Here is a 60,948-nt window from a genome sequence, read left to right on the forward strand (position 1 = left end):
TTTGCTTTTTCCAGTCTCCCGGCGCTGCTGCTTAAGATCAGTCAGCAACTTGTAGACCTGCAGAAAGAAGCTTTCCTTAATTAGGAAGCTCCCAGCACGGCAAGATCTCTAAAACAGTATTTTCGTACGCTTGACAAACCAATACTATAAAGCCCACTGCAACCAGTTTCACACCTCCTCATGGTGGCTCCCAACCAAAGAACATTTGGAACTGTAATGCCAGGAAGGGAGCTCTCCCAGACCAAATTTCTCAGCCTCCCCTCAATGAAACAGCAGCTTTGGCGGAAGCCATGACAGTTAAACTGGTTTCAAACTGGTTTAGGCCTTTAGTGTAGATATACTCCAGTCAACTCTCAAGTCAGTCAGCTCTGGGTTAAAAATCTTATAGTGCTAATGAAAATGCCAGCGTGCAGAACAGAACTGACAGGTGAGTTCTCTCTCATCTGTCCCGGCTAAGATCCCAATCGTTGCTACCTTTCAATATGGGTGGGCGGGGGGAGTTATGGATTTTCCTCCTCAGGCACCAGGCAGGCCCTATATTGTGTCATCTAAACTATTTGTGGCACATAGCACTTTCATGGGTCAAAAGGACACCTTATCCAGCAACCTTGATAAAACCCGGCAGTTCTGGTGGTCAGTGCTGGGGCTGGGGAGACTTCATACAACACCCCTCCCTCCATACACTGCCCTGCATTCCACAATTGATTAACGCAAATCAATTTACCTCGTAATTGCTGAGAAGGGCTGCATTTCCATCTTTCCTAGCAAAACAAAAACAAAAAAAAGACAAGAGGATGCTTTACAGGAGAATGGGGGAGAAAGTGCTTTCACTTCCTGTCACAGTCCAGCTTTTCTACTTCACAAGGTTATGCTGTGTAATAGAAGCAGGCATTGAAAATCCACACTGAGCCGCTTATGCTTTATACTTCCTTTCAAAGGAATGACCATATAAATGGGATCCAAGTCATCCTCATCAAAGAAACTACTCCAAGTCCGTCAAGTGCCTTTGCTTCAAATGCAGCTCAGATGAGTCTGCTCAACTGAAAAAAAAAAAACCCTCCCTTTAACACACTTGCTGGTCCAACCAAGTTATTGACTGTCTTGCTCTTCTTCTGTGCAGCTGATACAACTGCGCCAAGGGAATGCTTTTAAAGCACACGAAAAGCAGATTCACACCTCTTTCATAGCCTCCAGTTACACAACTACAGCTTTGGTAGAAGCCATGAGTTAAATCGGTTTCAAACTGGTTTAGACCCTTAGACTCACACAGATCAGGTGAGTCGGGTAGCTCTGAGTTCATACCACACTGCTTTCTTTTCCTCCAATATAATTTAATTTTATTTGATGAAGCTTGTGGCCATAACCATTTGAAAGAAGCACTGAGAACTTGGCAATAATCCATTTTATGCAAAATGGATAACAAAACAACACATTCTCTCTGCCTTACCAACGTACCTCTCTCTTAGAGATATCCCATTCCTGCCATTTTATTTAACAATAAGGTATCTCACACACGTGCACACGCACACACTCTCACCTCAGCATCAGACTATGATGCTGTCTGTGTGTAAAGTGCCCTCGAGCTGCAGCCAACTTATGGAGACCCCGGTGAGGTTTTGAAGGCAAGCGACTAACAGAGCTGGTTTGCCATGGCCTGCTTCTGCCGCCACAGCCCTGCACTTCCTTGGTAGTTTCCCATCCAAGTACTAACTAGGGCTGACGCTGCTTAGCTTCTGAGATCTGACGAGACCAGGCTAGCATGGACCATCCATATCAGGGCAGGATCTGGAATACCCAGGCTCAAATCCCCCTTCTGCCATGGAAGCTTGCTGAATGACCTTGGGCCAGTCTCTCTCTTCTAACCTAACCTACCTCACAGGACTGTTGTGGGGATAAAATGAGGAACTATGTGTGCTGCCCTGTGCTCCTTGGAGGGAGGGCAGGATAAAAAAAAATACAAGATGGATATATACAAGGATCAAGCCTGGATTCTTCTTCTGATGTTCCCCAATGCTTGTGCGTAAAGGTTAAAGGAAAGTTAACACAATGCAAGGGCACTGGGAGCTGCAATCCCCTCTAGGATCCCTGCCAAAAAGGACTGGGTGCCATTGTTGGAGGCAGAGGTGTAGCTTTGCCCACCTTTTTGAATTCCAAGTGCAGGATTTCCCCACTCATTCCTATGGAGAATGGCAATCGATAGTTCACTTATAATGGAGAAAGGGAAGGGGGGCACTTGGAGGATGCGACTGCTTCTTGCTGGTGCCCACCCCAGCCTTTAAGGATTAAGCTGTCTGCCTAGCCCCGTCCTCTTCTCTGTTTCTTGGTCACACAAGAGCATGATAGGTCCAGAAAAGCAGGGTGGAATGTCAGGAACCAGCTGCTACAGAGAGGCTATGGCTTGTGTCCTACCACTCTGCTCAGCCCCTTCCTCCAGCAGAAGGAACCACCTTCTGGCACAAAACCCACCTGAAGAGCCTTTCTTCAGTTTAGGCTTCAACCTATGCTGAGCAGAGTGGCAGGATACAAACCAGTCCATGTTACAAAAGCTAATAAAACCATAATATGACAGAAGGAAAAAAATAACAAGATGTTATACATCTGACCAAAAGAATCACTGCATTTCAGTTTTGTTTGAAACCACTTTCAAAGAAGAACAAAAGCAGGTGTTTTAACTTCACCAAAGACTAGGAAGGATTTTGGAGTAAGCTGATTCCCAGCACAAACATTTACTTTGCATACTGGATTTATTATAAGCTGCTCTGAGTATGTAAAAACATATTATATAAAGACAGAAAGATTTACTTAAGATAGAACTTAATAAATTTATCATTCCCCCAGTGAAGCTGAATCCACTGAAATGCACCCTCGCCCTGATCCAACTAACAGGACCCGCAAGCAGCAGCTGGCTTCGACACGTTTGCCAGATAGGAACCGGGGAACGAATTGGATGTACATCCGAATGAGTACGCAAAGATGGAAGCCATCGAGCCATACTGTACTGCTCTGAGTGCAATGAGCATGAACTTGCATCTCTGCTCAATTCGTCTGCAAACGTGCCGTTTTCCAAGTGCAACTTTAGCTGGATGGGAAAGACTGCGCTCCAAAGCCAGCGAGGCTAGCTGCAACTTGTGTCTATTTATTATCACTTAAACTTGGCTGCCTGGGGAGATGTATGCTCAGATTTCCTATTTATGCATTCCTCGATTCAGCACTGGGCACAATTATTTTATTTTGTTAAATAATAAACAGAACATTACATTAAAAGAAAAAAACAACCACACGCACAGGACAAAGCCGTAAGCGCTATACATACTAGGGACAAAAGGTTCTGCTGAACAGACAGACAGCAGAAACAACAAGAGAGCTACACAAAAGGGGGGGAGGCCCCTTGCACGAACATATTTAAAAGTACAATGTATTAGGTCAAGCCCAGTCGACAGTTTGAAAAGAACCGTCATACTCATCACTTTCATACAAGTTCAACGCCTCTTCCACAAACTTCCACAGGTTCCATCCTGCTTTGTTTTTAAACTGAATGGAGAGGGGGGCCAAGAGAAGCCCCTACAGAAAAATATGCTGAGGTTGTCTTCTCATTACGTTTTGCTGACTGAAGAAAAACTGCGGCAAGCAAGTTCACACACGCACATGCATCGGTCATAGCTTTTTGTTGATAGGTAAATTTAATTCTCTTTGGAATCTTTGCACTTTATGCCCATCGAGAGAAATCTCTGCATGTGTAGGGCACTTGTGACCAAATGCATTAATGGAAAATGAGAAGGAAGATTTTTAAACTTCCACATAAAAGAAACCGTATGGTACAGGATTTTGCTTGAACGTACAAAGTGACAGAATTCATTTTTGAAATAAATTTGAAATAAAAGGAGTGTTGTCTTTAAGCAAAGCAAAAAACCGTTTTGCACTGCTTCAGAATACACCAGAAGATTCAATGAGATGAGGGCACATGTCAGTGTATTTCAAAAACATCCAATTTTGCATTTTCCCCTGTGCATCAAAGTGATACACATATGTAATGTTTGTTCAGTGTAGATTGCAATCCTCCTGCACACATGTACTTTGGGAGTAACTCCCAGTAAAAGTCAACGAGACTTTCCTATTCTTAAAATACACACACACATACCACCACCACCACCACCACCCAAAAAACTGTTCAACTGAAGACCTAGCTGCTTCCCTGGAAGGAGAGACCATTTATTTCCTGCAAACACATAGTGATCCACCACAGATACTAAGGCATCTTTAAAACTGTATTCATTCAAATAAACAGGGTGACACACGACCTCTACAGTGCTCAATAACATGCTCTCATGGGCACTATGGTGCCCACCAACACCTTTCATGAGGCCTACCAAGTGTTTTTAGAAAGTGGGCATGGCCAGGTGAGGCTTTTGCCCAGCAAGGCTTCTGATAGCTATTAAATATCTGATTGGCTGTGCAGATGTTTAAAAAACTTGCTTCAGTAGCACAAGGATTTTCACTGTGTAGCTAAATGTAAGCTGTAGTAGCCATTTTGTGGCTTGCTCTGCCTTTTCAGCAGCCATTTTGCATCTGCACCCACCACATCATACCAGAATTCCAAAGGCGCTCTCAGACTCAAAAGGGCTGGGGACTCTCTGAAATAGTACTGTTTCTAGGGACTGCCATTCAAATCTTCTCTTACTTAAAACCCATCTTTTCAACAAGTCCTCTATGCTGGTTGTCACACAGGAGTGAGAAAAGAAGCATCTGTTAAAATTTCTCGACATCTATGGATAAATATGGGTGCCGAGACTTCCTCCTTTGTAGCCATTCATCCAGAGGGGCCACAAAAAAATCTACCATTAGAGACAAAACGACAGTCTGAATACATGGGTCAGAAACCAGCCACCATGTACACCCTTCCCTTCCTTCTCCCCCTCTCCCCGTGGACTATCAGCAGGGGTGGATGTTAAGGATAAGAACCACCATCTGGATCACAAACTGTAAATTTTATGTGTATTATGACTGTATGATTTTACTGTGATTTTAAATGTATTTATGTCTGATGTAACCCATTCTGAGCCTGTTTGCAGGGAGGGTGGGCTAAAAATTGATGATGATGATGATGATGATGATGAGAAAGAGGCAATGGATGTAGTGCTTTCCATTCTTTTATAAACCAGGACTGTTAATCGAGTGTAAGAATATGCAGTCTTATACAACACATCTCCCAACGTTACCAGCTATCCCTTGTATAAATCATAAACTAACCTTAGCAATAGATTCAGAGGAGTTAGCCGTGTTAGTCTGTAGTAGCAAAATCAAAAAGAGTCCAATAGCACCTTTAAGACTAACCAATTTTATTATAGCATAAGCTTTCGAGAATCACAGTTCTCTTCATCAGATGCCTGATCAAAACATCAAAAAATCAGGCATCTGATGAAGAGAACTTGATTCTCGAAAGCTTATGCTATAATAAAATTGGTTAGTCTTAAAGGTGCTACTGGACTCTTTTTGATTTAACCTTAGCAATGAATCCATAAAAACCCACTGTCAAGGGATCACCTGGGGTGAGTGAAACAGAATCACCTCTGCAGGTAACCCATCAGGGAAACTTCAACACACTCGCATCCTGATCTTATGCCATCTTTAATAAGTATTAAATTTTACTGAGATTAATGAAGCACAGTCCCAAACCAGAGCGCAGAGGATTGCAGACCTGGTTGCATTTTTCTTTTAAAGGTTTCCATTCGTACTGTTGTATATTTTTTTCTTTAAAGATACAAACAGAAGAACAAACAAACACATAACAGTAAGGAAAAGGAATACTACTATGTTGTGGAGAAAGCGGTGCATACACTTTTGAAAAATTAAAACTGAAATAAACACAAACATTTTAAAACTCACACCTATATTTTAAAGGAGTTAATACTACTTCTGGCAGTGGAAAAGAGCAAGAGTCCAGTAGCACCTATAAGACTAACCAAATTAGCGGTAGGGTATGAGCTTTCATGAGCCACAGCTCACTTCTTCAGATTTTGTAGTATTTCCAGGTAAATATCATATATACTATTTCATCAGATGAAATTAAAAATACTAAAAGGAACAACTAGACTAAAACGACAAAGGGTCTTGTAGCAAGGAAGCCATGTTAGTCTCTTCCAACACAAACAAACAGGAATCTAGCAGCACCTTCACACTAATATGATTTTATTTTATTCCAGCATAAGCTTTTATGAACTAAAGCCCACTTCATCAGATGCAATGTACTGGATCCTCGCTACATCACAATCATAAAGGGATGAGAAAAATAATCCAAAACGGGGACAAGGGGCCATGAAATTCAAGAAGTGCCAGATTAAATGAAAGTACATAAAATTCAAAACATCCTCCCTGGACCTTGTTTATTTTTCCTGATTTTCACACCTTGTGCACATGTTTTCATAGTGAAGATCAACTCATAGCCTACTCTATTCTGCAAAAGCTTATGCTGGAGTAAAGGTGTCTTGTGGTACCTTAAAAGATTAACAGCTTCTCTGTGGGCCTAAGTTTTCCTAACGCAGAGCTCACTTAGTCAGAGGGATGAAATATCACCTTCAGTTGGCAGAGGCAGTATATCACTTCATGCAGCTCAGGAAGTAGATGGTGACTCAAGGAAGCCTATGTATGCCACAATAAAATCTGTAATCTTAATAATATTTGATTTATAGGTGCCACCAAAACTCTCTTCTCATTTTAGCCTCAACTTATTAACTGCAGCTGTCCTTAGAGAATTTTACATTCCTTCTCTCCCCCACTGGTTCTTTATGGGGATAGTTTCAGGTGGGTAGCCGTGTTGGTCTGCAGTACAAGAGTAAGATTAGCTCCTTAAAGACCAACTAGATTTCCAGGGTATGAGCTTTCGAGACTCAAAGCTTCCTTCTTCAGATACATTTAGAAATGGAAGTATTTACAGTTTTATCCAGCCAGAAGATGGAAGGAGTATTTAAAGTAAGGGCTCCTACTGGTAGTTCCATGTTGCTAAAGATGTTGTATTAATTAACTATGCATTCTTTCAAAAAGGTTTCACCTATGTATTTGGCTTTATGCTAATTTTCAAATTTTCTGCTGCCATACCCTATTGTATCTATTTTCAGTTATTATCCTAGCTGTTGATCATATTATATTTTGCTCAGTGAATGTCCTAGGTATTAATTATATTGTATTCACTGCAGTGTGTAATCCACCTTGGATCTTGAGAGAAAGGCGGGATGATGATGATGATGATATCCAGGCCCAATATCATCTTAAAGACCGACTAGATTTCCAAGGTATGAGCTTTCAAGAGTCAAAGCTCCTAGAAAGTCAAAGTTCATACCTTGGAAATCTTGTTGGTGCTAAGGTGCAACGGGACCCAGATTTTGCTCTTCAACTGCAGACGAAACACTGCTTCCTTGAAACTGTTTTCACTGAATGTCCTAACTGTTGATCATATTGTATTTGGCTCAGTGAATGTCCTAGCTATTGATTGGCACTTAACAAAATTTGGGGTTAGTCTTATAGGTGCTACTGGACTCTTGCTCTTTTCTACTACTACAAACAGACTAACACAGCTACCCATCTTGATCTAGCTATTAATTATATTCTATTCACTCGCAGTGTGTAATCTTCCTTGGCTCTCAGTGAGAAAGATAGACTATAAATTAATAAATAATGATGATGAAGTAATTAGCTTGATAAAGTTGGGGTGTGAAAAGGAGAAGATCAACATCTATAGTGAGAAAAGAATCCAATGTCCCTATTAAGCTGGGTCATGAAAAACTAGACTGGATTGAGCTGGGGAGGAAAGGGGCAAAAATACTTACAGAGCAATTCTAAAAATAGTAAAGAGTCCAGTAGCACCTTTAAGACTAGCCAACTTTACTGTAGCGTAAGCTTTTGAGAACCACATGTGCATCTGATGAAGAGAACTGTGATTCTCAAAAGCTTATGCTACAGTAAAGTTAATTAGTCTTAAAGGTGCTACTGGACTCTTTACTATTTTGCTACTGCAGACTAAGATGGCTAACTTCTCCGATTCTAAGAAGAGTTACTCCCGTCTAAGCCCATTGAAATCAATGAGCTTTGACTACTAGAGTAACTCTTCTTGCTCTTAGATGCAGAGGAGTTAGCCGTGTTAGTCTGTAGTAGCAAAATCAAAAAGAGTCCAGTAGCACCTTTAAGACTAACCAACTTTATTGTAGCATAAGCTACAATAAATAAATAAATAAATACAATAAATTCTTGCTCTGTTAGTTTTGGGCACACTCTCACACATCCCACACAAACAAGAACTCCCCCCCCCCCCTCCCACAACACACAACATGCCTTACTATCCTCTTCCTTCAATAACGGGGTGCGTGTGCAATAGGGTTGCCAGCTCCAAGTTGGGAAATTCCTGGAGATCTGGGGAGTGAAACCTGGAGAAAGTGCGGTTTGGGGAGGCAAAGGACCTTGGCATGGCATAATTCCATAGAGTCCACACACACACCCCAAAGCAGCCATTTTCTCCAGGTGAACTGATCTCTGCGGCCTGGAGACCCGTTGTAATTCCAGGAGATCTCCAGCCACTACCTGGAGGCTGGCAATCCTAGTGTGCAATAGGATGGGCCAGCCATGGTCACTCAGATTTCTAAGCTGAAAGGGAGACAGGAGTATAAAACTACCTCCTGCAACGCCAGTTTCCTCCTCCTCGCCCGCCCTCACACTGAAGGGGGGAGAGGGATCCCCTTTCCCGCTCCAATACTGAGGGGGGAGGCGTTTTTCTCCCCCCCCCCCCTATCCTCACTGTCTCTCCCACAACTCGGCGACTGTTACCCAACCCACAGGAGCCGGTGACCGAGGGGGAAACAGGGACCTGCTCGCCCGCCATCTTACACTTCCATCGTGTCCTCTTCAGCCCCCTCCGCCTCGTCCTGCCGGCACAGCTATGCGACGAGGCCTCCTCAGTTCTCCTGCACGAGGAGGCCTCTGCTTGCTGACGCTTCCTCCTCGCCCGACTTCACCACCAGGACCCCGGCGTCCTCCTCCCAACAGAGCACGGTGCTGAGGCCTCTCCTCTCACTCTATATCTCTCTGTATATGTTGTGATACTGGAGGAGGAGAGAGAAGGCAAAGGGGGCACAAGCAGCTTCTTATTTCATAAAAACAACGTTCCTTTTTTTTAAGCAGGAAAAATTAATGTTGCATTGGCCGGGAATCGAACCCGGGCCTCCCGCGTGGCAGGCGAGAATTCTACCACTGAACCACCAATGCAATTGTGAAAGTAGCTTCTCTTTTACTGTAGTTCTAGTCAATGTAGAGCTTGTTTTCCCTTCCGAAGGGGAGAGCGACTGTGACATTTACTGTTTTGTGATGCATCCAATTTTGCTTCAAGGATTTTTAAATTTTATTATTATTAATTAATTATTTATTAAACGAAAGCAATGAACTGCATTCGGCGTTTAACAGTTGGGAAGGAAAAAGTCACAGGAAAAATGAAAAGTAAGCACGCAATAATTACTTGGGAAGGAAAAGGACTGCGCATTATGCCTCTGTCCCAGCGTTTCCTCTCACCAGAGTTTAGCTTGCAGGCTCCTCGGGGCAGGGACCTGCCATTTTTACTAGGGAAAGCACCATACACATTGACAGCACGTTTATTGTTGCTGTTAATAATATGTCAACAATAGTATTGCCTAATAACAACAACAACAACATAGTAGTAGTAGTAGTAGTAGTAGTAAAAATAACCCAGCAAGCACAGTGCAATCCTATGCAGAGCTTAGACTGGTGAAGCTCTGCATAGGGTTGCACTGGCAGAAATCTATATGCCACGCAAAAATGCACATATTTCCAGGAAGAGCTGCGTTTGAGATTTGTCCTTCGATGCCTATTTTGAAGACATCATTTTCAGCAGGGGGAATTTTGCTGCAATGATTTCCTGCTGCTGCTTTGGGGCTTTTGCTCCTGGGGCAACATTATAGGGTGCAGGTGGGAAATCAAAATTAGCAAAGGAAAATGAATAAATAAAATAAATACGCTGGTTTGGTGCTTCAGACAGAAACTCTAATTGGTTTCTTTCTTCCCTATCCCACCTTCTGGTAGAAAAAATATAGGGAGCAACAGAATTAATTGTGCTGTCTTTCTGTGAAACCCCCAGATCTGGTCCCTTGAGCCTTTGCCTAGCAGGATGACCAGCCCTGTCTTTTATGCTCATAATTAAAAGTAAATAAACCATCTATTTACATACAAGTTTTGGTCTTCTCATGATGGGAAGCGATCAAGCAAGGCAAATGGTTAGGCAAAGGATAGATGATATTGAACGACAATCCGACTTACAAGGCACTCCTGCTTTTATAGCTCCTCCTAGTAACAGATATATTTCTGCACCTGCTTCTTATTTATCCATTCTGGAGGTAAATAATCTCAGGAGAGCGCTTACTTTGGCCAGATGTTCTGCCTTACCCTCTGCTGTTCTGGATGGCAGATTTAACAAGATTCCTTGGAATGAGAGACTATGTCCTTGCATACTTGGGGAGGTCGAAACCCAGGAACATGTTTTCCTGAGATGCCCTTTCTATAAGGAAGCACGTATGAGATTTATTATTCCCTTTCTGGATGGTATCTCTGAACATTCGGATAAGAAAAAATTAGAGAAACTGCTGTCAAACTCCGATTTTACTGTATTACACCAGATAGTGAAATTTTGTGCTCTGGTCGTTAAAGCCCATTAGAGCCTAGGCCTCCATTTCAGTTGCTTGCTTAGAACTATGCTGACTTCCTGGTTTTTACAAATTTTGATAGATATTAGGAAATTATGTTTTTAAATTGTATATACTTATATGCTTCATGTTTCAAATGGTTGTAAAATGTGCACTTAAATTTTATGGTTAACGTACTGGCCAAGTGCTGTAATAATAAATTACTTACTACAAGTTTTGGTGAGGTTTCCTGATATAAGGGATCTCTATATATCTATTGATTCATTTGAAATGTGGTGCTGGAGGAGAGCTTTGTGGATACCAAGGACAGCCAAAAAGACAAATAAGTTGGTACTAGATCAAATCAAGCCTAAATTCTCCCTAGAAGCTAACATGACAAGACTAAGGCTATCGTACTTCAGTTACATCATGAGAAGACAAGATTCTCTGGAAAAGACAATAATGCTAGGGAAAGCGGGAGGCAGTAAGGAGAGAGGAAGACCTAAAACGAGATGGCTGGACTCAATAAAAGAAGCCACATCCTCCAGTTTGCAGGATCTGAGCAAGTCTGTTAATGATAGGACGTTTTAGAGGTCTTTCATCCATAGGGTCGCCATAGGTCGGAGGCGACTTGACTGCACATACACACACATATTTACATCATTTAAAGAGGCAGTGTTGTATAGTCGCTAGAGTGACAGGCTAGGATGCTCACTGGGTGACTTTGGGTCAGTTACATATTCTGAGCTTCTCCTACCTTATGGGGTTGTTGTGAAGACAAAATGGAGGAGAGGAGAATGACATAAGCAGCTTTATTTCTCACTGGAGAGAAAGGCACAGTATAAATGAAGTAAGATAAAAATTATACTCCACCTTTCTCCTCAAAGTGGGCCCAAAGTAGCTCACATTGTTCTCTTCCATTTTATCCTCACAACAACCCTGTTAGGTAGGTTATGCTGAGAGTGTACAAGCAATCCAAGATCACCCTGCAAGCTTTTATGGCAGGGTGAGGATTCAAACGTGAGTCTCACAGATCCTAATCCAACACACTAACCACTACACCACACCGGCTATCACTGTGACAAAGGCAGACAGTATATTTTTCCACATCTCAAAATGAAACTCATTTGCAGAACATTCAAGACAGACAAAAGGAAGGACTATTTCATGCAACCAGTTGATGACTTGTGGAACTCACAGCCTCAAGATGTAGTCATGGACATTGAACTTACATGGATTAAAAACAGAGTTGGATGAATTTATGCCATATAGATCTTTCAATGGTTATTAACTACGATAGTCGAATAGGACCTCCAGCTTCAGAGACAAAATTGCCTCTGATTTTCAGCTGTTACGGACCAATCAGCACCAGAGTGCCATTGCCAGCAGACTGTGTTTGTGAGTTTTCCTCTAGCCTCTCAGTGCGGTACCGGGATTTCTGAAAACAGCCAGCAACTCAGTCTGGATTTGACGTGTAGAAAGGCGGGGGAATTGCAGTTTCCAAGTACAGAGGGCAGACTCGTCCCATGCTAACTGTACCCAGCGACTGTGCCAAACTCAGAGTCACAATTCCTGCATTCTTGCTCCAGGACCCATTTGTGGCATGTGCCTATGTGCATGCACATATGATCTGGCTTTCTGAATACTCCATCTGTGATACTAGGATGTTGGAATGCCAGCTTCTTTGCTCTGGTACCCAATCCAACCACGTTGCTCAACAACACAGGGAACAAAGACAGCAGTGTCCTTCCTCCCCCCCACGCCCTGAAAAGAGTGTGCTCAGCATACCAACGTTGCAACACAATATTCTGACTCAGGTCACGAAGGCCCCAGGCCCGGGGTCTCCATGCATGTTGGTATTAACAAATGAAAGCAGAGGGGCCCAGACACAACTATTGTGAGGAGATCTGCTCTGTGTTTGTATCCTTTGTCATGAAGGATGTTTACTAAGCTCAGCATTTTGCTGATCACACGAAAGGATCTTTAAAAAAAAACACATTCAGTAGTCATTTAAACAACTGGTTTTAAAAACACACACAAAAATTATATCTTTTCATTCAAGTCCAGCTGACCGTGCATTTAGCTAGCAGTTTCAAGCCATATACAGAATGTACTTCTTTTCTTTCTCAGCCCTGAACAAACTTTTTAAAAGTCACTTTTAGCATTCAACAATGTGCTTTCATATTTCTAACAAAAACTACAATCTTGGTACAAATTTAGCTAACAATGTACTCTATTAACAATTTCAGGACAAGTGTAGAATGGACTTTTTTCTTTTTGTTCTTTTTGTTCTTTTTAAAAAAAAACTCTTCCAAAATCAAAACTTCTATCACATTTCTCCAAGGAAATATAAAAACCATAAATATTAACCAGAAAACATTAATATATCACTATCTAACAATCGGTAACTAAATCATGCGCATCTAATTAAATATATTCCTTCTTTCCTTCCTCTCCCTGAACTTATGGAAGAAACTATACAACAGCAACCAGAATTGCTTATTTTCTTCATTGTTAGGGTTGCCAGCCTCCAGGTGGTGGCTGGATATCTCCTGGAATTACAGCTGATTTCCAGGCCACAGAGATCAGTTCCCCTGGAGAAAATGGCTGCTTTCGAGAGTGGACTCTATGGAGTTATACCATGCTGAAGTCCTTTCCCTCCCCAAACCCTGCCTTCTCCAGGCTTCACCCCCCCCCCAAATCTCCGGTAATTTTCCAACTTGACGCTGGCAACCCTAATTGTTACACTGGCACAGCCCCCCCATCCGACACACACACAAATGGTCAACTGGTTTCATTGGGTACAGTCTTCAGGGTATATCAGCCCGCAGACACAATTCCTCAGTTCTCGAGAGAGTGATCCGGGCCTGGCTTCCTTGAAAATGCTAGCAACTGATTTTTTTAATGCTCATGTTTGCAACAGCCATGAATTTTTAGACTTTGAAATTTGGCATCCGTATTCGAAGCCTCTCTGACCATCTATTCCAGTATTAACCTGCCCACTATGATCAGCAACAATTCTGTGTATCCCAATAATGGTCAGAGACAGAGCCTTTTCTGAGGGGGCACCTTGTCTGTGGAATGCCCTCCGCAATTGTGGAATGCCACAACAGCAGTTCAACTATTGCCTCTTTAGTTAAGTTTTAGGAGCTAGGTGAAAACCACTTTTATTTGTTCAGGCTTTGAGTCAATACATTGTCTTATGAGTCCTCTTGTCTATTGTACTTAAAATTTGGCATCGGCTTCTTTTTGTTGAATCACATTCCATTTAATTCATCTGATTTTTACTGGTTTGACTGAGGTTGAGATGTATTTATTTTTAAGATTGCAATAATGTTGTTGCCTACTGCTTCAAACATCTTATGGACATCAGAGGGAATACATATCTGAAATACAATTTAAAGTAGAAAAATAGCTGCCTTAAAGAATTACCTTCTGTAATCAGTCTTTTTTTGTGATCTCAGCAGGAGAGAGTTAAATGTGTATTTTGCTGAAACCGATGGGACCAAAAGTGTGTAATTTTAGCCAAATTATCATACTCCATATTTTAAAAACATAAAACCCAAGTAATATCTGATCATCATCATATTGCTGTTAATTTCCTAAATAATTGTGTAGAGGGCTATCATTGACTTGAGAAATTTGAAGGTCACCAAGAACATCAGAAGAGCCCTGAGGGAAGGGACCTCAACAGGGTATAATGCCATAAAGTCCGCATTCGAAAGTAGCCAACTGATCCCTGGTGCCTGGGGATTAGATGTAAAGCTCCAGCCATCACCTGAAGGTTGACAACCATACTCCAGGAAACTTGCCATCAAGCCAAGAGAGCAATAGCTCTTTCCTGCTTTTGCCCCCCCAGAATTACACTACTTGTGACGGCATGGAGGTTTCATTTACCCATCTTGTCTAATAGCCACTGGTGGACCTAACATTGATATTTGATAGAGTGGGTGGAAAGATGCAGTGCTGGAAAAGAATTTGGTTCCCCATTTGGCCATGGAATGGCCGAATGGGGAACCATTGGGTCCCCATTGTGGGTCCCCATTGGGAGGGGAAGTAGGGTATTAATAAATATTTCCCTTTTAAAACCATCTAAGAGGCCATTCTGCATCAGAAAGTTCCAAAACTGGACACCGTGTGAATAAATAATTCCTTCGGTTTGTGCTGAATCTACTGTTCATTAACCTTTTAAGATGCCCCTACCAATATTTAGTATTATTATAGTAGAGTAGGGGGGAAAGTACACAGCTTCCACCCCAAGCTTAATTTTATACACCTCTCTTATGCCTCCCTTTGGGTCATCATTGATAAATCTGCTAATTTATTTTCATTAACATACCTACAAAAACACATTTCTTGCTTCTCAGATCCTGCCTTGGGTTCAGTATAAAGTGGCACATTAAAAAAAATGAATGGGTGTATCACTATTAAATAAAAATGATATGCAGAAATATTGTATTCTCAAATACATTCCACCCTAACGTTACATTTGCCCTCTGCTGGTTCCTATACAGTCGAAAGAAACAAAGAAAGAAAGAAAGAAAGAAAGAAAGAAAGAAAGAAAGAAAGAAAGAAAGAAAGAAAGAAAGAAAGAAAGAAAGATAGATAGATAGATAGATAGATAGATAGATAGATAGATAGATAGATAGATAGATAGATAGATAGATAGATAGATGGCTAGGATATCTCTTATTGTAAACACACACAAGTTTTTTGCTTCCAAACACACAATTTGCAACATTCTTGTCATAAAAATGGTAAGAAGACAAAAAATCTCAAATCATTCAACAGTAGCTTTGAGCCTTCTCTGGGTAAATTTAATTCTTCAAAATATTGAAAATGCAGATTTGGAGGTCCCAGCTTTTGGGGGGAGGGCAGAAAGAAGAGGGGGTGGGTTGGGTTGTAGAGCAAGCCCCGCCCATTAGGGGCGGGGCTTGCTGGAGCTCGGGGCTTGAAAAGGGACCCCTGGGCGACCGGAGCAGCACAGATCGGCTGGTGGTGCTTTGGACGCACAGCAGGTAAGCCGTGGCCGCTTTTCCGCACTGGGTCTCCTGGCAGGTTTCCCTCCAGCGGGTGGCAGGACAAGCTGGTAGAGGGAAAGGGCAGAACAGCATCTGGGGTTATTTGTGGGGGCAACTAGAGAAAGTGGGGGGGCGATTTGCAAAAAGAGAAAAAAGTTTCCTTTGGCTACTTTGCAGGTTTTACACGCATTTTGCAAACCTTTCTTTCTAGAGGAAAGAGAAGGAAAAGACTCCAGACATGGCATCTGAGGTGAGAAAAGCTCCCCCTTCCATCCCCCTTTGGCTCTGTATATAGTTCTGCTTGAATTCTCCAGAGCTAAGCTCCCCCCCCCATTGTTATTTTGTGTTGAACAAAGTTGCATTGTGCTGTTAAGATTGGCTAAACACTTAGATGGCACCCACAGTGAGTTTGGTACTGAACGCAGCAATTTTTGCATTGGTTCCCTGCCCCAAGAGGCTTGCATTAGACGGATGACTAGGGATGAAGAGATCAGTATTGTCGGGGTTGGAGGAGTTAGATCCCAGTGGAGGTGTTGGCTGGGAAGGCTCTTACACAGGTTAATCTGTGGCATGGGCTGTAGTCCTTGGAATGCTAGTCAGTGGGGACTGTACAAGTATCTAGATGGGGTTATAACTGTGGGACTAACATGGGCCAGTCTCCATCACCGGAGGCAATGAAGGAGGCTAGAATCAAACAGAGCAAAACACTGTTTGTGGAAACTGTGCATCTTGAGTTCCAACGGACAACTGGCTGTCCACTGTTGGAGGCAGCATATTGGACCAGATACGTTTTTAGTCTGATCTAGCCAGTAGGTTTTTTTAGAGAGAAAAACAGTTGGCAGGAAAATCTCAGATGGCTGGAGTTACTTGACGTTTGGTGCAGATTGCATAGTTACTTGAAATGTATCTTTTTAAACATTCTTTGAAGAATGGAATCCTAGTCACCTTTATGGTCCAAACAATGCCATCAGTGTACATGATGTTTTAGAGCAGAAAGTAAAGCCCCAATGACCAGTCTCTGCCCCCAAAGAACTTGCAATCTGAAAGGGGAGAGAACAGAAGGGTTGAACTAACAAGGGAGAGATCAAGTGTATGAAATATACTTAGTTGCAGCTGAAAAGGAAGATTAGCAGGGGTTTCCTGGAAATTCTGAGAAGGGGATCTGAAGGAAGGGGTGGGCAAGCGAGGGCTTCCAGGCATAAGGGGCAGTGATGGCAACAGGCAGAGTTGTTTTAAAAAGCAGATGTTTGAGTAGCTGTGCGTGATGAGCTGGGAGAAGAAAAAAACACAGATTGGAGAAATGAGTGAGTAAAGATAGCTTGGGCAAGAAGGTAAGGCGCTTTCAAGGTAAGGAGAGTTTGTATTAGATGCAGAAGAAGATGGGAAGCCAGCATAGGGCTTTGGAGAAGAGAGTCATCTGGTCAGATCAACAGGGGAGAGGAATGGTTTTTATTTTGTCAGCACAGTTTGGCAGAGGTCTAAGGGGTAATAAGGGACTGCCGGAGAGAATGTTAGAGTAGACAAGGTCTAAAAGCAGGGAACAGAGCGAGCAGGTTAAAATGGGCAGGGTGACAATAAAAGAAGTGTAAATGTAGGAACAGCACAAAGACAGCTGAAAGCATTGGAAATGAAAGTGGCAGGCTAGGATCTAGGAGACCCTGGTCCGAATCCTGACACTGCCATGGAAGCTTGCTTCCTAACCTCAGGCCAGTCATTCAGTTTCAGCCTAGCCTGCCTCACAAGGTTGGTTGTTGTGAGGATAAAATGGAGGCGAGAAGGATAGGCTAAACTGCTTTGTGTTCCCAATGGGGAGAAAGGTGCAGTATACATGAAATAAAATGGGAAGGGCAGGATTTTAGTCCAGTAGCTCATTAAAGGTGAACCAAATTTCCAGGGTGTAAGTTTTCAGTGGCTAGGTCAGGCTAGTCTGATATTGTCAGATGTCAGAAGCTAAGCATGGTTAGATTTGGTTAGTAATTGGATGGGAGACTTCCAAGGAAGACCAGGGTCAAGCTGTAAGTCTCTTGCCTTGAAAACTATAAGGAGCTTGACTTTCAAAAGCATGTATCCTGGAAATCTTGAATCTTGCTCTTCTACCCCAGACCAACACGACTACCCACCTGAAACTAAAAGTGGAAGTCAGCAGAAAGCTGGGTATAAAAATGTTTTTAAAAGTGGGACTAGGTATTTAGGTTACCAGTCACATTCTCTTGAAGCATTTCCTAACCTGAATGAGAAAAGAGCTAGAATTCTGAAACGGGTCCCTCGTCCACGTCCATTCGCAAGTGCCGCCTCTCGGTTGAAAATGCATTCTCAGCATTACTTGCTTGGGAGGTGGGGGAGAACCTTACAGCTGCTGCTGCTGCTTACTTAGCCTTGCAGGGCTGAGCCGCAACTATCTCATGGCCAGCGACCTTTGACTTGCTCTGGAAGAGGGTCACATGCGCTCTTCATATTTGCTTTGAAAAAATCAGGGGATTGCCGCATCACGACCAGGAGACAGCAAAAACTTAATACGGAGCCCCTTGTGATCTCCCAGTCCATTGGTCAAAAGATTGATCATTTATAGGATTAAAGCAATTAGCTGTCAAATCCCCTGCAGAATTGCTCCTGTCTAACCCCTTTGAATTCAATGGGCTTAGACTGGAGTAACTCTTCACAGGACTGCATTGTGCATAGCCTATACAAAGGACATGAGGTGCAGGTCTGGGGCTGTATGTGTAGTGCAACGGCTAGAGTTCAGATTTGGTTCCATAAGACCATGGAAGCTCACTGGGTGACATTGGGCCAGTCAGTCTCTCAGAGTAGCCCGCTTCACAGGGTTGTGAAGATAGAAGGAAGGAGAACTACATGGTAAGCAGTCCAGATCATCACTGGTAGGGTTGAAATATCAAAACACTTCAGAATAAATACCAGTTCATTGAGTTCGGGTGCTGCCGCAGAAGTTGGGATGCCATGGAAGCTGTAAGGGCAAACATGGACCCTCCCCTGTGCAGACTTTAAGATGGAAATCCCAAACGGATGATAATTTTTTAGCTGTCTGAACTGTGCTTCTTTTCCCACCCACCCCTAGCACTCTGTGGACAAAACTACTCCTCAGACAATAACCCAGTTCTCTGTTTCCGTTGGTGGGCTGCCATCTTGAAATGTTCTTTGAGACCAAGATGGCAGCCACAGAAATAGGAGGCGGTGGGATTTGGGCCACCTCGCTCACCTGTATGGACTGTTTCCTCTTGCACAGGGTGATAAACTGTATGGTGGGAGGCTTGTCGGAAGCATGGACCCTATCATGGAAAAGCTCAACGCTTCGATCATGATTGACCAGCGCCTGGCGGAGGTTGATATCCGTGGAAGTATAGCTTATGCCAAGGCATTGGAGAAGGCCGGAATTCTATCTAAGGCTGAAATGGACAAGATTATCAGTGGCCTAGAGAAGGTACTTTCGATGGTGTGACCCTGTCCGTAAATGAATGTAATGATTTAGCTTTCAAAGCAAAACTCCATGAAGCCCCTTACGGGTAGAAATTAACAATTTGGGGGAGGGGAGCCTGCAACTTCTACCTCTCTGTAACTTTTCTACAGTTCATGAATATAGTTGTGTTAATCGGCTCAAAATTCAGTTATTATATTGTTAAACAAAAAACCAGGAAAGCTATGAAGTTAAGCTGTGATCTGTGGCTGCTGGCTCCAGTCTCTCCATCACAAACTCACTTAGCTAGCCTGCCTCAGTTTCTGACCTGCAATATTATAATCCTACCTTGCAGGGTTGTTTTAAAGATCACAGTGATAAGGTTATGTGAAGCGCTTTGAACACTGAAAGCACCAGCCAAAGGCTGAGTATTGGGAATTCTCCCAGTTAGCAGTATGACTGCCTCACTGAGCAGATCTGGGCATCTGGCAGCAAGATCAGAAACGGGACTCAGAAGTGCAAGTAATCAGATCTTGCTGTTAAACACATGAATGACTCTCGAACTTGGCCGGACATCAGAGCGGCCCTGTAAATTGCTAACTGGCTGATGTCGGGTTTTTCCCCCCCTTTTGCTTCTCTTGTAGATTTCGGAGGAGGTTTCCAAGGGCTCCCTAATGATTACCAAATCGGATGAGGATATCCACACTACCATTGAACGCCGGCTCAAGGTTTGCTTTGTCTTTTCCATTGGAGCCCCCAATCCATGACTTTGATTCCTTCCTGAGATTGTAGACGAGAAAGGGTTTTACTTCTTTATGAAGAGAGCACAAAGTGTTAATGGGCTTTTTTAACCTTGGAAAATAATGTCTAAAGGGATGGGGGTGGAATAGAAAGAAGTGTAGAGAAAGAAGACGGAAAGAACTTTTTTGTTCATTCTCACGACACTAGAACTCAGGGAAGGTCACCCAGGGAAGCTGATTCTGGACCAGTCAAAGGAAGTACTTTTTCACAAATGGCATAATTATAAACTTGGATCATGATTTATTAGGATAAAGGTAGACCTATAAGTATTTTAAATAAATTAACTTGAGGGACTCGTTTTCATGAGATGTAATGGCTGATGACTAGATAAATGAATGGAGGAGAGGTGAATCAATGGCCAGAGATGCTTATTAAGGATCTTGACCTTCTGACCAGTTAGTATTGTTTCAGTGGACTATCTCTAGAAATTAAAGCAGCCAGCCATGTGACTGTCCACAAAGTCAGCTGCCTTGAAATATTAAGCTAACTTGGATCGATGTTCTGTTTCAGGAGCTGATTGGCGATGTGGCTGGGAAACTCCACACCGGACGCAGCAGAAATGACCAAGTATGGAAATCGTGGCTGGCTTTTCAGTCGCTTAGCCTTCCTTCTGTTTTGCTTGCTTTCTCTCTCTTTCATACTTGGCATTTCCTGTACAAACGTAGTCAGTTGGAATCAGGTGTGGCATCCTGTGAATTTTGCTTTTAAAATAAAGCAAAGGTTCATCCTTAAGGCCATGAAGAGGGTAGCGCCTGGTGGAATCTGAGGAGGAGGACAACTTCTAAAGGTTGAGGCATGAAGGCCTGTATGGGTCTTTTGCCGTGACTAGCAGAAGCAGGTTTAGGCAGCCTCTGGACTGAGACACCAGCAGCTTCTAGCCCAAAGATAAACCCATGTCCTTCAATATAAACACAGTATCCACCACCCTAACCCTCATGCGTTCTTTTCAGTTCTTCTTCCTCTCTTCAGGACTTTTTCTGACTCTGTTTCCTCCCAAATACTATTAGCTAGTGGAATACAAGCTATTTATTTATGCTGCATTTTTAATTGTTAGGGTTGGTTGGGTGGGGTTCCCTTGACCCTTTCTTTTAAAATGTGTTTTTTCTCGGGGCCCAGCTGCAACCAAAATCCTTTGTAAAGTTGGCATCCATCCACAGCTTATTCCTTGAGCCCTTTTTCCTTCTCTAGCGTATAACTACAGTTGAAAGACAAGTAGGCCTGGTGGCTAAGGAGCTTGTCTGCATCTCTGAAGGTCAGGAAGCCAAGTCCTGCTTACTCTCACAATGGACGGCTATCTCCAGGCCACTCAGCAATGAAGGGGTACCTGATTTGTGCCACGTGGCACCTTGTGTTTTTTCCCCCCCTCTTTATTTCTTTCCTAAAGCCAGGTACTGAGGCCTTGGGCCTTTTAAGTGGTAGAACGAACGAGAAAGCCAAAAACACCGTCCATGTAATACCAGCCCAATGACACAATAGCACACAAGCTTTCGAGTTCCCCAGAACTCTTTCTCAGGCCAGATGTTACAAAACAATTGAACTAAGGGGAGTCAGTGGCCACCAATATTCAGAAGATCAGTGCGGGTGTTTGGGCTCCTCCTAATCTTCAGAAGGGGGTCTTCAGACTGGGCTTCTGATTGCTAAAAGATATCACGAGTCTTTGAAGGTGTAGTTGTTTTCTGATTTTGAACTTTACTTGCAATAAACCATCAGTCAGTATTACCTGACTCTCAAATGTTAATCCCGATCCGGGGGTGGGGCAGGTTTCCTGAAATGTTATTTGTAAGAAAAAAAGAGGGACTTTACTTCCTTCTGAGACCCAAGAGAGGAGAGACATTCAAGTGTTGTCTCCCTTTTTAAAATCCTTTGTCTTCCATAAGCGATACTTTGCAAATGACCCTATGCTTGAACCTCAGCACTCTTACCAATGATGTTCTTAGTGCGAGGTAGCATGAGAGGATACAATTGCATGCCCATCCCATGCATGCGTGGCTACGTAGCCAGTTTCCTCAAAGACAGCTTAAACTGTGGTTGGCCTTTATGGGGAGGGAGCAATGTCCCTTTAGTCAGCTTGAAAATAAATCTTTTTTTTTAATTTCCTGCCTCTGTGGATGGCATTCCAGAATCCAAAACTGCGCACCTTGTCATTTTTAAATATTCCTGCACTCTTGCAAATAGGATGTGTGGCATCTAGAGGGGAAGCAGAAATAGCATGTTTCTTAAGTGACGCAGCCAGGGAACCAATAAATGTCCCTCTTGAAAGTTGCCCATTTTGCAGGAAAGGAATAACAGACAAATAAGTCCAATTGAACTGTCCCTTGGAAAGGCAGCATCCATTTTTGAAGGAGCACAGCTCGCTGTTTTAGCCCTACGGGCAAGTTAATAAACCAATCAATTTCAGTAATGAAAAATAAAAATTATTCTTAACATCCCTTTGCCAAAGAGGCCAGGTCTGTGGTAGCTGGATGTCTTGGGATAGACTTTGACTTTTTCTATTGGAAGATTCAGGCAGTCAAGTCCTCTGTTTGTGCGTCTGTGTGTGTGTGTTTTCCTTGCAGGTGGTGACTGACCTGAGGTTGTTGATGAAAAGCTCCATCTCCATGCTGTCCAGCCACCTGCAGCAGCTCATCCGGACCCTGCTGGAGCGTGCTTCTGCGTAAGTTCTGTTCTTGGTCCCAAGCGCAAGATTGTTCCAGCTCCTGCCCTCCAGTCACCTAATTCTTTTAAACTCATTAAGTTCTCATCTCCAACTGAAGCAAGACCAGAGGTCCATTATCCCACTTCCCACAGTGGCCCACTAAATGCTGCTGGGAAGCCCCCAAGCAGGCCAGGAAGGTGATTGTGTTTCCCCGCTGTTGTCCGCAGCAATTGTTATTCAGAGGTATACTGCCACTGTACATGGAGGTTCCATTCCTGATGAATCGTGACTAATAAGAAGAGAAACAGTCCTGCAAGGTGGGACCAAAGACCCATCTAGTCCAGCAACCTGCTTCCAACAGTGGCTAGCCAAACACCCCAATTAGAAAAATTACAAGCAGAGCATGGAGGCCAAATTCTCTGCTTGTTGTTGGTCTGGTATATTTCTTCAGTACTTGGAGGTTTCTTTTAAGGCTAATAGTTGTTAGACAGGAGATCTACTAAGCCTTCTGTCCCCTTTCTCTTCTCCGCCACTGCTGACATTTAGATTACAAACTCCTTGCAGGGAGAGACCAACCTGTTTTAGCTTATGAAACTGTCATGGCCTGCATACCTTGATGAGGCTATAGAAATAACAAGTAACTATGACCCAACGTGAATGTACACCTTTGGTGTTTTTGTTTTGTTTTATCACAGCGAAATTGAGGTGATCTTACCTGGCTACACCCACCTGCAAAGGGCTCAGCCAATCAGATGGAGCCATTTCTTAGTCAGGTAACCAGTCCTCTACCATATTCCCTCCTTCTGTTTCTCAACGCTCCAAATCACTCTACAGTTCCCGACAATGAAAATCCACCTGTAAGGGCCTGCCATCTGCAAGGAAAGGCTGTTTCTGGGCCTATGCAGAGCTCCCTTCCTTCACCACTAAATAACCAAAGTCAGTCTTTCATGCTTCTGAGATGAAAGAGAAATGAGGTATAGCATCTCAGGATGGGGCGGGCCTCTTCTCTCTCTTTCTAGACATCCAGGTTATTTTCATTCTTTCCCATTCTTGATTCCCAACAGTCATGCAGTTGCTTTGACCAGGGATTCTGAGCGCCTGACAGAGGTGAAGAGAAGGATCAATGTCCTGCCTTTGGGAAGGTAAAAATGTGGCATCTTCAGAGGAGGAGGGAGGATGTTGCAGAACCAGCCGAGGCAAAACTGATATTGGTTACATCCCGGAGTGGACTGCAGTCTTGGAAACTTTCTTAGCTTTTGACTGTAAGAACTCAGGCTTTAGTTGATTATCACGAGCGACCCTAAGGCATTGGCTCAGCTGCAGAGGTGTTATGGAATGCTTATGAACATTCCAGATACTCAGTTAGAAAAGGAAAAGCAAACCTGATAACGTGCTAGACCCATGGACAGAAGAGGCTGTTGGTGGGGAGAGGTGTGGGGGGGAGAGAAGGCAGCTCAATTGCAACAGTGTGTGAGAAAACATTGTGGGAACGAGGGGTTGTGAATGTGAATGAGGAATGGATATAGAGAAGACAGTACAAATAAACAAAACATGCACCTTTTGATAGGTCTTCATTTGTAACACATAACTAGAAATTTGCTGCGCTTTAGCCAAAGTTCTGGTTATTTTTAGGGCTGCTAATGAAACGGAAGGGTGTGACCCAGGATTGCTTGCAAAGGATTTGGGGGGCTACCTCCACACATTTCCTGGCTGCTTGAACCTCTGTTAGCACCAGCCAAAGAGCTAAGCATGGTCTTTCTCAGGGAATCCTGGTTAACTTTCCTGCTCAAAGCAGGAAGGTCTGTTTTCTGCCAGTGTAGTGTAGCGACTGGGAGGGAAGGTGGCATGGTGTAGCCCAATCTCATCAGATCTCGGAAGCTAAGCCGGGTCAGTACTTGGATGGGACACCACTGAGGAAGGTTCTACAGAGGAAGGCGCTGTGAGCCCACCTCTGCTTCTCACTTGCCTTGAAAACCCTTTGCTGGGGTCACCATAAGTCGATTGCAACTTGACAGCACATACACCCAGCATAGAGGTTAGATTGTAGGACTAAGAACTGGGTTCAAATTCCCACACAATTGCATGAAAACTTGCCGGGTCTCTCTTGGCTTAGCCTACATCACAAGACTGAGGATGGGGATAAAAGAGGAAAATGAGAATTAGGCACACTGCCTTGAGCACCTTGGAAGAAGAATGGGATAAAAAGTACTAGACAAAACTGCTAGCTGGGGGAGAATTACAACAGGCAAACCTTTTGTTTGGCAGGGAGCAATCTTACATGTTTGTCTGTCTTTCTTGCAGTGGTGCTTTGGCAGGCAACCCCTTGAACCTTGACCGTGAGCTCCTCCGTAAAGGTAAGCTGTAGGCTTTCTCCAAATCCCCCAGTCTGAGAGGTGAAAGAGGGAACCAGCAGATTGCCTGAAGAGAAGCAAAGTCTAGATTCAGACTGGTGCTTCTGCCTGCTGGACAGGAGAAGGTCCATAGAAGGTCCCTGCTTTAACACTCAAGCATCTCCAGTTAAAAGATCTGGGAAGGGCCATGGCCCAGTGGTAGAACATCTGTTTTGTACGCAGAAGGTCCCAGGTTCAATCCCCACCATCTCTAAATAAAATAATCAGGTCACAGATGATGGGGAAGATCTTTACGTAAGACACTAGAGGGCCACTGCCAGCCAAAGTGGACGACACTAACTTTGACATACCTGTGGCCCGACCGTGCAGGTTACCTTTTCTCTGCCTGCAGAGCTCTTGCCAGCCTGCTATCGCCCTGCCAATTGTAGCACGGGACTGGAAGAAACTGAGAAGCGGCCTAGTGAAGGGCTCTGTCCTCTCTCACTTAACCTTTTCGGATGTAATTGCCTGCATGTTCATGCTTTGTCTCTTCTCTGTTTTTATTCTCAGAACTTGACTTTGCTTCCATCAGCATCAACAGCATTGATGCAGTCAGTGACCGAGACTTTGTGGGTAGGTGCCTCCTTTTAGAGTTCAGGATATGGAGGGGGGGCATGTTTACAGAACACTCTTGAGTTCCTTCTTCTAATCATGGCCTAATTGGTTTGCAAATTGAGGGTGCAAAAAAGGGAGAGCCCCCTCCATAATTTTTCCTCTCCTTCTCCCCAGTGGAGTTTCTGTCTACTGCTTCTCTGATCATGATCCATCTGAGCCGCTTAGCTGAAGATTTGATCATCTACAACACTAAGGAGTTTGGATTCATCAACCTCTCGGATTCTTACTGGTAATTCCGAGCCCCCGTGCTATCTCTTGTGGCCTGGTCCTGTTGTTTCATATTCCTGTTCTGGAGGTTGCCTTGGAAACATATTTGGGGCTCCTCAAAGAAAAGATCAGTAATGACAGATGAGTTTCCCTGGGATCTTCCCATTTAATGCACCTTTGCAGGGATGCATCGGGCACACTCTTTATATTCTTGCCAGTGCTCTTCCTGATCTCATGGTGTGCCATGAAACATGTCCGAACTGTCTGCAATGCTTTGCAAGGGTGGGGGGGGGGTTCCATGGCAAATGTACAGTGGGGGTCCCTGAAGTCAGAATGCCAGACCATTATTGCCTAGTGTTCTGGAGTCAGCAAAATGTGAACTGGGTCACACGCCAGGGAATCTTGCAGAGGTGCAACATAATTAGCGAAGGGGAATCTTGCCACACAGTTGCAAGGATGGAATTGCAAGCATCATATGCTCACTAATTCCTCAAATGTATAAACAATGGGAGTATTAAAACAGTGTGCAATCCAAGAGGTGAATCCCAAAATCCTTTGCAACATGGAAGAAGATGCTGGGGATCAAATTGAGGGCTGTGCAGTCAATCACAGTGGCAAAATGTTTTTGTGATGGCAGCTACTTGCAATTTGTGGGGTGGGGGGCATTGTTTCTAAGGAACTGATGACATCCTCTAATATTTTTGCTTTGGTTTTTAAAAGCACCGGAAGCAGCCTGATGCCCCAGAAGAAGAACCCGGACAGCCTCGAACTGATCCGCAGCAAGGCTGGCCGCGTGGTTGGAAGGGTGAGGGCTCACACGATGCACCTTTTAGTGGGTGCCAGATGCTGCATAAAGCTGAGGATGTTGTCAGAACATCCATTGGTCTCAATGGCCTAGGCAAGGTGGACTTGGTTTGGAAGGGAGTCCAGCAGGGGGAGATGACATGAGGAGAAGGGAGTAAAAACTCTGTTGTCACCAGAGGGGCAGGAAAGGTAAGGCTAGGGAGAGCTTTTTTAAAGGCCTTGAGAAAATGAGGGAGGAGATCATCCAGGTATGGAGAGGGATTGTGGCAAAAAGGCAGTTGAGGAGAATTAAGGAGAGACTGAGGTCTAGAAACTTGGATGATGCTCGAAGGTTTTGCTGCACCCATTTCCAGGAGCAGATCAAAGGCATTAGAGCAATGGTAGAGAAAGAGGGTGGGTGGGGTGGATGGGTGGGTGGAGGTGGGATGGCGAGCAGGAGATGAAGACTCTGGCAAGTCTTAGTGGCCCGATAGGTGAAAGGGACGGGAGAGTTTGGCTTCTTTTAAAACAGTATTTTGCTTCTCACTGCTTTCAACCCTTCCTTGCAGACTACTGGAATTCTCATGGTTCTGAAAGGACTTCCAAGCGCTTACAACAAGGACCTGCAGGTAAAAGTAATGGGGCGGGGGACACATCCCAGTTATGAACCTGGGCCCGATAGCTGCCTTCTGGCATGTTCAGCTGGTTAGGAGCTGTCCTGTTGGGCTTGGGTAAAGAAAAAAACGATAGTGGAGGTCTGGGGAACTCCATGCCACAAGATGAGCACTTAGCTCAAGAGGCTTTGACTCTGCTGCTTGGAGTGTGGTGTGATAGTCAGAGGAGCCAAGAGGCTTTGATCTAGAAAACGGCAACAACAGGTGTCTGTAGAAGACTCTTACCTGGTGAACTGGATTTCTCTGTGCTCAAGACCATATGAATGGACAGTCCTGCCACACTAGCTTGTCTATACTAGATGGCACAGAAATATCGGGTGGAGAAGCGAGGCTAGGGGTGGCATTCCAACCTTTCTAACCTGCTGAGTATATTTAGGAGAGTATCACATCCCCAGGGGCCCTCCTGTAATCTATACAAACCTGTTGGAGGAGAGGGCTGTTGGTGGCTGTCTGCCATCACAACCAAATGAAACCTCCAGGCTCAGAGGCAGTGTATCAGGGGCACAAATCTGTGATGACTATCCTTTTTGCACCCTGATTGAGGGCTTCCCAGAAACATCTGGCTTGCTACCGTTGAGGGCAGATGGCTGTGTTAGATGGGTCCGGAAGACGCATTTCCTTTTGTAACTCTTTACTATTATTATTTTAATTCCTCAACAAACAGGAGGATAAGGAAGCTGTGATCGATGTCATCGACACCCTGAATGCTGTGCTTCAGGTCACCACTGGCGTGATCTCCACCCTCCAGGTGAGGATTTTAGAGGGGGCTGTCCCAGTGACCTCTGAGGCCTGTCTGTGTGTGCGGGAATGCCTGTCCGAGTCCTGAATTGTTTTCTTCAGAGGTGCTGCTTCGAGAGTGCAAGGCTGGCAATGGGTTTAACTAACCATTTGTCTTGTAAACTGATCCACTGTACTGAAAAGTGGAAGTCTGGCTAGTGTGTGGCTTGGGACAGAGGGGGAGGGTTAACTGCAAACTGGTCGCTCTGTTGTCTTTCTCTCTTTGTCTTCACTGATGCTCGTAAGATTAACTTTAATCCTCTTCCAGATCAACAAGGATGCTATGGAGAAGGCCCTGAGTCCTGACATGCTTGCTACGGACCTTGCCAACTACCTGGTCCGCAAAGGGGTGAGTATTCCAAGCCTAGGGGTGGGAAGAAAAGGGGGTTAGAAGTGCTTTTGGAGCACTCTGAGGCGGCCTCTTTCTCCTGCATTCCTGTTTATCTCTCGCTTTAACCCTGCTTCACTGATCACGCAAGCCTAAGCAGGTCTACTCAGAATCCTACTGAAGTTTTCTCGGTAGGGCTTACTACCAGGAAAGTGTTCTTAGAATTGCACTGTAAATGGGCTAATTCTTGGAAGGGTTGCAGTTCAATAGCAGAACACCTGTTTTGCATGCCGATGATTCTAGATTTGATCTCTGGCAAAATCTCCAGGTAAGGGATCAAAGGTAGCAGGTAGGGGGAGAGACCTTTCTTTGCTTAGATAACTGCATCCAAGACCATACTGGGGAGGATGGACCAGTGGTTTGACATAGTATAAGGCAGTTCCATGTGGAACTGGCATTCGTCTATAGTATAAATCTAAACTTGCGTGTAAAGCTCCCAAAGAAAAGAATCCTGGGGATTGTAGATCCTGGAAAGGACTCGGGATCAATTTAAACATTTGATTGTTTCTGCCGACTTAGAAGTTGCACTGAGGATCCTCCAGTGGGCTGAGGACAGGTGTTAGACTGGGCAAATTCCACTTCTCAATTCTTCATCCTTCTAATTACAGATGCCATTCAGACAAGCCCACATTGCCGTTGGAAAAGCAGTTCACTTAGCTGAGAGCAAAGGAGTGACCCTGAACCATCTATCCATTGAGGATCTGAAGAGCATCACGTATGTATTGCAATTCTAAACTTGTCTTGTTTTCCTGGGCTTTTTACAGCATCCTGGGCTTTTAATTTTAAAATACAGAAACCAAGTTTCTAGTCCCTGTGGCTTTGGAGATTATGATATTTCACATTTTTCGGACTGCTCAAAGCATGGTTCTTATGCAGTCTCAATTAATCCTTACAACAGCCTTGTAAGGAAGGCCACTGGGGTTTGGGGCATGGTTAGAAGGCAGGTGATATAGCTGGATCAAAGACTCCCAATGTCAGGGAAACATCTTTGAGCACTGTGATGAAGGGTCGAATCTTTATTTACTTATTCTCTTACAGTCTCCTTTTCCTGCCGAGTCTCAAGGCAGATTGCCAAAGTTTAAAACAATGCAATAAAAACCAATATAAATGCAATAAAACTGGATTTCAAAAATTAGTAACCAATGCAATTGCACTATAGATGAAACATATAAACCTAAATCCCATTTTGCAGAACTGAAGGAAGGGCCGGACTAAAACTTTCATACAAATTTGGCAACTGATTTAATAGCTAAGGAAACTACCCTGAAATACTGAGCATTATATATATATATATTTCTCTGCATGCGCACCTTTGCCTAATTTCCTTTTTCTCGGTCCTTCCTCCAGCCCCATGATGGGAAGCGACATCTCTCAGGTCTTCAACCACCAGAACAGCGTGGAGCAGTACACCTCCCCTGGGGGCACGGCCAAGAGCAGCGTGACCACCCAGATCGAGCAAGTGAAGGAGCTGCTGAAGAAACAGAAAGAATAAGTTTGGTGTGTGGGGAAGCTATCCCAGTGCTGCGGGTTTCTGCTTACCGCATTTAATCCCGAGTTAATAATAAATACAGTGGTGTATTGGATTTCACTGAGGAAAAAAGCAAAAACCTTGTTGTGTCGTTTCTTCTAGATTTGTCTGGCAGTTCGACAGCTTGTCGTCCTCCTGGTTTTGTAAACACTTCCTACGGTTTAATTTACCCAGTGGGAACTTTACCTAATGGTTCCATGTTGGGGTGTAGCTTATAGGCAGAGCATATGCTCTGCATGCTGAAGGGGACCACACACATATGGCCTTTACAGGTGCATTCCTCAGATCCCGGGGTAAGGGAACCTACTCCCCGTATACAGAGGCACAATCCTAGAATAATATATCAGGCAGAATTATGGAAGGGGACAGAAGGACAATGACAGTTGCTTGAACTGAACTCAATTTAATTTTTATTGACCCTATAAAACACAGGAAGTAAAAGAAGGTAGATGAAGCTTAAAGGCAGTGTAAATAGAATAATTCTCAAAAGCTCATGGAAAAGCTCTCAAAAGCCCTGGAAATCTTTGGGTCTTTAAGGTGCTGCTGGACCCCAATCTCGTCCTACTACAGTCCACTATGGGTACCCACCTGAAACGATCTTGAGAAATCATAAAAAGATTTTGGGAAGCAAATCCTAAGAGTATGCGGAATCACAAAGGGATCTGGGGGGAAGCCATCCCAATTTTGACAGAAGCTCCATCCCATGGTTAATTGAAAACCCTCCTGCATCTTTTACACATGTTTGGTGGTCCAAGAGAGAGAAAGAGGAGGAGGATAAAGTAGGAGGGGAATAGATCGAGGAAGGAGGTAGATAGGGATAAGGAGTGGGAAGCAGGATTTGGAATCAGAGTTTTCTCTAAGCAGAATACGGGGAAGGGAGCTGCAACAGAGAGCAGGAAGGCTGTGCTTAAGAAGGAACGGTTGGGGAGAAGAAGGGGCAAGTTAAAGGGGGAAATTTGCACAAGTGGCCTAATCCCAAATTGTGACCATAGTCTTAGGGTTCCAACGTGGCAAGAGAACAATCCAGGCAGAACTGTCTTTATCCTGAAATTCCGACAATGGAGTTGCAATCCTGGGCGTGGAACTGAACCTTACTTGCCAGCTTGGGTATCCCTTGTATACCGTTTTCATTTGGAGTCCCTTGTATACCCTTTTCATTTGGCTGTTCGGGTGTGTGTCACAAGCAGCAACCATTCCTGGGACAGCAGGGGTCGCTCCACTTGTTTGGACATGTTTTGCGGAATTCAGATTTTTCAAGGTGCTCTGAGGGAGGCAGTGCTAGGTTTGAAGGGCATGGCTAAACTACCAGGGTGGCTGCCCTGATCATTGGGCTGGGAGGTAAGAAATATTGTCTGTGTGTGTGTTGGGTGCGTTCCCCACCACCACCAAGAGTTTGCATTGTAAGAGACATTCCTGAGCGGTTTGGTTATTATCCTGCAAACTTAGGTTATCAATCATGGTCAGGACATTAAGGAAAAGAGCTTTCATTGGGGTGTGCCAGAGTTCCAATGGGAACCAGACCACTCCCTCATTCACTAACCTCTGCAGCATTTGGCACCATATTGCAGATCACCAACTTATCAGGGAGTTATCTACACACAGTCCCCTACTATGGCACCTGGGTAGAGATGAAGGAGGGAATAGAGTTGGAAGCATCTGATTGCTCACGGTGAGGAACAGGATATTGGACTAGATGGCCCTTTTGCTCAGATCCAACTAGGAATGGAACATGTTCAGGGGCAGATTATCTCAGAGTACCAGATGCTGAGGACAAGCAAAACAGTAATATTCTGCGGACTTGATGGGCCTTTGTTGCAGGGTTACCAGCCTCCAGGTAGTAGCTGGAGATCTCCCAGAATGACAACTGGTCTCCAGGCCACAGAGATCAGTTCACCTGGAGAAAATGGCTACTTTGGGGGCTGTATTCTATGGAATTAAGCCATGCCCTTTCCCTCCTCAAACCTTTCTCCAGGTTTCACCCCCTAGATCCAGGAATTTCCTAACTTGGAGCTAGCAACCCTACTTTGTTGTGATCTCCAGACTACGGAGTTCAGTTCCCCTGGAGAAAAATGGCTTGTTTCGGAGGGTAGATTCCCCACCCCTAGGTCTCTGCCCCTCCCCAAGATCCACACCCAAATCTCCCAAAGATTCCCAATCCAGAGTTGGCAACCCTTGGTTTTACTGGGCTTTTACTTCCCTTGTATCCACCGTCTTCCCTCTATTCGAATAAAGTTACTTAGGTTTTTTCTCCTCATCAGACACTTATCTGTCTGCTTCTTCTGAATTGGGCCTGAGGCAGAACAGGCCACAAATTTGTGTGGTTCACTAGTGGGGAGTGATCGCAGGCCAGACATACATATAAAAATGATAACTTTTGCTAAATAGATACATGCAAAAATAAATACACTGATGAAAAAGGCAAGAGAGAGGGGAAACGTGCAACACTACAAAATGGCCCCAAAGTCTCACAAAATGGAGACGCTCATCCTAGTTGACTGAAGCGCTGGAGCTAAGTCTTGCTGGGCTAGAATAAATCTGACTATTGACCACTTTTAAGACCCAGCGTTTCCCATCCCCATGCATGGAAACTGAAGGTGTGGGCCTACACAGCCCTGAAAGCCCTTGGTTGGCTACTACAGTTGCCAGTCTCTGGGGGACCTGGAGACACTCTGGAATTACAACTGAACTATAGACTACACAACCCCCTGGAGAAAATAGCTGCTTTGGAGGGTGGGCTTCATGACATTATTATACCCTCTCTGAGGTCCTACCCCTGCTCTCCCCAGGTTTCACCCCCAAATCTCCAGGAATTTTCCAACCTGGAGCTAGCAACCTTACAAGGCACTAGTAATGTGCCCTTTTTGAAGAGGCAACTAGATGTTGTGAATTCCTTACCACAACTGCCTCAGAGTTCCCACAATGGGAAAGCAACCCCTCCTCAAACCCTACTCATTTCAGACCCCAGATGCTGCTCTCTTACCTTCTCTGCGTGAACGTATCTATAACTATAAACTTCAGTGGGTTTTTATCTGTGTTATCTGCAGCTTCTTATGGGCCCATAAGCACAAGGAGAAGTAGTGAAGTGCAATGGTTAGAGTGTCAGACTAGGATCTGAGAGGCCCAGGTTTGAATTCCCCACTCTACCATGAAAGCTTGCTGGGTCACCTCAGGCCTGGCAGCCTCACTCACTCTGCCTAATTGCCTCACAGGGATAAGCATTTTTAGAGTGCTGCCCACACTATGGTTGCCAGCTCCAAGTTGGGAAATTCCTGGAGATCTGGGGGGTGAAACCTGGAGAAACCTGGAAAAAGTGGGGTTTGGGGAGGGAAAGGACCTTGACATGGCATAATTCCATAGAGTCCACCCCCCAAAGTAGCCATTTTCTCCAGGTGAACTAATCACTGGCCTGGAGAACAGATGCAATTCTGGGAGATCTCCAGTCACTACCTGGAGGCTGGCAACCCTAGCCCACACTCTGAATGGTACTCTCTTTTCATATTTTATAACTTTAAGGGGTGGGGGGAAAGCAGGAATTTTTAATAGGGTTGCCAACTATGAGGTGAGGAAATTCCTGGAGATTTGGGCAGTGGAGCTTGGGGAATAAGAGATTCAGGGAAGGGAGATGCTGAGCAGGGAATAATGCCATAGAGTTTACTCCAAACCAGCCATCTCCGGGGGACTATCTGGAAATCAGTTGTAATTCCAGGAGATCTCCAGACCCCACTTGGAGGATGGTAACCCAAGAAACAAACTAGACATTGGCACTTTCTCCTGACTTCCTCTTGTTTGCATTTAATTGGTGTCAGACTTTTATATTTTCCGCTCCAGCGACTGACCATGAGTTGTAGCCAAGCCGGTGCAAAGCTTGGGAAACGTTGCTAAAAACATGTTTTGCTATTGCAAAGCCCGGGCATGCCCTTAAGCACGATGGCTGCAGCTGCCTTCAGAAGAAGAGAGGAGTGGGAGGGAAAGAAGTGCTTTTAGGAGGCCCGTGATTGGCCCTTGACTGTCAGCTGGGTTGAGGATCGGCTGATCTTTCCCTGGGCTCAGTGCTGGCTGATCGGTGCTGCAGAAGCATGGATTTGCTGGCGGGTGTTGTGTGCCTGGTCCTGGCATGGAGCCCCGGTCTTGCCCTGGAAGGAGGGATGCTCTACCCCCGGGAATCGCCCTCGAGGGAGCTCAAGGACCTTGGGGGCCTCTGGAGTTTCCGAGCCGACTGGTCGGAGCGAAGGGATGCGGGGTTTGTGCAGCGGTGGTACAAGCAGCCCCTAAGGCAGGTGAGTGGGCAGGAGTAGCAGAGACGCAGGGTGGCCTTGGCTTCCAGCAAGAGGGGCTCGAGCCCTGCTACTTGGGTGCCAGTCATTCACGGTGTCCCCTTTTTGCAGTCTGCACATGCCCCAGTGGGCTCTCTCCTCTTTGTTAGTGCCGCGGGTTAGTGCCGAGCACAGAGTTAAAATGAAGTGTTTTGCCATCTTCTGGGCATGGAGCAAGGGCCACTGGGGCTGTGGGCAGTTGTGTATTCCCTGCACTGTGCAGGGCAACCCTGGAGGTCCCTTCAACCCTATGATTATAAGCGCAGGGTAAGGGCTGGGAATGGTGTTGCGCTGTAACATGACGCTGGGTTCTGCAACGTTGCAAGAGGTCCCGGGCTGCACTTTTTGAATGGCACACATTGTTTATTGGCACCTTTAACAGTTAGAAATTGCCTTGCAGGTTCAGACCAAAAAAGCCCACCCCCCACTGTTTCCTTGTTTGTGAGTGCCTTGTTACTGAAGAAGGACACTCTGCCCTTGATTATTCCTCTTTATCCCATTCTCATCCCACTTCTTCCTCCAAGGGGCTAACGGTGGCATATGTGGTTCTCCCATCTCCCATTTTATCTTTGTGAAGTAAGTAAAGTGGCAGCATTGTGGCTAGCCCAAGAACATGGAGCAAGCTTCATGGCAGTGGGGACAGGGGATTCGAACCGGGGTCTCTAAACACTATACCCACAGTGGTTTCCGTTTCCTGTTTCATCACTGAGCCTTACCAATGAAACAGGTTCTTGGTGTCAGCTGAAGGGGAAAAAAACCTTGGCCCCAGATAAGCCAAAAGAGGATCAGCCCATTGTCAGGGGTTGAGGCTTAAAAGGGACAAAGGGTGGGGCTCTGGCATAATGAGCTGCCCACCTCCCAGAGCTTAAACCTTGTCCATCCCATACAGTTTTCTCAGCCTTGTTCTTCTTAACAATCTCAGAAAAGCCTTGTTGGGTGAGACCAAAAGGTCACAAGCAGAACAGGCAAGTAACAGCACTCCCGTTTACTCCCAGCATCTATTCCAAGGTATACTGTGCCTGAACATGGAGGGTTGATTTTGGAGCTCTTTGGGGCAATGCAGAGCTCCTGTCCTACAGTCCTTTCCTGTTTTTGTCTTTTGGCAACTATCACTACCCCGTGAAAGGGAACCTTGAGGTATTGGTCATTGCTAAATTCATTTTGGGCAAGCCAGGACTGCAAACAGCAAATTGCTGTTTCCAGCTGTGCTGGAAAGAGGAAGTTATGCGTTCGGTTTTCCTGTGCAGCAGAAAAACGGAACTGCCTGAGTGGAAAGCTGGGAAGAACTTGCTTCTTTGGTGAGCAAGAAACACTCTGATATGCCTATGAGGCAGGACAGAAAAAGAATCTGGAGGGGAAATTGCAAGACAGCAGATTATTTCCAACAAGTTTATTGTTACAAAGAGGGGTTTTTTTTTAATGTCATGGTGCACTAGAAGACCTCCATAATGTTTATCACTCTCTACCACTTGAGTGGGCTCCAATCTGTGTTAAGGACTGTCCTTAGAGCAGAACCACAAGTGACAAAAGGCACAGATTGGACACATGTCAGCTTCCCTCCAGTTTTGATGGGAAATGTAGGCAGCTTGGCGGAATGTTGGACAAGTGACAGTTGAAAAGTCCATTGGACAGCAGTCAGAGAGCCAAGCTTTGTTACCAGAACTGCTTTTTATAATGGGGAAATTAGCTTAGCAGTCTGGAACTAAAAATAGCGCGGATCTAACCAATGTTTTCGGAGGTCCCGATTCCAGACACTCTAGTGACAAAGAGGCAGACTACAAATAGGTTCAATAAACACGTGTATTTACTAATAGTGTGGCGTAAGCCTGAACTTGCACATACACACAAGAGAGCATACAAGGACTAGGAAATGCAGAGTAAGAAATATAGAGGCGGTCGCTTGAGCAGGTACCCACGATGATAAGGGAAATACTCACAATACTGAAGCGGAGCGGAGACACGACAGCGAGGTGGTCCAATGCCAGCAATGGATCCACGGACAGACAGCAAGGGGGTCTGAATAGGAATGGCACAAGCACCGTGTGGTCTGAGGGACCAGCTTAAATACCCCAAAACGTACCCTGGGGCTGGTGCTGTACTTGGTGGTTCTCACGGGTTAAAACAAAGGCTTTAATGGGTTACTGATTGGCTTGGATGGGCCACTTTAGGAATCTGATTGTGTTACAGTGACACCCCAGGAAAAGGGGACAAAGGAGGGAGGGGGAAATCCGAGTGGGCTGAATGGATGTTCCAGCGGACAGGGCTTGCCCTGATGTCATCAGCTCTGGAATGCGGAGGTTTCTTTGAGATGCATTCTTTAAGTGCTTGGGATGGTCAGCACTTAGCTTCTTCTCCGGGGCGGCTCCTAAAATATGCAGAGCGGGGCGAGGTACTCTCGCTGCAGACGTGGTGTGTCCGCTTCTCCGAAATGGCTTCCCAAAGCAGTCTTCTTCTCTTGGTCTTCTGGCTGCCTAAGAACATGGTCGCCGGCTGGGCATGGCGGGGGCTGGTTAGCAGGTTGCCCGGTAGCGAGGACAAGCTTGGGGACCAACCCGCGGGAGGGGCTTCACCGGGTGAAGGGGCTGCTTGGCTTCTTCGGGCTGGGGCGGGTAAGATGCCCAGCTATCGTTACTGTCTTTGGGGAGGGCCAAGAGGGCGGCAGGATGCACGGCGAAAATTACGGCCTGCTGCATTCCTAAGTGCCGTTTTAGGGTCTCTTGCTCCCTCCTACAGGCGGAGTGGTCCGCGGCGGTTACTTTGGCAACTTTCTGCTCTGCCATGAACTGGGCAGCATGTGTCAATTTTGCAATCTTCTCCTGGCCTTCGATTAAAGCGTGCTCAGTCATGTCAGCACGAGCGGTGGCCACTTCAGCCTTGTGCTGAGCGTCTTGGAGGGCAGTGGTTAATCCCTGTTTCTCCAATATGAAATTAACTCGCTCCGAACGCCACTCGGCTGCTCTCTCCTCGTACTCCTTCTTTTCTTTCCTTAATCTCTCTATCTCTTGTTCATTGTCCTCCTGCGCTGCCTGCAACTTACTAATTAGGGACACGCTGTCTTGTAGGGCGGTAAAAAGTGCCCAAGTCCCATATCTATCCTTCTTACTTGAGTTGGGTTTTTCCTTCTCACAGAAATCCTGGAAGGCGCTTCTAACTATCTGGAGTGGGTCGGGTCCCTTGAAGGAACCGGCTTCCCAAGGGCAATCTCCCTTCTTAACTATCCACTTCCCCAGGCGGGGCATGGTGGGGCTGGCCCAGTACATTTTCCTTTCGTTTTGGGCTGATCCGGGGAAGATTAAGGAGTGGATCAGCGGCACTAAGGGTGGGCGATCGGGGCCTTTAAAAACTTTCCTCTCTATGGGCCGTTCGGAGGTTGTTTTCCTTCGGGTCCTCAAGGATTTTAAACTGGGTTCTCAGGGATTTTAATGGGTCCTACACAAGGTTTCGTTTCCCAAGGGTCCTACTTTTTAGGTTCACAAGGGTATTTAAGGGTCCTATACTCTGTTCTTCTCCACCAGGGGAGAAGGGAAAAATCCTATTCCCGTTTCAAGCTTGCCTGTAAGCCACGGGACCAGGAAAAGTCTGGACTAGCAGCAGTGCTGCCCAGTCTACTGGCTCAGAAGGTGCTCCCAAGCTCTCTAAGCCCAAGAACCAAAATGCTCAGTGCTTCCAAGCCTCTGCCTAGAAGCCAAAGCTCAGGGGTCTCCCAAGCCTATGCGCTCAGAAAACCAGAAATGCTCCCAAGCCTCTGCTTAGAAGCTAAAAATGCTCTCAAGCTCTCTGCCCAAGAACTAAATTCAAAGTGTCCCCAGGCCTCGTGCTCAGAGACAAACGGTTAAACTGTCTCCAAGCCTTGACCAAAAGACTGCAAAAGCGCTCAAGGACTGCCTCTGCACGTCCCCAAGCAAAAGTGCCCAGGAGTAAATTTACTGTACTCCGAAGCAGAAAGCGCTCAAGAGTCCTACTAACTCCCAAGCGAGGTGCGCCCAAGAGTCTAACTTAAAACTCTCAAGCACGGTGTGGCCGGCTGCCGCAGGGCTTCAGGAACCTGGCTTCAGATTCCCAAAACTAAACTAAACGAACGGACTATCGATCCCTTCACGTTTCCTCCGGAGCGGGGATTGAAGCCTAAGTGCTGGCAGGAACAGGGTTTGGACGGACTTAGGAGAGACGGGGGAGGACGGAAGAGAGTTTTATATGTGTTGCTTCAGAAGATATATAGAGAGAGAGCCTACTTCTGGGATCCCACCCACATAGACGCGTTTAGGCGGCCCGGAAGGTGGCCAGGAACTTCACCAGTTCAGAGGTCCTCACCCACAGATACACCGGTTATAACGGCCGTAAAGCCTCACAGTGCACAAAATAAGGTGAGTAGTCCGAAACTGGCTGAAGGAAATGGGGAAAAGCCAACCCACAAGATAGAATTGCTCGCTAGAGCCACACACACTCACGCTTTTAATTCCCTGAGCTAAATTGCGCTCTTTATCCAGAGGTCTGGAAAATTTTCCTCTACGGCAGTTCGCTGAAAACACGCGTGTTGACTCACGTGGATTCACACGAACCGGGTTATGCCTGCATTCTCCACCAGTAAATTGTTACCAGAACTGCTTTTTATAATGGGGAAATTAGCTTAGCAGTCTGGAACTAAAAATAGCGCGGATCAAACCAATGTTTACAGAGGTCCCAATTGCAGACACTGTAGTGACAAAGAGGCAGACTACAAATAGGTTCAATAAACACGTGTATTTACTAATAGTGTGGCGTAAGCCTGAACTTGCACATACACACAAGAGAGCATACAAGGACTAGGAAATGCAGAGTAAGAAATATAGAGGCGGTCGCTTGAGCAGGTACCCACGATGATAAGGGAAATACTCACAATACTGAAGCGGAGCGGAGACACGACAGCGAGGTGGTCCAATGCCAGCAATGGATCCACGGACAGACAGCAAGGGGGTCTGAATAGGAATGGCACAAGCACCGTGTGGTCTGAGGGACCAGCTTAAATACCCCAAAACGTACCCTGGGGCTGGTGCTGTACTTGGTGGTTCTCACGGGTTAAAACAAAGGCTTTAATGGGTTACTGATTGGCTTGGATGGGCCACTTTAGGAATCTGATTGTGTTACAGTGACACCCCAGGAAAAGGGGACAAAGGAGGGAGGGGGAAATCCGAGTGGGCTGAATGGATGTTCCAGCGGACAGGGCTTGCCCTGATGTCATCAGCTCTGGAATGCGGAGGTTTCTTTGAGATGCATTCTTTAAGTGCTTGGGATGGTCAGCACTTAGCTTCTTCTCCGGGGCGGCTCCTAAAATATGCAGAGCGGGGCGAGGTACTCTCGCTGCAGACGTGGTGTGTCCGCTTCTCCGAAATGGCTTCCCAAAGCAGTCTTCTTCTCTTGGTCTTCTGGCTGCCTAAGAACATGGTCGCCGGCTGGGCATGGCGGGGGCTGGTTAGCAGGTTGCCCGGTAGCGAGGACAAGCTTGGGGACCAACCCGCGGGAGGCTCCAGGCGGGAACTGACCAGGGAGCGCCTAGCCAGGCTCGCTGGGTTTCCCCGGCAGGCGCCCGACTGCTAGCAGCGGCTTGGGCCCAGGTGAGGCAGGCTTCCATGGAGGCAGGGGGAACAGCACGTATAAAACAGTCCACAGCAGGGAACAGGCGCGGTCCGTGGCGGATGGCAAGGCAGGCATGGGGCACACTTTTTAACAAAGTCCAAACACACTGGGAAGTCCAGGTATAAGTCTGGGCAGGGTTGCCCAGGAAGAAAGTCCTTTGTGGAGTTACCCAGACATGGTGTCAGGAAACTAACACAGTCTATTGCAGCCGCAAGGTAATTAACAAGAAGGCAGGAAACTGACACGTGTATCAGAGTACACACATGCATAGCAATCTGGGTGTAGCAGTCAAACAGCAACACAGGAAACTGGCACAGTCCATGGCAGGCCTTAAAGCAGGAGAGGGGGCCTACTTGGCAACAATTCCCCCCCTCGGAGACCACGTGATGTCAGGTGCATGGATCTCCGAACTTGGCTTCACAGGCAGGCTGAGCGGCACATCGGGTGGTCGAGTTCCAAGCGAAGAAGGAGAGGGAAGGGACGGAGGAGGAGGTGTCACTTAAGAATTTGGCTTGGAGAACCACCTAGCCAAATGAGTGAATTTGCATCAGCCAATGGGCTGCAGGTCTCTGGGTCCACACCAGGAGGTGTGCTAAGTGCAACCGTAAGAATAAATAGCAATAATTCTTAGTTATATAAGCGGCAATGAGCAATTCATATAGATAAGCAGTAACAATTCATAGCAATGAGCAATTCATATACATCAAAAGATTAAAAGCAGGGGCAATTCATGGATCAATTCATGAATGCAGGATTAAAAGCGGGCTAATTCATGTACAGTTAAGGAATTCATAGAGCAATTCATATATACATAGATCAGTTCAGAGACATAAGGTTAAAAGCGAAGGCAATTCATAGAAGGAGTAATTCATATATGATGGAAGGTGAAAAGTGCAAGTAATGCATAGGCCAGTTCATGAATACAGTGTTGAAAGTGGAGCAACTCATAAGTGATTAAAAGCAATATATATATATAAGATTAAAAGCAATTCATAAATAAAAGCAGCAATAGTAAAAGCAAGTGCGAGGAAACAATTCATGAGGGTAGGCGGCGGAAGGGCTCACAGGGGCAGAAAAATAGAATTCGCAATTAAAAGACCAATTCATGCGGCCAGATTAAAACCAAATTCATAAAGTTTAAAATCAATAACTAAATAACCTTTAAAAGAGACCGTTCATGAGAAGTCCCAGTTAAAACCCAATTCATAAGATGATAAATAGGTTAAAATTGATGTGGCAGAGGGAGTCAAGTTAAAAGGCATTTCATAAAGTTAAAAGAAACTTCATAGGAATAAAATCGATAGGGGGTGATTAAAAGATCCCAGTTCATGGGAGGATCATAGGCACACTTGCAATAGACAGAGTGAGGGGTTAGTTCGGGGCTAAATTCATAGGGGCGAAATTCATGAAAGGCAATGGAAAGAAATTCATGGAGAATTAAAAACAAAGATCACAGGCGGCTCAGTCTGCAGTACAGCTGCTGGACTGGGTTGCATATATACAGGAACAAGCAAACTTAGTCCATGTGTTCCAAAACACACTTCCACCCCCCCCTTGCTGTCCGTGTCAATCCGCAGAGCAGGGTCGGTGGGCGGCGAGAAGGGCTTCAGGCACACAGTTCTAGTCCTCATGGAGGTAACGCTGCTGGCGGTCGTTCGGAGGTGGGCTGTGGGCCGGGAGGCAGAGAAATATGTCCCCCCTAGTCCACAAGTGGGCCTCGGATCGGTGTCCGGCAGCAAAGCGTCCGTGGGGCCGGTTCAGAGTCCATACATGTGAGCATCAACACACAAGCACAGTTCATAATAACATAAATAATAGGATAAGCAAAGGAAAAATAGGGCGCCAAGAGCAACCATTAAGGCAGGAGGAGGTCAGGACTGTAACGATCCAAGCAGTAGGACATCCGGAGTTGCTGGAGCTGTCGGCGTCTCCAACAGCACAAATAAAGCAGTGAGGCACACAACAAAACTTGGAAGGCCAAAATAACTACGATCGGGTGCAAAGCCAAATTGTAAATTCCAGTGGCAGTGGGGCTCCAGCCAAATAGGGTTTCCCACCACGAGTGCTCTCCGGTGGTCTTGATCCGTTGGACCAGGTCCAGGATCTCCTTTCTGTTGTGGGACACGACCAGCACAGTGGTGTCCCCGTCCCTCTGGATGCTCTGGAGGGTGCGGTGGAGCTGAGGGTGGGTCAAGAGCTCACGGCTATGGCATGGAGCTCATCGGGCCTCCAGTAGCGGGATTCCTTAATGACCTGATCGGTCTTTTTGCCTTTCTCATCCGTGGAGCTAATTTCCCTGGTTGCTACTGGGTGAAGGGGCTGCTTGGCTTCTTCGGGCTGGGGCGGGTAAGATGCCCAGCTATCGTTACTGTCTTTGGGGAGGGCCAAGAGGGCGGCAGGATGCACGGCGAAAATTACGGCCTGCTGCATTCCTAAGTGCCGTTTTAGGGTCTCTTGCTCCCTCCTACAGGCGGAGTGGTCCGCGGCGGTTACTTTGGCAACTTTCTGCTCTGCCATGAACTGGGCAGCATGTGTCAATTTTGCAATCTTCTCCTGGCCTTCGATTAAAGCGTGCTCAGTCATGTCAGCACGAGCGGTGGCCACTTCAGCCTTGTGCTGAGCGTCTTGGAGGGCAGTGGTTAATCCCTGTTTCTCCAATATGAAATTAACTCGCTCCGAACGCCACTCGGCTGCTCTCTCCTCGTACTCCTTCTTTTCTTTCCTTAATCTCTCTATCTCTTGTTCATTGTCCTCCTGCGCTGCCTGCAACTTACTAATTAGGGACACGCTGTCTTGTAGGGCGGTAAAAAGTGCCCAAGTCCCATATCTATCCTTCTTACTTGAGTTGGGTTTTTCCTTCTCACAGAAATCCTGGAAGGCGCTTCTAACTATCTGGAGTGGGTCGGGTCCCTTGAAGGAACCGGCTTCCCAAGGGCAATCTCCCTTCTTAACTATCCACTTCCCCAGGCGGGGCACGGTGGGGCTGGCCCAGTACATTTTCCTTTCGTTTTGGGCTGATCCGGGGAAGATTAAGGAGTGGATCAGCGGCACTAAGGGTGGGCGATCGGGGCCTTTAAAAACTTTCCTCTCTATGGGCCGTTCGGAGGTTGTTTTCCTTCGGGTCCTCAAGGATTTTAAACTGGGTTCTCAGGGATTTTAATGGGTCCTACACAAGGTTTCGTTTCCCAAGGGTCCTACTTTTTAGGTTCACAAGGGTATTTAAGGGTCCTATACTCTGTTCTTCTCCACCAGGGGAGAAGGGAAAAATCCTATTCCCGTTTCAAGCTTGCCTGTAAGCCACGGGACCAGGAAAAGTCTGGACTAGCAGCAGTGCTGCCCAGTCTACTGGCTCAGAAGGTGCTCCCAAGCTCTCTAAGCCCAAGAACCAAAATGCTCAGTGCTTCCAAGCCTCTGCCTAGAAGCCAAAGCTCAGGGGTCTCCCAAACCTATGCGCTCAGAAAACCAGAAATGCTCCCAAGCCTCTGCTTAGAAGCTAAAAATGCTCTCAAGCTCTCTGCCCAAGAACTAAATTCAAAGTGTCCCCAGGCCTCGTGCTCAGAGACAAACGGTTAAACTGTCTCCAAGCCTTGACCAAAAGACTGCAAAAGCGCTCAAGGACTGCCTCTGCACGTCCCCAAGCAAAAGTGCCCAGGAGTAAATTTACTGTACTCCGAAGCAGAAAGCGCTCAAGAGTCCTACTAACTCCCAAGCGAGGTGCGCCCAAGAGTCTAACTTAAAACTCTCAAGCACGGTGTGGCCGGCTGCCGCAGGGCTTCAGGAACCTGGCTTCAGATTCCCAAAACTAAACTAAACGAACGGACTATCGATCCCTTCACGTTTCCTCCGGAGCGGGGATTGAAGCCTAAGTGCTGGCAGGAACAGGGTTTGGACGGACTTAGGAGAGACGGGGGAGGGCGGAAGAGAGTTTTATATGTGTTGCTTCAGAAGATATAGAGAGAGAGAGCCTACTTCTGGGATCCCACCCACATAGACGCGTTTAGGCGGCCCGGAAGGTGGCCAGGAACTTCACCAGTTCAGAGGTCCTCACCCACAGATACACCGGTTATAACGGCCGTAAAGCCTCACAGTGCACAAAATAAGGTGAGTAGTCCGAAACTGGCTGAAGGAAATGGGGAAAAGCCAACCCACAAGATAGAATTGCTCGCTAGAGCCACACACACTCACGCTTTTAATTCCCTGAGCTAAATTGCGCTCTTTATCCAGAGGTCTGGAAAATTTTCCTCTACGGCAGTTCGCTGAAAACACGCGTGTTGACTCACGTGGATTCACACGAACCGGGTTATGCCTGCATTCTCCACCAGTAAATTGTTACCAGAACTGCTTTTTATAATGGGGAAATTAGCTTAGCAGTCTGGAACTAAAAATAGCGCGGATCAAACCAATGTTTACAGAGGTCCCAATTGCAGACACTGTAGTGACAAAGAGGCAGACTACAAATAGGTTCAATAAACACGTGTATTTACTAATAGTGTGGCGTAAGCCTGAACTTGCACATACACACAAGAGAGCATACAAGGACTAGGAAATGCAGAGTAAGAAATATAGAGGCGGTCGCTTGAGCAGGTACCCACGATGATAAGGGAAATACTTACAATCCTGAAGCGGAGCGGAGACACGACAGCGAGGTGGTCCAATGCCAGCAATGGATCCACGGACAGACAGCAAGGGGGTCTGGATAGGAATGGCACGAGCACCGTGTGGTCTGAGGGACCAGCTTAAATACCCCAAAACGTACCCTGGGGCTGGTGCTGTACTTGGTGGTTCTCACGGGTTAAAACAAAGGCTTTAATGGGTTACTGAATGGCTTGGATGGGCCACTTTAGGAATCTGATTGTGTTACAGTGACACCTCAGGAAAAGGGAACAAAGGAGGGAGGGGGAAATCCGAGTGGGCTGAATGGATGTTCCAGCGGACAGGGCTTGCCCTGATGTCATCAGTTCTGGAATGTAGAGGTTTCTTTGAGATGCATTCTTTAAGTGCTTGGGATGGTCGGCACTTAGCTTCTTCTCTGGGGCGGCTCCTAAAATATGCAGAGCGGGGCGAGGTACTCTTGCTGCGTACGTGGTGTGTCCGCTTCTCTGAAATGGCTTCCCAAAACAGGCTTCTTCTCTTGGTCTTCTGGCTGCCTAAGAACATGGTCGCCGGCTGGGCATGGTGGGGGCTGGTTAGCAGGTTGCCCGGTAGCGAGGGCAAGCTCGGGGACCGACCCGCGGGAGGCTCCAGGCGGGAACTGACCAGGGAGCGCCTAGCCAGGCTCGCTGGGTTTCCCCAGCAGGTGCCCGGCTGCTAGCAGCGGCTTGGGCCAGGTGAGGCAGGCTTCCATGGAGGCAGGGGGAACAGCATGTAAAACACAGTCCATAGCAGGGAACAGGCACGGTTCGTGGCAGATGGCGAGGCAGGCATGGGGCACACTTTTTAACAAAGTCCAAACACACTGGGAAGTCCAGGTATAAGTCTGGGCAGGGTTGCCCAGGAAGAAAGTCCTTTGTGGAGTTACCCAGACATGGTGTCAGGAAACTAACACAGTCTATTGCAGCCACAAGGTGATTAACAAGCAGGCAGGAAACTGACACGTGTATCAGAGTACACACATGCATAGCAATCTGGGTGTAGCAGTGAAACAGCAATGCAGGAAACTGGCACAGTCCATGGCAGGCCTTAAAGCAGGAGAGGGGGCCTACTTGGCAACAGCTTCAAGACTAGGATGCCTACATTTCCCATCAAAACTTGAGGGAAGCTGACAAGTGTCCAATCTGTGCCTTTTGTCACTTGTGGTTCTGCTCTTAGACTACAAAATCAAGCTTTTTGTGTGTGTAATGATGTGGCAAAAGTGTTTCCCAATAGTTGCCCGATCCTTGTTCCTATATGTGCCCTTTATCTTCATGCTGTGTTAAGCTGCTGTTGGAGGCACATGATTATATCCAGAAAGAAAGTTGTACTTGATGTAGCTGTCCTGGCAAGAGACACTTGCTTTGAATAACTAGATGGGTGCAAAGTTGACCAGAGTGGAAGAGCAGCTCCCCCCTAACGTTTGAATTTCCTTTTCAGACTGGGCCAGTGATTGACATGCCAGTCCCTGCAAGCTTCAACGAGATCACTCAGGATCCAAATTTACGGAAGTACATCGGCTGGGTTTGGTATGAGAAGGAGGTGCTCCCGCCTGCCCGCTGGCTCCTGAATGAGGCTAGGACGCGTGTGGTGCTTCGGATTGGCAGCGCACACTACTATTCCATTGTAGTGAGTCCACAGGAAACACTTTGACACAACATACCTATTCAAAGCCAGCTTCAGTGGAGGTTTTTTTTTGGTGGGAGGCTAGGCTAAGATGGCTTCTGATGCCTGTTCACTATGCATGGAGTCTTCTTGTGCATGCCCACACAGAGCAGAAGAGAGAACTGAGCCTGGTTTTTTCATGTTCTTTGAAGCCCCACCACTGCTCAAAGGAGCTTACTGTAGACCCATCTCCCAGCACGAAATCGGTGATTGTCCCAGAAGCCCCCATGACAATCTCCCATTCCTGGGGAACGAGAATGGACCAAGCATCTCTGGCTGGTACTCTCTTTTGGGCTGTTGGTCTTGGTAGATACCCCACGCAGCAGATCCTTGCCACCAGCCGCAGAGCTGTGGGTCCTTGATTCTCCCATAGGGCCTGGCTCGCCTGATTCCAGAACAGTCACATTTCACAGTTGGCTATATTTAGAACAGCCGTTTTTAATCAGTGCTTCTGGTTAGATTCAGCCGTGCATGAATGTGATGCATAGTTGCACATGTGAGCTGACACCTTTCGAAAGCACTGCATTTCTATCACATTTGTATTCGGCTCTTCCTGTAAGGTTCTTCCCACTCCAATTTTGTCCTTACGGAAACCTTGTGAGATCACTTAGTTTAAGAGAGAGAGGCTGGCCCAGGGTCACCCACAGAGTTTCATGGACTTGAACTGAGGTCCTAGTCCGGCTCTCTTTCCATAACACGGCATCTGTGATGAGTGAAACTGAACGAGAACAGGGCCAGTAGCAACTTCCTCCAGCAAGCTATCATGAGGGTGCAAACAGTGAGGCAATCCAGGCCTTGTTTCTGAAGCCTTCTATTCAAACCTGCTAGGATCTTGCATTCAGAAAGAGGAGGGTTGTCGATGGTGCTCTTGTATTCCTTTCTGGACTTCTGATTTATCTCCTTGCAGTGGGTCAACGGGGTACAGGTGACGGAACACGAGGGTGGCCACCTCCCCTTTGAAGCGGAGATCAGCAGCCTCCTCCAGCCTGCCCAACCATGTCGCATCACCATCGCTGTCAACAACACCCTGACACCCCACACGCTGCCTCCGGGGACTATTCAGTATTTCAATGATGAGTCCATGTAAGTTCACAGCCCTGTAGGAGGTGTACAAAGGTGTGTGGGGCGGTGGGGAGACAGACAAACAGATCCTGTTGCTGCTCTATCATTCTTCCGTTAGCAAAGATTCTGCAGTGTTCTCCCTAGAAAAGAACTTTGACTGTGGTCTGTTGGGTGTCTGAGCTTTGTTTCTTTTTCTCATGTGCAATTTTTTCCCCAAGGGCTGAAGCAATTATTTGCAATTTTTTTAAAAAATCCCTGTTCACCATTCTTGGCATTAAAATTTCACTATCAGATGTGACATTTTGATGCAAAATTAGAGCATTGTAGGCTTGTTAGCATTTCTGGATTGCTTGGCAGGAACCAAGTATAAGGTTTTAGCTGCTGCCCAGCTCACGGTCACACACTCTTTCATGTTGGCTATATAATGCTGTCAAATGCTATAAACTGGTCCATCTTACATATTAAATATTGTAACTAGGGTTGCCAACCCCCAAGTGGTGCCTGGAGATCTCCTGGAATTACAACTGATTTCCAGATGACAGAGATCAGTTCCCCTGAGAAAACGGCTGCTTTGGAGGGGGGACTCTATGGCATTGTACCTCACAGAGGTCCCTCCCGTCCCCAAACCTTGCTGTCTCCAGACTCCACCCCCAGATCTGCAGGTATTTCCTAACCCAGAGTTAGCAACCCTAATTGTAACACATTATTTCTCGTGCATCTCATCAACTCTTGGTACCTCGAGACTATCTGTTGAGTACTCAGTACTACAGTTTCTGCAAGAGACCCATGGGCTGTAAACCTGTTTAAGCTCTCACTTCCCAAGCTGCTTTCTGAGGCGTCATATAAAGCTGGAGCATCTAAAAGTACACAATATGTCTGGAAACGGTCTGTGTTGTGGTTTGCCCCTTGCAGTAGCTAACATGTAACACGGAGAGATTCTCCTGGCACATCTACAAGACAGCTGCTGCAAGAATGAGACATCTACAGATCAGGCAACAATGATCTAGTCAGTATTTTATGGATTAGCGCTTCTTCAGAGAGCTCGGACTAACGTGTGTGGTAGTTTCTCAGCAACCTGTGAGGTAAATATGGCCAAGAAAATGGTGATTGGCTCAAGATCACTCCTTTGAACCCGGGTCTCTTGAATTCAGCGCAGGCACTCTGTACTCAGCAGGCTTTTATCCTGGGTGAGCTGTTCTGAAGAGGCAGGTTCCGGCTGCCCATGGTGATATTTGTAACGTGAGCATTTGCTCTTCCAAGTAGAAGTATGGATAACACTGTATTTAATAGATGTCTCTGTACAACTCTACACTTGGCTTTGCTCAGGTTCAGGGACTGAATGGATTGTCCTGTTAGAAAGGAGTTTTCCAACCAGGCCCAACAGAGGGGTGGGGCGGGGAGAGAATTCACTTGGCTTGTTCATCCACATCATCTGTTTTGCGGTCAACTACCTCTCTCTCGGTCACAGTGTCACTTCCTCACCTCAGGCCTTCAGACAAAGAAGGGAAACAGGATGCGTAATATTGCCAGTCAGCAAGTGTTAAAAGGCCTCTGGAATCGTGGGGCCTGGTGTAAACATGAGGAGCCTGTTTTTCTCTGTCAGGAAGAGTATGGTCTGCCACCCTTCAGGGCTTTTGATCAGATCCTAACTCTGGATCCAGCCCCCCTGCATTGGAGAATATTCACAACTGTATAGTAAAGAGTCCAGTAGCACCTTTAAGACTAACCAACTTTTATTGTAGCATAAGCTTTCGAGAACCACAGCTCTCTTCGTCAGAGTAATACATCTAACTCCTCTGGATCTATACACTACTGGTCTGACTTTGCGGTATGCCCCACAAGGGCAGGAGGACAGCGTTAAGCATTATCATGAAACTAGTGTGGTATAGTGGCTAGCGTGTCAGACCAGGATTTGGGAGACCCACATTTGAATTCCCATTCCACCATGGGAACTTGCTGGGTGACCTTGGACCATCACTCCCCTCTCAGCCTAATCTACCTCACAGGGTTGTTGTGAGGATAAAATAAGAGGAGAGGAGAACAACATAAGCTACTTTGGGCCGTCACTGAGGAGAAAGACAAAAGTATAAATAAAGTGAATGATAAATAAATACTATAAATTCTCATTCTCAACTGGGGACTCTTCCCCCACCTCCCACCCCACCCTGTTACCTCCTTCCCCCCTGCCTCAATACAGGTATCCCAAAGGCTACTTTGTTCAAAACACAAGGTTTGATTTCTTTAACTACGCTGGGATCCACCGCCCGGTCATCCTGTATACCACACCCTCAGCCTACATAGATGACATCACAGTAACCACGGATCTGGCAGAAAACATTGGTAGGTTTGTACATTCTCACGATTCTTTAATAGAAATTCAGGGGGTGAGGAAGATAGTCTTTTTCATATCTCAACAGTCTCAAGTATTTGATTGATTTCTCTCCTGTTCAGAAATTAAGATAGTGTGTGTGTGTTTTGCAAATCTTTATTTTTTTATTTTACATAATTTGTATCCCACCTTTATCCCCAATAGGGACCCAAAGTGGTTTACATCATTCTCCTCTCTTTCCATTTATCCTTACAACAACCCTGTGAGGCAGGATAGGTTGAGAGGGTGTGACTGGACCAAGATCACCCAGCAAGCTTCCATAAGAGAGTGGGGATTAGAACCTGGGTCTCCTAGAGCACAGTCTGACACTCAAACCACTACACCTCACTATCTTTTGCATCACATGTGCTCAGGGCCGGCTCCAGCGTTGCTGGCACCTGAGGCAGCTTAAGGGCTGCTGCTGTGCACGCGCGCACCGGACTGTGTGATGATGTCACTCTGTGTGACATCATCACACAGGGCTGGGTGCGCACAGAGGGGGGCTTCCAGCCCTCCCATTCAGTTGCTCTGGGGGCCAGGCGCAGCCAGTGGCCAGGGAGGCTGCCCTCTCAGCTGCCCCACACTGCTGCCGCCAGCATGTGCTCCTGGCCAGGTGGAGCAGCTGTGGGCCAGGCACAGCAGGCGGCTGGGGTGGTGCGTGGTGGTGTGCCTCCTCCCAGCCCTCTGGCTCAGATGCTCCGCGCGCCGCCCCGGTTGCCTGCTGCACCTGGCCCACAGCTGTGTGCTGGCAGTGGCGGCAGCAGCAGCACAGAACAACTGGGCAGGAGGGCTGGGACGCTGCCTGCTCAGTGGCCCTGCGCTGCCGCCGCCAGCACACGCTCCTGGCCGGGCGCAGTAGCGCACCCCTGCCCCCAGGCCGGCTGCCCCTCCGGCGCCTTAGCGCCGGAGGCGGCTTCCGGGCTGGCCTCAATGGGCGGGCCAGCCCTGCATGTACTGCATTTAATCTGTTGTGGAATTCTCCTATAAGGAAAGACCATCCAAGTTATTGTAGGTGTTGCGACTGATATCATGCTTTTTGATTGTGTAATTTTGGAGATCTCAGGTCCCTGGTTGAAACCCAGTTAGCAGAGCTCAGATAGCAAATGTTTTGGGGAAAGACTTTTCCCGGTCTGAGAGCCCAGAGAGCTGCTGCTGATCAGAGATCAGACTAGAGCCAGTGGCTACTGAGACTTTGAGCGGTTTTGTATGTTCGGGAGGGGCAGAGTGCCTGCTTTTTTGTATGCAACATCGTCAGTTTAAGAATCTGAGGGGCTGGTGAAAGACTTGTCTCTGCTTGACCCCTCCAGCTGCAGCCGCAGTCCAAGGAGAGACTGAGGTAGAAGGACTGCTGTCTGACTTTTTGCAAGAGAGCTTCATACATTTGTGCGCTTTGGGGATGAGGCTCAGTTGCAGAATGTGTCCTCCTGTATGCAGAAGATGCCAGGTTCAGTTCTGTAGCCCGACTCACCCGTAGACTGTCCAAAGATACGAGAAACCCTTGCGAGCATTTCCAAAGCAGTGTGAAAACAACCCTGTAAAGTAGACCAGTATTATCACAAAGTTGCTGATGGAGGTTTGATTTCCCTATGGCTGCTTGTGGCCCAGGTGATACTCGAACCCAGAATATCCTTGCAGCCACTATACTGTGCTTTCCTCTAACCCTCTGTGTTTCCTTTGGGCCAGGTTTGGTACAGTATTTGTTGTCGATACGCGGGAGCCCTCACTACTCTCTGGCTCTGACTTTGCGAAATAGAGATGGTGCTGTGGTTGCTACGGGAAACGGCTCGGCTGGGGAACTCAAAGTGAGGAATCCCAACCTTTGGTGGCCCTATCTGATGAATGAGCAGCCTGGGTACCTTTATTACTTAGAGGTAACATAGTGATCGTAAGTCCAAACTGCTTATGTAGCATGAATGTTGCCAGCTATTCAGCACATAATCCCTTCCTCTGTACCAAAAGTCCCCATGGGAGGTGGCCTACCATATATTGGGAGTTAGCATAAAAAGCCATCCTGGAAAGCCTGGGAAGGGGTTACTTCTGCTCACAGGATCTGTTTGAATCCTGTATGTGCTGAAACAGTCTTGCAAGCCCCCCCCCCTCCTTTGGGAAGTGCCCATCATTTTGGAAAACCCAGTGACCAAGTTTCCGCTTCTTATTAAGAGACGCCGATGATCATATGCAGAGATAGCAAACATATGTAAATGTGGTGTGGTGGAAAGTGACCTTAAGTCACAGCTGACTTATGGCGACCCCTGGAGGGGTTTTCATGGCAAGAGACTAACCGAGGTGGTTTGCCATTGCTTGCCTCTGCAACCCTGGTCTTCATTGGAGGTCTCTCATCCAATTACTAACCAAGGTCGATCATGCTTAGCTTCTGAGATCTGACGAGATCAGGCTCACCTGAGCTATCCAGGTGTATGTAAATATGACATGTGTTATTTACCCCATGAACCGTGTCTCTGAAGAGGCAGCATATGCAATTTTTTAAAACAAAATTTGTGCAGGCAAACTTGGCATGCCCGTTTAGTTTCTCCTTGGAGTACACAGTGGCTTCAGTCATGTGGGTTGGAGAGGAGGGGGCTGGTTGTCAGTGATGGGGACAATGGGGAACAGTGCTGGGTGTGGGACCATGTACCTGGCAAGCTAATGCAAAAGGGGGCATCTTTGGGATGCAGGTCACGCTGTCTGCCATGATGAATGGAGAGGTCTCTGAAGACAAGTACATCCAGCCTGTCGGTTTCCGTACGGTGGAGGTCACCCGCACCCAGTTCCTCATCAACGGGAAGCCTTTCTACTTCCATGGGGTCAACAAACACGAAGATGCCGATGTGAGTCAGGCTGAGTATGTTTCCTGCTAAGCCAGTTGTTCAACGCCAGCCATGAGCTGGGTGCCATACGAAATTAAGAACGGCAACAGATAGATACAATCGTGGATGCTAACTAATCATCAATTCAAAATTACTGTACAATATTGAATATTTAATAAATAAGTTATCATCAAGGCTACGAAACGGGATGAAAAAATGAACCGGATGACCCGTTCAGTCACCATTTTCCTTTGATTATTGGGCTCGACTCAGTGGGTGTAGAAGGACTTTCACAAACTTTGGACTATAAATTGATTTATAACTAGATGTTAACTTTATCTTACCGATCCACATTTAGAACTGTGTCATGGAACATGGGTGGGATTAGTGCAATATTTCATTTTTGATTGACTTATAATATTTATTGCATGATATAGGATTATGCACTAGTAGGTTCACAGCTTTAAACATGGCAACTTAATGGAAAGTATTTTCTCAGTGTCATAGTGGTATTGGTTGTAAGTTGCCATCATTACTTACTCTCACGGGTTCAAGGTTTCCACCATAAGAATTGGATACAACTTGATGATAACTTATTTATTAAATATTCAATATTATAGTGTAATTTTGAATTGACGATTAGTTAGCATCCACGATTGTATCTATCTGTTGCTGTCGTTATTTCACGGAACTCTCTCTTTGCTTTGCCATATGAAATTAAGAAACAATGTGGCCCATGCCAGATAGATTACATTAGACAGGCAAGAAGGAACAGAGGGAAGATGATGTTGAAAAGAGACCCACTAGTGAAGGCTGACATCCTTCTAAAGCCCTCAAATGCAGTTGGAATCTAGACCCTAGTTTATCACTCAGAGAGAAGGAGCTCATAGTCTGTCTGTATCTGTTGATTAAAAAAAAATTAAACTCTGTTGCTCTAACAATATTTTTAGTCTATCCTTCCTCCCAGGATATTGAAGAGCAGGACGCATGCAACTCCTTGTATTGGTTTATCCTCATATCAACCCTGTGAGAAGGAGCAGACTGAGAGAGTCTGGCCCAGGATTACCCAAATAATCTTTATTTTTTAATTATTGAGGGTGGGGGAGAAAATTTAAAAACATCCAAGCGATCTTCAAGGCAAAACAGGGCTTTGAACCCAGGGCTCCCAAATTCTGGTCCGACGTTCTATCCGCTATACCACGCTGGCTCTTGTAGATGAATCCATGCCTAGACATCCATTGGGGCTGCACAAAGGACTTCAGTCCTCAGCTAAAACTGTAATGTGAAAACGTGGCTCTCACTAGTTCCTAGAAGGGTTCATCAGGTCCCTTCCTTCTCACACAGATCCGTGGCAAAGGATTGGACTGGTCCCTGATTGTGAAGGACTTCAACCTTTTGCGTTGGCTCGGTGCCAATTCTTTTCGCACAAGCCACTACCCCTACGCCGAGGAGATAATGGAACTCTGTGATGCCTATGGCATCGTAGTGATTGACGAGTGTCCCGGAGTGGGCATGAAAGACAGGTGAGCCATTAAGAGCTCCATGGATTCCTTAAAAAAAATTCTAATGCATTTTGGCAGTGAGGCCATTAGGAACGATATCAGCTGTCACAGAAGAACAGTGCAGGTAGAAAGATCTCCACCATTAGAGCTCTTCTAGGCTGATTCTGCACATGTTGGATAATGCACTTTCAATGCACTTTATCAATCGTTTGAGGTGGATTTTTTGTTCCGCGCACAAAAAAATCCATTCCAAATGATCTATAAAGAGGATTAGAAGTGCATTATCCAACCTGTGCGGAATCACTCCTACTCTGGTCTGAGAGAGGAAAGCCGACAGGCTGTTTTTTAGATGGCATGGCAATGTAATAAACTGCACTGCTTTTACACACAATGACCAATATTCCTGCTCCTTTGCTGAATATCTGAAAGTTCTCTGCTGTGCCTGTGAGCTCACGTGTGCATCTGTTGCTCTTGCTCGCTTTACATTTTAAATTCTTTTCATTGCTTTAAATTAACATGGCCGTAGGGGGTCTTGCATAGAAAGGTGGGAGGTAGAGATATTGGGAATTAAAATTAACATAGGAAGTGGGGGGCATTGGGAAGGACACATCAAAGCAAGCCATCCCCAAAGCTTTGCTAATTGCTTATTAGCGAAGCAATGTTTTCAGTAAATAAAAGCAATCGGGACAGACAGAGAGAAGAGGTGCACTCAGGGAGCTTCCAAAAGGAGGAAAGATGAATTTCATACGTTGGTTTGAAGCCTAAGGGAATGGCATCTTGCTGCTTCCTTTCAGTGCCAACTTTGGAAACAAATCTCTCCAGCATCACCTCATCGTGATGGAGGAGCTTATCCGCCGGGACAAAAACCGCCCCTCGGTCGTCATGTGGTCGGTGGCCAACGAACCAGCCTCAGAGCTGGCCCCAGCAGCGTACTACTTTAAGTGAGTATCAGCCACGGTGTGGAGATCGGTGTAAGGCAGACTTCATAGCTTGCACACTCCATGCAACAAGGTTTTGTGTTCATGCGAACAAAAAACAAAAGAGCTATTCTTCATGACTTGTAAGAAACCACCAAAGAAGAAGCATCTCAGTAAAGTACTTTTTATTCATTCACTGAATAATTCTAAACTGCAGGTGATGGGGACAGTACAGTGGTGCCAGTAGATATTCAGCAGAGGTCCAGGGCCCTGCCTCATAGTCTCTTTCAGTCTTTCAATTAAGTTTTTAACCCTTTCCTGGACTCTCATGTTCTCCTTTCTGCTCTTTTATTTGTGCTACCTTAAAAGGCAGAGAGCAAGCCAGTATTCCCCCATTACACATAAACAGGGGAAAGTTAAGAAAAAAACCACATGGATCCAGTCCCTCCCATGCATCTCATCCTCAGGTGGGCACTCTGAGCAGAACCACAAGTGACAAAAGGCACAGATTGGACACTTGTCAGCTTCCCTCAAGTTTTGATGGGAAATGTAGGCATCCTGGTCTCGCAGCTTTGCTCTCTGACTGCTGTCCAATGGACTTTTCAACTGTCACTTGTCCAACATTCCGCCAAGCTGCCTACATTTCCCATCAAAACTTGAGGGAAGCTGACAAGTGTCCAATCTGTGCCTTTTGTCACTTGTGGTTCTGCTCTAAGTGAATGTTTCAGCCCATTAAAAATACATCCTACGTGGGAAATGGTTTATACAGCCATGGGCTGAACATGTAAAAGGGACAAGCATACTGGGAGAACCAGAAGGAAGATGGAGACAAAAAGCAGACACTGCTCCTGCGGAAAGGCAGTAGTGCCTACTGAGCAAAGCAGCCAAAGACTGATGGCTTGAATCTTGACTTCCTAGCAAAGGCTACGGCTGGTGGCCAGAGGTAGTGCTCTTTCAGCTGTACATTGCAACACCCCCGGTTGGTTTTCTGGCACATCTACTACTGCTTCTGGCCATAGTGTTGAAGCCAGGATAAGGTTCCAGGTTCAATGTACAAGTGTGTTTGTCTGGGGGACCCTGGCATTAGGAGACAGACTCTAAGGGATCACTGACTGATGTGTTATGGTTCCTGGCTGTTAATCTGCCTTGCCTTTGGTGAATGACATCAATTCTGCCCCACCCCCCTGGAGGCCTGGAAACAGGCTCCTTGGTAACCTTAGTAAAAAAAAAAAAGCTTGGGAAGGGGGGAAATAGCCTAATCAGATACTGCAATCCTGAACGAATAAATTTCTGCTTTTTTCTCTTGGCCCACAGGACAGTCATTGCTCACACCAAAGCTATGGACCCCACCCGGCCTGTGACATACGTCTCAAACGCTAATTACGCTCGCGATCAAGGGGTAAACACCATTATCACATTGTCTTTAAACAAGAAACATTAGCTGTTAGGCCGCGTTAATAGCTGTGGTGTACCCAAGTCATGAGAAGTAACAGCTCCACTTTGTTCCACGTGAGTCAGATGTCATCTGAAGTATTATGTCCAATTCTGGGCATCACACTTTTAAGGAAGAGGTGGATAAGCTGGAACCAAGATGGATAAAAGTCTAGAAAACAAGCTCTACTAGGAAGGCTGAATGAACTGAGTCTGTATAAGATGGAGAGGAGACAAGAGAATCTCCTTTTCCTACCTAAAGGGCTGTCGTATGGGAGAGGGCAAAGATGCATTCTCTGCTGCTCCAGAGAACAAGACTAGATATGATGGGCTTTTGTTATGGAAGGGCAAATTTCAGTTTAACATTAGGAGAAATTTCCTACTGGTAAGAGATTCAACAATGAAACCAACTGATGGGCTCTTCCTCAGTGGAAATCTTCAGGCATCAGCTGGATAGGTCTCTGTGAGGGATGTTTCCGTTTGGATTTCCTGCACTGGGCGGGGGAGTGGGAGTGGGACTAAATACCCCCTCCTAGAAAGGTTATTCAGAGGCCTGCTTTGCTGGGAGGAGCATGCTTTCTAAGAAGTGCAATGAAGGCCCTTCTTTCCTCACTCAGACTAAGCCGAGTTTGTCCATAGGCACCTTACGTGGACGTTATCTGTGTGAACAACTACTTCTCCTGGTACCACGATCCTGGGCACCTGGAAGTCATTCAGCTACAGCTCAATTCAGAGTTTGAGAACTGGTACAAAACTCACCAGAAACCCATCATCCAGAGTGAATACGGAGCCGACGCTGTCGCTGGCATCCATAGCGTGAGTGGCGTGTGTGGTAGGGAACCACCTATTTCAGTTCAGTTCAGTTCCACCACCACCACGACTAATATAGGCAGTTGAAAACATCCAAGGATATTCTTTTGCTCTTGTCTGTAAATACGGAGTGAACATTATGAGGTAAGATGAGTACCACCTTCTTGAGTCTCCAGTAGAACTTTCCAGAAGGTTCCTCCAAACATGCTGGTCACGGCTCAAGCAGAGATAGCACTGTTCATCCCCTTTCAACAGAACCCTAGTGCAACACATTAAAACAAGATCTCATGCGTATCTTACATTTATTTCATATGGATGGTTCTTGTGTACCTTTCATTCACAACTTACACAGGAACCTGTTTCACTTAAGATCGCCTCACATTCTTCAGCTAGTTTGATGTAGTGGTTAAGAGCGGCAGGACTCTAATCTGGAGAGCCGGGTTTGATTCCTCACTCCTCCACTTGAAACCAGCTGGGTGACTTTGTGTCAGTCACAGCTCTCTCAGAGCTCTCTCAGCCCCTCCCACCTCACAGGGTGATTGTTGTGGGGATAACAACATACTTTGTAAACTGTTCTGAGTGGGCATTAAGTTGTCCTGAAGGGCGGTAGATAAATCGAATGTTATTTTTATTCCTCTTTCCTAATGCCTTCAGGACCCTCCCCTTATGTTCACAGAAGAGTATCAAGCAGCTGTACTAAAACAATATCACACCATCTTTGATCAAAAGAGGAAGGAATACGTCATTGGAGAGCTCATCTGGAATTTTGCTGATTTTATGACTGAACAAGGTATGGCTGTGTTGGGTGAAAACTGCAAACTCATTTAGTGAGCTTTTACAGCATGACCTGTCCTGATTGAAGCATTTTTAAACACCATTGATTAGAGAAGAGGTAAATGTATGCTTAACTTTCTTCCCACCGAGAACAGTAGGAATTATAAATGTTTAAATTGTATCCTTACGGCTCTGTTGGGAAAACAAAGCACATTTGGCTTCCAAAAATTCCTCAGAATTTTCCCCTGTAAAGTCAAAGTTAAATAACCGTAGGATATTCTTTGCATATTTAAATTTTTCCAAGCGTCCCTGAATATTTTATCTGTATTTTGGCATGTTTGACACCAGACAGTAAAATGTCAGTTTGAAGTGTGACCGTTTGGCAGCTAACATACAATACCATGATTGAATGTTCAGTGGATGACATGCAATGGCATCCAGTATTTCCCAACAGCAACTTACATAACAGCCCGAATCAAGATAGGCCAGTGCCTCAAATCTGCCATCTCTTGAGGTAAATATTTCTCAGCAAAAACCTGGAATCTGTGTAACCCAGACTCTGAATACTTGGCTTCCAAGTCAGTTTGCAGCATGAAGATACATCTTTAATTCTATGATTGGTCCCAATTTATAGAAATTCACACTGCTATCTTGGGTTTGTACAGTTCACCTTGCTGTTGTGTTAATCAGGCGGGAGTGTTGAAATCTGGAACCTTCCTCTGTGTGGAAATTTCACCATGCACCCCTTCTGACATGTTCCCTGGAGGTCGCTTCGATCAGCGAATATGGTCCCTGGCCCCAGGGAGGTCCGTCTGGCCTCTACCAGAGCCACGGCCTTTTCAGTCCTGGCTCCAACCTGGTGAAACTCTCTGTCTGAGGAGACCAGGGCCGGGTGGGATTTGTTATCTTTCCACTGGGCCTGCAAGACGGAGTCGTTCTGCCAGGCATTTAGTGGGGGCTAGGCTGTCCTCTTGTTGGCCATACCACTGAAGACCGTCCACCACCACACAAAGTGTGATGCAGGTCATCTTGTAAAAGCCAAGCCCTGGGCCTAAAATGCTGAATTTTAATATTTATACCCACCATTTGAGAAATTTTATTGCACATGGAATAATGTTTTTAAATGTTTATTTATAATGTTTTTATTGTTTTAAACTGTATGTTATAAATTGTATGTTGTTACACCACCCTGAGCCCGTCCCAACGGAGAGGGCGGTCTAGAAATGTAATAAATAACATGCCAGAGCCCATCCTGGCAAATACGAGTAGAAACTTTTTTTAAAAAAAGAAGCTATTAGCCGGATGCTATATTCTGCTGTTAGTGCAAACCACAATAAAGCCCAACAGGAGTCTTTTAAGACCTTGTAAAAGAATTCATTGTGGGAAAAGCTTTCATAGGCTATGCCACAACGAGTCTCACGGTACCTTGAGACTGAGAGACTTTTGTTTTATTTAGTTACAGCCAGGGCTTTTTTTTCGGGGGAAAGAGGTGGTAGAACTCAGTGGGTTGCACTTGGAGAAAATGGTCACATGACTGGTGGCCCCGCCCCCTGATCTCCAGACAGAGGGGAGTTTAGATTGTCCTACATGCCGCTCAGCGGTGCGGAGGGCAATCTAAACTCCCCTCTGTCTGGAGATCAGGGGGCGGGTCCACCAGCCATGTGACCATTTTCAAGAGGTTCCGGAACTCCATTCCACCGCGTTCCTGCTGAAAAAAAGCCCTGGTTACAGCAAACGGGGCAACCTCTCTGGAATTTGCTAACGTGATATTCTGTGGCTTGTAGCTGCTTGCAAGGTTAGCTGTCAAAGAATTTGGAACATTGCTGTTTTTTAACTTGCCTTTTACATCCACAGCAACATTCCGTGTCATGGGGAACAAGAAAGGGATTTTTACCCGTCAACGGCAACCCAAATCTGCTGCCTTTCTTCTTAAGGAAAGATACTGGAAGGTTGCAAATGAATCCGGATTTCTAACGTCCAAGCACAATGTCTCTTTTCCTCAATCTCAGACCTTCAAGTGTACTTGACTTTTGGACAGGGCTGCAGATTCGTCTTTGTTCTGGAATAACTTGTCATAGAAAATTGAACAGAAGACAAGGTATACAGAACATCTGTTTAAAGCTGGAAGAGGGAGACAACCAAGCCTGCTAGAGTCAAAAAGGAGCTAAATACCTGGAATCCCATTCCACTTTTAAATCACAGGAATGCCAAAAAATATAGATGAATTACTCTTTGCCTTCAGCTTAAGAAAAAAATACTCATGTATTTTTTGTCTACATATCAAAATTGCCAAGAACTGTTATAGAAAGCCAAGTCAGCCTTGTGAAATGACCTTCCACTCGATCCATGATTGTTTCATTTTCTCACCTATAAATTTTATTTAGGTTAAAAAGCTCTTCTCCGATCAGCTTCTGAAGGAAACAAAAGCAAGTTTGCAAGGGGAAAACTTTACATAGGGCTAAATGCAGCTTGGATCAAAGCTGGAAGCTTGGGGAGGTCCCATGACGTCATGGAACCCGGCCAACTTATGCCTGCACATATATACTTTGTTTATACTCTGGTTTTCTCCCCAGTTGGGGACATAAAGCAGCTTACATTGTTTGCCTTTGGTCCCTTTTATCCTCACAACTCTATGAAGTGTGTATGAATGGCCCAAGATTACCCTGTGAGTGGGGTTTCGAACCTGGGTCTCCCAGATCCTAGTCCTGCATTCTAACTATTACACCATGTTGGGTCACATATGATTTATATTGCCTGGTTTCTTAATTCAGAATCAGCATTTGGATACGTGAACTGATTCCATTGAACACTTATGGAAGAAGGGACACTGGGGCAATAGGAAGGTTTGATGCGCAATGTTCGGTGAGCCTGGGCCTATTGCCACAGGCACTCAATTGACCTGATGCAGCAAGCCATGTATTAACAGGCAATTCGGCCTTAAGTCTCTTGCTATTGAGTTGTCCTGTTGATCAGTGTGGGGCTTTTGGAACCTGGTTTCTAACCGAAATTAAACCACCATTCATTCATAATGCACTGAGAGCCAAGCTACAAATGACGAATTACACGAGGACGGCACATGAAGGGAGTCGCAATGTTAGCAGGGAAGCTGAGTTTTAAAAGAGATTGGAAGGCGTTGTCAATTTCCCCTTGCTCCAC

At 45.9% G+C, this 60,948-nt stretch overlaps 3 protein-coding genes and 1 non-coding gene across 6 annotated transcripts in view; 2 read left to right on the top strand and 2 right to left on the bottom strand.

Moving 5' to 3' along the window:
* CRCP (CGRP receptor component) overlaps positions 1–9,218 on the bottom strand; it is a 20,184-nt gene extending 10,966 nt beyond the window's left edge. Inside the window, exons 1-3 of one of the 3 annotated variants that reach the window (XM_055001699.1) lie at positions 8,872–9,218; positions 725–761; positions 1–57 (exon numbers count right to left, since the gene is read on the bottom strand). The exon at positions 1–57 is cut by the window's left edge and continues 42 nt beyond it. In XM_055001699.1, coding sequence (XP_054857674.1) covers positions 1–57; positions 725–761; positions 8,872–8,879 — 102 coding nt within the window. In that variant the 5' untranslated portion in view covers positions 8,880–9,218. Of the gene's footprint in view, positions 58–724; positions 762–8,660; positions 8,696–8,871 lie in introns of those variants that run through there. The other 2 variants (XM_055001700.1, XM_055001701.1) reach the window with 2 other exon arrangements.
* Positions 9,179–9,249, bottom strand: TRNAG-GCC (transfer RNA glycine (anticodon GCC)). Its single transcript has one exon. It is a non-coding gene; the product is annotated as a tRNA-Gly (tRNA).
* Positions 9,250–15,668: 6,419 nt separating this feature from the next.
* ASL (argininosuccinate lyase) lies at positions 15,669–29,980 on the top strand. Its single transcript, XM_055001568.1, has 17 exons — positions 15,669–15,691; positions 15,906–15,944; positions 18,936–19,130; positions 19,748–19,831; positions 20,415–20,471; positions 22,460–22,557; positions 23,235–23,312; positions 23,604–23,681; positions 24,841–24,893; positions 25,440–25,502; positions 25,659–25,773; positions 26,472–26,556; positions 27,104–27,163; positions 27,873–27,956; positions 28,254–28,334; positions 28,982–29,088; positions 29,721–29,980. The coding sequence occupies exons 2-17, from the start codon at positions 15,933–15,935 to the stop codon at positions 29,863–29,865; spliced, it is 1,395 nt and encodes a 464-aa protein (XP_054857543.1). The 5' UTR covers positions 15,669–15,691; positions 15,906–15,932; the 3' UTR covers positions 29,866–29,980.
* Positions 29,981–33,958: 3,978 nt separating this feature from the next.
* GUSB (glucuronidase beta) lies at positions 33,959–60,393 on the top strand. Its single transcript, XM_055002096.1, has 12 exons — positions 33,959–34,178; positions 45,897–46,085; positions 47,029–47,204; positions 49,381–49,523; positions 51,235–51,422; positions 52,227–52,379; positions 53,703–53,881; positions 54,655–54,801; positions 56,092–56,176; positions 56,848–57,024; positions 57,673–57,808; positions 59,647–60,393. The coding sequence occupies exons 1-12, from the start codon at positions 33,978–33,980 to the stop codon at positions 59,817–59,819; spliced, it is 1,947 nt and encodes a 648-aa protein (XP_054858071.1). The 5' UTR covers positions 33,959–33,977; the 3' UTR covers positions 59,820–60,393.
* Positions 60,394–60,948: the final 555 nt, after the last annotated feature.

Source organism: Eublepharis macularius, chromosome 17, assembly GCF_028583425.1.
Source record: "Eublepharis macularius isolate TG4126 chromosome 17, MPM_Emac_v1.0, whole genome shotgun sequence".
In the NCBI taxonomy this organism is placed as follows: Eukaryota; Metazoa; Chordata; class Lepidosauria; order Squamata; family Eublepharidae; genus Eublepharis; species Eublepharis macularius.

Coding starts and splice junctions, on each gene's coding strand:
- GUSB (XM_055002096.1), top strand. CDS start 33,978: ATGGATTTGCTGGCGGGTGTTGTGTGCCTGGTCCTGGCATGGAGCCCC. Junction 57,025..57,672: donor CTGTCGCTGGCATCCATAGC/GTGAGTGGCGTG, acceptor TAATGCCTTCAG/GACCCTCCCCTTATGTTCAC. Junction 57,809..59,646: donor TGATTTTATGACTGAACAAG/GTATGGCTGTGT, acceptor TTACATCCACAG/CAACATTCCGTGTCATGGGG.
- ASL (XM_055001568.1), top strand. Junction 23,313..23,603: donor TGGAGCCATTTCTTAGTCAG/GTAACCAGTCCT, acceptor GATTCCCAACAG/TCATGCAGTTGCTTTGACCA. Junction 28,335..28,981: donor ACTACCTGGTCCGCAAAGGG/GTGAGTATTCCA, acceptor TTCTAATTACAG/ATGCCATTCAGACAAGCCCA.